This window comes from Urocitellus parryii, unplaced genomic scaffold (assembly GCF_045843805.1).
Source record: "Urocitellus parryii isolate mUroPar1 unplaced genomic scaffold, mUroPar1.hap1 Scaffold_83, whole genome shotgun sequence".
In the NCBI taxonomy this organism is placed as follows: Eukaryota; Metazoa; Chordata; class Mammalia; order Rodentia; family Sciuridae; genus Urocitellus; species Urocitellus parryii.
The window spans coordinates 1,057,874-1,129,962 of NW_027554189.1; the positions used below are offsets into that span (position 1 = coordinate 1,057,874).

General features: G+C 32.5%; 1 pseudogene; it reads right to left on the reverse strand.

Annotated features, from left to right (window-relative positions):
• Positions 1-29,245: 29,245 nt before the first annotated feature.
• Positions 29,246-31,467, reverse strand: LOC144253003 (WW domain-containing adapter protein with coiled-coil pseudogene; annotated as a pseudogene).
• Between the last annotated feature and the right edge of the window lie 40,622 nt (positions 31,468-72,089).

Below are 72,089 nucleotides of genomic sequence, written 5' to 3' on the forward strand. Positions count from 1 at the left end.
TTGCAAGTTCATTATTCAGTACTGATATTGGATAGTAATATCTGAACATTGCTAAAAAGATCTTTCAACAAATTACCCCTTATGTTAGCTTTCTATTGCTGTTGTAACAAATTATCACATACCTAACAGCTTCAAACAACACTTAAAATATTATTTTAAACTTCTGAGACTCAGAAGCTCAGTAAAGATCTTTTATGACAAAATTAAGCTGTCCTTTCTGGAGCCTCTAGTATAAACACTGCTTCTTAGCCCTTTGGTTGTTTGCAGAATTTTGTTCCTTGTTGTAACAGGACTTCCATGCCTGGTTCTGTTCTGTTTATAAATTGAGTGCCCTCTTCCTCTGTTTTCACTCAGCAATCACAAATCAAGTGTTCACATCAAGCCTCTCTGATAGTTCTTAATTTATGTCCTTTTTCTCTTAAGAACCCATGTGATTAGATTTCTAACCCTGCATATAATTGTAGAATAATAACTTATCTCTCAGTCCTCAATGTTTATTATACCTGCATAGTTTCTTTTTATTCAAGGTCCTTGGTTAGGACTTAGGGGAAGCTGTTATTCTGTGTACCACACCTCTGTTCTCTAATGTCAAGTAGTAGACTATATAGAAAATGCTTATTCACAAAGTTATAATGTGTCACCTAAAAATTTATAGAAACCATATTTTAAAAGGAAAAAAGAATAATTTTAGTCAACTTTATAGTTTGGAAAACACAATATTAAAGTAGAATTTATACATAAAACATAAAATTACCAAGAGATCATTTACATTTTCTCATTTGTTAATAGTATATCTTTTAAATTTAATATGTATTCCCACTTATTAGAATGTATAAGTTTGACTGGGTATATTACAAGTTGCCACCTCTCAGGTTTTTTTTCAAATTAAATAAACATAAGTTAGAAATATTTTAGTAAATGTGATCATTTAAATTTGTTCAATATTAACTTAATGCAATGGTCAGCAATTTTTACTGTTGTATCAACACATGCAAACATTTATTTTCTATAGAATGCCATTGCATATATAACATTGTTCTAGTTATATAACTATATGGATGCACATAAATATATGTGCAAAATATATGTGTGTATCTGTATATATTTAGAGAGAGAATAACAATGATATTTATGCATACACATACACACTTGTAAATACATATAACTAATTCCAATAATATTTAATTGATCTATGTCAGTAATAACTAATTTTACAAGTGAAAGAGAAGTAGTAGTTTATGTGAGGTATAGAGTGACTCGCAGGTATACAGAGCAGGTATACACACAAATTATTAACCAATTTTGGTATATTTTTGCCAATGAACAACAAAAATAATTAGTTTCAATTATATCATAAGAATTTCTGAGGTAAGAGGACTTTCAGACCATGTGTAAACTAGCAATCCCTTCAAGGGAGTCATTAAATCTAAGAGAATGATTGGTTTAAAATCCTGACTACTTAATTATTTAAAGTATGCTATCTTTCTCCTGATTAGTTTATATTGCCATTAAGATCATCAGAATTTCTTACTAGGCTTTTAAATGTTTGACTCCCATCACTTTATCATCCATAACTTTTCCTAAACAACTAACAGTCTGTAATTAAATTAATATCCAGAAAAAAATTGAATGGTGATACATGGAGCTTATTACTGTGGTTTTAGGAATATGATCTATTACATGGTTCATTAGTTAAGGTTAAGAGAGGAGAGTCATTATACATAAAGTTAAAATTCATTTCAAATGTCTTCACTTCTCAGATGAAATGCACACACACACACACACACACACACACACACACACACACATGTCCACTACATTAAAATCATATTTGCAAGCATTTTTGTAAATAATAAGTTAAAATGTTTATGTAAAATGCAACTATTATGTTCCCTGGGTGTCAATGAAATAAATCTATATTAGAACAGATTTATCCAATGAGTAGAATATCATTGTGTGTATCTTTTAATTTATTCTTTTACTCACAATATAAGACTATGTTTTTCCATGAAAAATACTAAAAACCATCTGAAACCAAATATTCTATTTGGATTCTATATCCTAGGGATTAAAATCACAGTCACTTATATCCCTAGCCATGCAGTTTGAACTCTTACCTGATCCGTATAATAGATACTCATCTGAGTAATTTTCTGCTCTGATAAAATACAGGGATATTATAATTTGTTATTCTTTTGCAGAGTGTATACTGTTTTTAATGAGTTTGGGAAATACCATATTTTTCTTTACTCTAGAAATGGACCAACCATATGATTCAGCTATATTTGTCCTTAGTTTTTATTCAAAAGAATTAAAATCAGTATATTATAGCAAGCAATGTATGCATGTCCAAATTTATAGCAGCACAATTCATGATAATCATTTTATGGAACTAGTCTAGGTGCTTGTCAGCAAGTAAATACATTTTTAAAATGTAGTGTATATACATAATGAAGTTTTATTCATCCACTAAGAAGAACAAAATTTTCTCATTTCCAAGAAAATGGATGAAACTGGATTGCATCATTCTCAAAAAGTTAAAGGTCATATATTTGCTTTCATATTTGAAAATTAAAGAGAAAAAAGAAAACTAGAGAGAAAAAAATTTAAAAATGACCCCAAGAAAATGAAAGGGTTTCCAGCAGACTAGAGGAAGGGGATCAGTAGGAGAGAAAGGGGATTAATTATATCAGTAGGGATACAATTAATCAAATTCTGATATAAGTATCTATGAATATATCAAAATGCATTCTACTATTATGTACAATTTTATGCACCAATAAAACTTAATTTTTACATTGGAATATTAACCATGAAATCATGTGGTTTCTGCTAATTAGTTTATATGTAAGTTTCTAAGGTCCAAGTTACATATCACTTTAATTTTCATTGTTACAAAGATGACATAGATATGGGCTATTTATTTTATATTTGGTATACATTAATGTTTCCACTTGATTATGAGTGCTTTTATAGTGCTCATTAATCTAACTACACATAAAATATATACACACATATATTTGTGTATATTATATATGCAAAACTAAAATTATATATAATTTTATACATATAATATCTAGCATTTGCAAACATTATTCTAAGAATAGTAAAATCTCATGAAATTTTTATTGAAATTAATTTATTATCAAACTGTACTTCTAGCTGGGTATGGTGGCACATGTCTATAATTCTAGAAATTCAGAAGGCTGAGGCAGGAGGATTCCAAGTATAAAGCAGCCTCAGTAACTTAGTGAGGCCCTCAGAACAGTGTGAGCCTGTTTAAAAAAATCATTGAGGGGCTGGAGTTGTGGCTCAATGATAGAAAGCTTGCCTAGCACATGCAAGGCAATGGGTTTCATCCTCAGCACCACATAAAAATAAATAAGATAAAGGTGTTGTCTCCATCTACAACTAAAAATAAAAATTAAAAAAAAACACTGGGGACATAACTCATTAGTAAAGTACCCCAGCCTAAATCCTCGGTACCCCTATGCCTCTAAAAACCATATTTCTATATCTTTCTAAAGTTTCATATCAAATAGTTTTTTCACTGATTGATATATTTTAAAGCACTATAATCTCCATGTAAGGGAAAACTCTTATTAAATTAGCAGGAAAAGTGTGTATGTGTGTATGTGTATGTGTGTGTGTGTGTGTGTGTGTGTGTGTGTGTGTGTGTGTTTACTTTACCTCACAAAAGGCAGTGAGAATATAGTTTAGTTATATAAAGTATTATATCATCAAAGGCCTTGTTTTATTTTATTTTGTCTAACATTTTCAGATCATTGGACTCATTTAAGTTACTTTATTTTCAAAAGAGAATTATAGGGACTTTTAAGTATGATGTATTATGTTTAAATTATTTCAGGATAGGTTTCTCCTTTTGATCAAGAATCAAGGGATTTAATTGTAGAAAAAAACTAAAATTTCATTATAGTGTACTGTCTCTTTTCAAGTCAAGGAAAGTCTTTCAGAGAAGACTAATTACCAACTACTTCTCATGTGTGCAACCAAGACATGTGCCATGTTTCCCTACTTGATAAAGTCACCAAGGTAAAGAACAAATAAGACTGGCATAGAGATGTAATTCAAGCCTGAGGCTGGGAACAAAGTCCAACACCTTTTTGTTGCAGTACAAGGAAGTTTGAACAGGGAACAAATAAGTAGTAATTCTATCTAGGCAACTGATAATTGATTTTTCCATCTTTAGAGAGATAAAACTATTAGCAAAATGAGTTAACTTTTTATCAATTATTATTTAAAGAAAATAAAGCTTGCAAAAGAAGACCTAGTCCACATTACTATATTTCTATGAGTTTTAGGAATGTAAAATAGAATTCTTCCTCTTGATCTGACTGAATAGTTCCTAAGTTTACCTGTGTATTAATGCCAATTCAATTTTCCTTTGTGCATTTGAAAATAACAGTGTTTATTTCATGGATAATCATAAAATGCAGTATTTTCATAATTTTAACCATAATTCTATTAAAATATAGTAATTTTTTGTTTCTGCTTGCTTTAAAGATCTAGTTTTTTATTCCTATTGATTTATTTTCTGTATCTAATTTCATAATGCCAGAAACATGATCTTGATAAGGTATTTCATGCATGTTCAAATTTCATATTCATTATACCTAACATTCACTCTGATACAATTTTATTTTCCAAAATACTTTTTATATTTTTCCCTCAGATATAAGATACCTTCTCCACTATACTGAAACTAAAAATTGATCTTATTCAAATAATTTTTTAATCAAAGTTTTGAAATTCTAGCCAGGGGTTAGTACTAGTACTAAAGGCAGATGTATTCAGTCAAGCATTTCAAAGTCTTTGTATGTTAACATTCCAAAACATTTACTTGCTTATCCCTATGTAGCTTCTCAGATATGTGAAACTAAAGGCTCAATAGGATAAAAATAATTCCCAAAGTATTATAATGTATAATTCAATAGGAATGAAACAGAAAACAAGTATCAATGATCAAAACAATAGTATATCATTTTTTCATAAATTTATACTAGCTATAATGTCAAAATGATATATTGTGAAATTTTTACATTATTTTGTTTGGAACCTTTGATTCTTTTTTCAAAAGAACAGCCACCTCTTAAAAAATGTATTCTCAGTTAATGATCATTGCATTATATTAATTTTTAAGACCCTGATATTTAGAGGTGATATTAGGTTTCTGAGGCAAAAAGAAAACTTTAAATAAATATGGTTGAAATATGTGTGTGGAAGAAAATAACTTTGGGCTGGGATTGTGACTCATTGGTAGAGTACTTGCTTCCCACATGTGAGGCACTGGGTTTGATCCTCAGCACCACATAAAAATAAATGAACAAACAAAACAAAAAAGGTATTGTTTCCACCTACAACTAAAAAATTTTTTTTAAAAAAGAAAACAACTTCAGACACATCTCACTACTGTTATAAAACTTGAATTTTTATAAAATTGGGTGTGGCATATAACTTCTTTAGATCACAGTTTTGTTTATGCAGTAGTATTAAATGCGAGACTGTACTATCCCTATCCCTTTACTAAGGCCAGTCCTCATAACTATCCCAACACCTGGTATCACTATTATCATCACCATCACCACCATCATCATCATCTCCATTGAAGGTAGAGAAACTGAGGACAGAGGGTTAAAAAATGGATGAGTTGGAACTCAAATCCTGAATGTCAAACTTTCACAAACCCCATACTCTAAATATAATTCTGTTACCTATGTACTTATAAACAAGAAATTTTAATGGCATGAGATTAGGTTTCCTTCCACCTTCAAGAGTCAACAAATGAGATACATTCAATCAATTGAAATAGAAGCCAGTTTAAAGATGGACATCAGAAAATATATCTCAGTGACCAACATCCTAATAAAACATGAAATATTCATTACAAATTTCAAGTTTTATGGATTCTTTATTTATAATTAAAATTTAAAATTTATATAAAATAACTCTTAAACCACAAGTTAATATTCAAGCAAACAAGAGTGAATTAGAATGGCACAATACAGGTAAAGGCTTTAAAAATAGACAAAGACGGAAACAAATTACTCTAAACTCCAAGTTTTAAAGCATTATACTATTTAATGCCTCAAAGTTTCATCAATCTCTGAAACATAGTAGTTTCACTTTTAGTTTCTAATGATTGAGAAAATACAATGTGTGGAAGGCTATTCCAACTTTAGCAATGCATTTTCATCAATCATAAAAAACATATGCATACATTTGAAAGTTCATATCTATACAATGAAATTGTTCATGTGGTCAATAGAATTTTTTTTCATATAGCTTTACAGATTCCACAGGGTATTGTGTTAATTATCTTTTAAAAATATTTATTTATTATTAGAATGGACATATACTATACATTGATTGCATAGAGGAAACGATTATCCATTCCCCAGAAGCAAACATTTCACTTTCTCTATGAAGTAATCCATCTTCTGAGTGAATTTCAGAAAAGAAAGTGATATCATATGAAGTCCTTTCACTTTTTCATTTTTAGATGACCCCTCTTATAAGAGTTATATTCTGTCCGTACTTTGGCATATGATGGGCTGAATCTTATAGTTGTCCATCAGTGCAAATAGAATTTATGGATACATTTCTTTACAGCACAAAGGGGCAGCTCACTTGGTTATTCTTGTAACCCTACATTCTTATAGTCAGGTTTATTTATGATGTAGTAGCAGCTGATCTCTACTTCTCTGACATTTTACTTCTTTCACACTAAATGCTAAATTTTGGAAGATAAGTAGTATGGTATGTATTAGCCCTCATAAAAAAAGTAATTCAATATTTTGGTACTGTTAAGATTCATCTTTCCAAATAACAAAAAATACATTAATACATTCATTAAATATTTTAAGGAATTATATGGACAAATGAATTAATGAGTGAATTAAATGAATGCATTAATATATATCTAAAACATATTAATAACATATAAAATATGAAACTGAAGCATAAGAATAATTGTTGATAAAGATTCATACAAATTTACTATTATAAACACAAAAGCTTTCAATATATATTTAAGGATAACATAAGTTTTAGGATTTATAATTTAGATATCATTGGAAATATTTTAGTATAATTGACCTGAACACCAGTCTACAATGTTTAATTAAATATCAATGTGTAATTATAGCCAAAATATTACATACCTGGAAACTTCTTTGCACATTTAATCAATTGATTTGAAAGATATAGCAAATAAACAAAGAATTTAGAGAAATGCTCTTCTAGTCCTTTTAAATTTGAATGCTCTATTTAAAAATTAAAGTTTAATTTTTTGTTATATGGGTTACCATATGAATACCATATGTGTTCATCATGCATTTGCAATGAAAAAGTGCACTCTATGTCAAATAGTTTTTCAGAAGTTCCATCAGACAAGTATGCCACATTTCTCCATAGTTACTTTTTATGAGTAACTAAATTTAGTGTAATTATAACAGACTTTTCATTAAGGTCCTTAATTTAACTTTTCAAGACTTAAGTTGTGAGAAGCATGATAGCAAATGAAAGAAGGCTATTATATATTAGGCTGTTTTCTGAACAAAATTGTTGTTGCTAAGTGAACATTTCTTTCCTCATAGAACACACTATCAGGGCTCTGTTTGTACTAAGAAATACCTAAGAATTTTTAGTTCTAATCCAAATTATTTAGAAATCAAAAGAATGTTCACATATAAATTACATACAATTAAAAATCAACATTATAATTTGGATAAGTTTCTAAATTCACAAATAAATAATAATTTTCATAAAACATTTGAATCTCATGGTTGGTTTTTCATTTTAACATAAAAAATCATAGTTATCACTTCATTCTTTCATTTTTATTTTCTTTACCTTTGTTTACTTTGTGAAACTTTAATATATTCTTTATGAACACTAATTTTATGATTTTTAAGCAATTTTAAAGTATAAATGGATGTTATATTTTAGGGCTTACTTTTTAAAATTAAGAAATAAAAATTTCTATTGTTTTACGTATTCAGTTTTAATTGCTGCAGGATACTTTTTATTAAAATAGATCTTCTTTGTTCCTAGTCATAGCCACAAAACTTAGAAAAGTGTATAATAAATATATAATGATGTAAATGAGGGAACTGGTCATCTGTTTTTTAGAATGTTTTATTTTTAAGAGCTATTTTTTTTGGTTAAACTTGTGATTGAGCAAATATTTAAAGAAAAAGACATTTCACCCCTTAGATATCAGCAAAATTTATGTAAAAACTTACAGAAATCTGAAAAACATTTTTTCCTTCTTAGAAGTTTTTCAAGAATACAAAACTCTTAAAATAATCCTATTGAGAAAAGTTATTTTCTGCATTATATTATATTTAAATATATAGGAAATGCCTATATACCTTCATAGCTACAAGATTTATTGTATTTTGTGTACAATCTAATTTATTTTTTCTTTATCATTTTGTGGTCATGTATGGAAATTAGTTTCTTCATTTTCAAATTATGTCCAAGTTTCATTGTTATTCAAAGATATTAATTTGATCATTTCAGGTATATTTTCTCCCAGTATTTTAAGTGAATTATCTTCTTACATGAAATCCAAAGAAATATTAGACTTTCTTAAAGTATAATTAACAACAAGTAGAAAGAGAACCTAAGCGTAGTGGCCCCATCTGGAGGAGTTTAATGCCTTCAGAGTGTGCTCAGTAGTATTTTCTTCATTTTAACTCACATAATAAAGAGTTATTGTGGGTCATGGTAATTTAGCTCATGTCTGTAATCCCAGCAACTTGGGAGGCTGGAGCAGGAGGATTACATATTTGAAGCCAGCCTCAGTGACTTCATGAGGCCCTAAGCAACTTATCAAGATTCTATCTCAAGATAAAAATACAAAAAAAAAAACTGGGAATGTGGCTCAGTGGTGCACTTGGATTCAATCCCCAGTAAATTAATAATAATAATGATAATAATAATAATAATTATTATAATTATAATTATAATAATAATAAACAAAATAAAGTGAACTGGGAATGTAGCTCAATGGTAGAGTGCCCCTTGGTTCAATCCCCATTACTACTAAAAACAAACAAATAAAAAGCATTCATACCTTGAAGGCAAAATCGCAAATGAACTAGTTTAAATTACTTATTTAGGAAGACTAAATAGCTTTGGATTTTGTTTTGGTTAACCAGATGAAAGTTTGTATCCTTAACGCATTTCATGCTCAGTGTGGGTTAACACTATATATAAGTACAATAATCTAAGACTGAAGAAAAAGCAGCTTGCTTAGTTTAGTTTTTTTTTTCTTTTAAATATTTCAGATTTTTTTCTTTTTTTTCCCTTTCTTTTTCTTTTTTGGTTCAGGTTTGAGAAATATTAGGTTATGGTTCCAAAGTTTCTAGCAGTTTGATGATGCTTTAATTCAAGTTGAAACAAAATTGCTTTCTCAAGTGTTAAATTATATTATGTATCTGTTGTCCTTACAAATTATTCAACAAATACATCAAAGACAAAAATAGAATGAAACCTTGTTGACCAGTTTGTGGTCTCTCATTTTCTGAAATCATACCTCATTTTCAGGGAGAATGGACAATTCCATAGATATATTGTACAGAAAAGTGACTCTTGTTAATAATAATATTTTAAGTACTTGAAAATATGAAAAGATTGAATTTTTAGGGATTTTTGCTGCACAAAAAAAAGAGTGATAAATCTGTGAAATGTTATTTCACGTAGTTTCACTTTTACACTGGTATATATGCATATAATATGTATAAGTTAAGTGGCTTGGTTTAGCCATTCTACAATGTACATATGTCCAAAAAGCTCTTTTTGGAAGGAAGAATGGACAATAGTGGTAGAGATCTGAAAAAAAACAATTCTTACTCTTCTATGGACTTGGCTGAAAGAGGACCAGTCCAGGACTGACAATATTGAAAAGTCCCCACATGTTTAGCCAAAGACTGATTGTTTTATAGCTGTCATTTTAAAATAATTTACAAAATAGATTTGTGATTCAATTTTTTATTCAATCTTTTTTGTTTATATAATTAGATTCATTGAAACATAAGAACTGGTTTAAGCATTCTCTAATTAATCAACAACTCAATTTATTAAGTGCAGCTCTAAGAATCACCAATTGGTGACAGAGTTACAGTTTGAAGGCCAGTCATTTAGCATTCCTTCAGGGAATACTGGTAAGGGTGACATCACATACTCTTAACACCTCCAAGCAACACACAGCAGCTTCAAAGGTAAAGAATAACCTACTACCACCTACCTCTGTGACAATACTGCTCACCTAAATTCTTTCCTCAAATCCAATATAAGAGAGATCCTTTGCTTTATCCAGTGAGGCTGTGACCTCCCATCACAGGGATCCTATTCCTGATGATTAAAGTCCAAATCACATTTCTGGTATACTAGCATCTATTAATAATAATTGATTTTCAAAACCTTGCAAAACCTTGAGTTTGCATTTCTGAATGAAAGAGTATTGATTTTTAATTTTAAAAGTTATTTTTTATTTAGAAGTTAAACCACTATTTGTTTCTGTAACAGGGTGTATCAAATAAAAAAAAGAGTATAATTAAGATAAAGGTCATGAAAAATGTAAATAATGAGTCATCATGTTGGTCTGAGCTATCACAAGGTTAATTTTTCTTTACGCCATCAAATTTTGTACTTTTTTTTAGACCAGTGACAGTATATTTTCTATTATGTAGAATATTTTATTTAAAAAGTTATTTATGGGCCTGGTGTGGTGGCGCATGCATGTAATCCTAGTGGCATGTAATCCTAGTGGCTTGGGAGGCTGAGGCACGAGGACGATAAATTCAAAGCCCGCCTCAGCAACTTAGGCCCTAAGCAACTTATCAAGCCCTTGTCTCTAAATTAAAAAAATAAGTAAATAAAAATGCATACATATACATAAAAGGGCTGGGGATGTGGCTCAGTGTTCTAGTACCCCTGGTTTCAATCCTCAGTACAAAAAAATTTTTGATGAAAAACCATAAAAATGAACTAACTGTATTAAACAAAATATTAGGCCAGTATCATCCAAAAGAATAGTAACAACATATTAAACAAAAACTATTTTAAAATTCTGAAATAAAAATACTCAAACATGGTACATCACTTGCTGTCAGAAAACAAGTATCTTATATTATTAACCAATGAGTCTCAAGGAATAAAGTGATACTCTCAGAGAATCAAAGTTATGTGATATGCTTTGTAAACTGATTCATTCAAAAATATTATTTCATGTTGTATTTACATGTAGAATTACTAGCATAGTGCCAGAGTCTCATTTCCAGAGCAGTGCAAGTGAGCTTTCTTGATATTTAAGTACGTGGCATATAAACATAGCCTAATGGTTTTATTTGATGAAATAACTATTTGTGAACTTAAAAGAACATAAATTGTTCGGTAAGAAATTACTCGGTTCCAGTGATAAAATAATAACTGATTTAAGCATTCTGAGGACAGCAATCAATGTGCTCTAAGTGTTTAGGAAGCAACATAAGTAAGTCATAACCTGAACTTGTTCTAGAAATTTGGTTGAATTTCAGAGAGGGAGACAGGTGAACATGCAGTTAGTAGTCCAGCCCTAAAAGAGTTGTCAGGACATTCTCTAAGTCGTCTTCAAAACTACAGGCAAGTGAGGTTCCAGTGTAGAAAAACAGCAAAGTTCAGAAGAGATTCTGCCTCTGTGGTGTTTCATGACTTATTTCCATATGAACAGGGTCATACTTTCTTTAAATGTAAACCCCTGTGTAGGTTATGCTTGGTTGCCAACCATTTTCAAAGTGCTTTAGTTCCTTGATAATGGTCACATTCTCCCACTCATCTTACAGAAATATGGGTTTCTAAAGAGCTCAAGAGGTGAGCAGCAAAACCACATGCCTACAGCTCTTCCTGTCCAGAAGCCTGAGGAGAGGCTTTGTCTTTTGTCACAGTGTTGTGGCATCACATTTTATCCCAGTTGTATTATTACTTTATATATCCTCTAACCAGGATTCCTTAAGAGCAGATTCAATGTCAGTTTTTTCTTTTCATTCTGGACATAATTTGGGTCTAAAACCAATCATGGACTATTTTCAAATCCTCTGATTTTCCCCACCCTAATTATATGAGAAAAAGTATTTCATGGCAAGAGTTCCTTTTCAAGGCTTCCTGGCATTCCTTCTTTTGTTTGCACTTGGTTGTACAATTTTCTATAATCATTTTGTACATTCTGTTGGATTTCAAACATATACTCTTTACAGAGTGGGAGATTGTCAAGAGGGAGATTGAATACAGAGCTGGTGTAACACCACATGGGAAGGATAGAACAATAAGTGTTTTTGCTGTTTGCAGGGTCAGTCAGCTCCCCCTCCATCACCACCAGAAGCTTTCAACAGGAATTATTTCCAGGACAATCTCTGGCTTTACTTCTAGAAACTGACCCATATTTATTATGAAATAGAGAATCAGGATTTTATACCTTATAATTTAAAATGAAACATAATAAATCATTCAACCATGCAATTTTTATGCTACTGAGTTTTCATAGAGTTAATTTGTGTATAGGCTTCTTGTAATTTAGGAAAAAAGATAAAACTCTATTGCAAAAGTTGCAGAGTGTAAATTATAACTTTGTAATAAAAGAGAGTATAATGTTTTTCCACATTGATTACTATGATGAATTTGAATTTCAATATTGCACATAAATAATACTGAGTTAATATCTCATGGATATCATTATTGGGTCTCTCATCAACCAGGTAAATCTTACAGCTATTTAGTGTTAATGTCCATAATTTTTCCATATTGGTTAAGTGATATTTCAAGTACATTTGTAATTTACAAATCCCTCTCCTATGTTTCTTATTTAACATGCAAAGCATCTCTTTTGTGCATTAATAATTTATTAAAAAAACAAAATCACATTCACTGAATTTTACTGATTCACCAGAAATAACACAGCTCATACATGTTAAAACTGAGAATAATCCAGAATCTCACATTCATCCCAATGTTAGGCCACATAGGTGTATTTTTTGGTTCTTTTTGATATATATAATATTAGGTTTCATTGTGACTTTATTATAAAAGCTAGAATATAGTTTGCTGTAATTCATTCCCTGGTAATTCTCTTTTCCCTCCTCACCTCTGTCTCCTAATTCCCTTCCCTCTACTCTGCTTATCTTTCTGCTAATTACTTATAGTTCACATAGATTTTTTTGAGAAAAATATTAAATAATGGGGGGAGCATTCTGGAAGATAGCCCTCAGAAATCAGAAATATTAAAGAATGAGTTCCCAGAAGGGAGGAAAGAAATGGAAAGAAGACAAATAGTTAAATAAATATTTTCACTAAATAATTTAAGATGGGGGTAAAACACCAATAAGAAATATTATAAAAAATTACAGAAAAAATCGGGAAACTATCTGGATACATAAATTAATAAAGTAGCTTTTATTATTCTCTCCAGTTACACACCATGAAATAAAACATCTATTTGTAATAATAATAAAACTGTGCACTACTTAGAAACCCATATACCAAAGAAGATATAATAACTTATGGTAACAAAATATTTGAGATATCAAGAAATCATAAAAAAGTCCTGAAAATTTGAAAAGTAAAAACGTTTTAAAAGCAAAGAATAAATATAACAATAAAAAGCAGAAACAACATGACAAATGTTTTAAATTATCTTAAAGGCTACAGGAAAGATTAAGACAATTATGGTAATATCAGTGCAGCATGCAGTGGTCATAAAATGAAAAAGGGTTGAATTCCTGAGTATTAAAAATGTGTGGGAATGTGTTCTCAGAAGTCTGAATTTTGGAGAAAATGGTTAATTTCTAGGTTCATAGAAATTCGATATTATATATTGCACTGAAGACAGTATTAGTATTTTTACAATTATTTTATTGTAAAGGGGAAAAATGAAGTTTTGTTCCTGATAAATTTCTATCCTAGATATTTTAGTACCCACAATTTCTACCAGTTTGCTGATATCTTAAAAGACACTTTAATTTAGACTGATTTCATATTACTGAATTTGTAAGCTTACAAATTTCCCCAAGATGGCAATTCTAGTGTTGATAATATTTATTAATAAAGATCAATGAATTCATACTGGCAACCCCCCCAAATGAAACATTAAATAACTGTACCTCTCTACCACAATTGAACTCCTGACATTATGTAAATCACAAATCCCCTTGACTTTCTCATAATATGGGGCAAATATAGATGACTCTGTATTTGCATTGTAATGTTATCTCATTATTGTGCAAAGATAAATTTATAAATATTATGGTTGGGGTTAAGCTTAGAGCTGACTCTGCTGCTTTGGAGCCAGCTTCTTCAGACTGTGAATTATCTTGCCTCAACATTGAATGCTATAATGCTGTATATTATTTTATTGAAGTAATGTCTTGTTCTGCTTTGCTATTTAAATTCAGTGCTACATAACCAGTAGCCTCTGAACAAGTGTATTCATGGGGTCTTGCTTAGTGTGATGCTAGTATGGCAACCCCCAATTATGCACAAGGAAAACATTCCAAGACCTTCAGGAGAAGCCTTAAACCATGCATAATGCCAACATATGTACTATTACTTTTTCCAATACATATATACCTACGATAAATTTTAACTTACAAATTAGACACAATAGGAGATAAACAACCTTAACTATTAAAACAATTGTAATAACATATTGTAATAAAAATTATGTGAATGCAGTCTCAAAATATCTTTTTTGGGCTGGGGTTGTGGCTCAGTGGCACAGCGCTTACCTAGCATGTGTGAGGCACTGGGTTAAATTCTCAGAACCACCTATCAATAAATAAAATAAAGGTCCATTGGCAACTAATATAGATACATATACATGTATATGTGTGTGTGTGTGTGTGTGTGTGTGTGTGTGTGTATTAAATATATCTTTTTGTACTTTGGTCTTTTCACTTAAAGGATGCATTTTATAACTTCATTGAGGTATAGCTGAATTTTCAGTTTCACACTACTTTTGTACCTTGGGGTTATTATTAACTTAAAATAATATTTAATTGAACACACTACAGCATAAAACCAAATTTCATCTGAAAATAAAGATAGCTTCTGAGCTGCAAATGGGTGGGTAGCATATACAGCATGGGTACACTGAACAAAGGGTTGGTTTACATCAAGGTTGGAACAGAGGACAGTGTGAGATTTTATCACAATACTCAAAACCACCTACAATTTTAAATGCATGAATTACAATTTTTGGCATTTTCCATTTAATGTTTTCTGAACACAGTTAAATGTGGGCAACTGAAACTACTGAACATGAACCTACAGTTAAGGGGATAGATACTGTTGTATTGTGCCACCAACTAGAGCTCAACTGAAGTTAAGAAAAGATCCATAGGAACTTTAATGTTGCTTCCTGGGAATGTTGTTATCTTATAGCCCTAAGAGAAGCTGTCAAAGGGAAACATTCTATCAAAAATTAACTTGGGGTGAGGGGGAGGTCTTTTATAGTAGGCATACTATCAACATTTACATCTTAAAGTCTCAGGTAATGACAACTTGTGTCATTGATACAGCAGGAGTGGGAGCCATTTATTGTAGGACAGGAGGGGTATTTATACATTCCACACAGCTTATCTAATTAACATAGACTATATACAGCAGTCAACCAATAAGGAATCTCCACACTTAATGGCTTGCTGGCATTACTCCACAAACCACTCCCTCTGGCAAAATGCCAGGCGCCATCCTGACTTGTTTACAGACTCTAACAATCTTTACCTTTGAATTTATAGTAACATTAATTTTGGCCTTTTTATCTATAAAATGAAAGTAATTACAAAAGAAAATACTTTTTAAATAAAAATACAGAAACATGAACTTCATATGAAAATTACTGGTTAATCTTGGTCTGAGTGCTTTTTGCCATATAACTAACTCAGTAACTTTTTGTTATGTCTATATTATAGTCATTTGGCTATTATACATTATATTGAAATGCAATTTACATAATATAAAATCAGCCATTTCCAACTCAACAATTTGGTTGCAATTAATACATTTACTATGTTATATAACCACCACCTTTATCTAATTTATCAGTATTTTTATAAGTGGAAAATAAAACCCTATACTCATTCATCAGTTCCATTCCTTCTCCATCCAGTGCTTGGCAAACACCTATTTTCTGTCTTTCTAGGTGTACCTATTCTGGCATATATGGCTAAGGAGTCTTGAAGAAAATTATTATTAATTATGCAAGGAATTGCAGCAGGAGTTAAAAGAAAAAAACAACAGTTTTGAGAAATGCATTCCAAAACACTGACACTCATATTAAAAGTACAGTAAACACATTCACATTTTATGATTAATTCAGTTTTCAAAATATTAAGTTTACCTGATAGACCATTTTAATCTGATAAATCAAATCAGTAATGCTTTCTTTAAAAATAGAAAACAGGCTGGGGCTGTAGCTCATTAGTAGAGCACCGCCTCACATGTGTGAGGCACTGGGTTTGATACTCAGCACCACATAAAACTAAATAAAGATATAAAAAAGGAAAACATATATTAATATAATATAATTGATTGGAAGACATTCGGTATTTTAAAATTCCCCCAAAATATACTTTCTTAAGGTGAGAACAATACAGGGGCTGGGGTTGTGGCTCAGTGGTAGAGTGCTTGTCTAGCATTTATGAGGCACTGGGTTCTAACCTCAGGACCATATAAAAATAAACAACTAAAATAAAGGCATTGTGTCCATCTACAACTCAATTTTTTTTTTTTTAAAATTAGAACAATAAAAAAAATTTAGATCTCTTTCTTCATGAATATCAATGAAAGTGCACAAAAATATGGGAAATTATGTATTAGTTTACAAGAGGTTCCTGTTTATTATCTTCTGGGAATACTTCTGAAATACAAGTGGAAATTCTGAAGTTACAGTAAATAAATCATTAATTGAGCATTAAATTTGCACTAAATATTCATGGTACACTGAAATTAAAGAAAGGATTCTCATATGTGTGTAAAGAAAAAAGACTGTGAATAGTTTCAGACTCAAGTATTTTTGAGAATACACAGAGAAACTAAATTGTGCATCAGCCTAAAATATACACAGTTGGCTACATCAGCAGATTACTGGCTACAACACTTGATTACTGTGTTCCTGAGACTTACCATTCCATCTGAATCACTTGATAAAGAGTCAAAAATATGTTTGGGGTACCAGTTAATGAGTGTAGGAAGATGGAGCTTAGTGGACTCTATATGTGGGGGGGTGGGGAAAGTTTAGTGAAACTGAACAATTTACATTAAGTGTGAGGTAGAACAAAAATGTCTTTGAAGGAGAAGGGATTCATTATGGTTGAAGGAGAGCTAATGCCAAGAAGATAACTATAAAACCTAGGGTTTCACCCAATAAATTATTCTATCACCATTCACTTCCAAGTAAAATATATTTGAAAATTATGGTTTACCTGATACTGTTTTTAACTATATTTCTAAGTTTCATGGAATTTCAAGAATGTTTCCTGTATCCATTCTGGATAAACGAGCTCTGTGCATGTATGTTTGACACAGAGCAAACACAGAGCTCTTATGGTTCAATTTTAAATACAGAGGGACAAGGCAAACACCTTCAGTGTACTTTTCCTTTGCTCACAGGCCTCATTTGTACACCATCTTCCAGTTTTATTGTGTCAGGTGTAGACTCCTGATAACTATGTTCCCTTTGTAGAAATTCACAGTGCTGACCTTGCAGTCTTTTGCTAGAGAAGGGCTGCCACTGTCGGCAGCAGATTAATACCAGCTCAAATCTCCTTGCTTTTGATTAAAGTCCTGAGGTTAGAAAATGTAATTTGTACCCTAAAAGGCAGTTTTGAGAGAATATGAGAGCAATTAATCCTTTTCTTGTGGATGACAATGATAAAATGCCCCTTATTGTCTTCAGTATCTTTGCTAATATTCTCAAAGGCAAATTTATTTTCCTTTGTGTTTACTTATAGATAAATATTTTCATAACTTCAAAAGGTTTAATTAAATTCTATTGAACATTTTTATAAAAATTAGGAATCATATCAAAATTTTTTTACAGGAGTAATTTGCAATAACTAAAGCAGGGTTTTAAAGAAAGAATTTGTGAAATATAATTCTATCTAGAAATGTAAAAGAATGGCAAGTTAACTTTTGCTGATCCAATATGCATTACAAATTTGGTAATTTCAAACATTTATAGTGAAGATCAAATAAATCTCATAAAGTGAAGCCAATACTATATTTAAATTAGATTTATTCATTTCACCTTAATTTTTAAATTTAGCATGTTTATACCATGTTGACTTCAGTTACCTACATTATGCTCAGGTCACCTTAATTTGATGTAAGTGTATGTTATCTAAACTTAATTTATTACTTTATTTATTATTGTATGGCCCCTGGTTTATGCCCAGAGAGGAACTCTGTGTATAAAATGAATAGCATATCACTATTTTCTATAATATAACTCTATTGTCAAACAAAAGTAAATACTCAAAAATATGTGTAGTTAGAAAATTTAATAAAAGTATTAGACAAAGAAGAAAGTAGCACTAATGGCAGCATCCCCAAATAATCCTGCACTGGGTAAGGAAGGTATGGATACTCATAGGACATAATGGGAGAATTCTCTTCAGATATATGTGACTTAAAATTTCTGTTATATATTTGCTGGTTATAAATTTCTTGTGATTGTTAACCATCAAATTTCTTGTACCAAAGAAGGTATAAGGAATTATATTAAATATCAAAATGTTTAAAACAAAGGATTTCATTTACCACAAAAACCTAAATACATGACAGGGCTCAATCTTCTTGTTACTTTTGAATTATATGATTTGGATTGTTCTATTTCTTACATTGTTATTGAATTATACATGAAGTATAAGTATTTGTGTATTTTAATGTCTATGACCTGCTTAGAAAAATTAAAAATCATTATTGTTTGAATATATTTAAATTGCTTTGTTGAAACCTCCATTAATGTAGGAGAACCATTTTACAAACCTGAAGATTATTACTTTAATCATCTACAATATGGACTAAGCTAAACTAATGAAAAGTTCATAATGATTGATTTCATCAAAATTAATACCAAATAAAACCCCTAATGTTATATATGTGACACAGAAAATAATTTATTGACACAGAATTAAGCAATGGTGATAAATTTGTAACTACATTTTTAGTTGATGATTTGAAGCACCATCTTTGCTCTTTCAGAAAATCTACCAATCATGTCACTGCTTCATCTTTAGATCATGCTTTTCTGAGAGTGCCCTTGATTTGATCGCTAATCAGAAACATTTTTTCTTAAATTATAAAATTTTTCACCGTTGAGAGTCTAGAATCTTCAAAAAAGCAAGTCATGTCATTTACTTTAACAATACAGTATGTTACATTATTTATATCTTGCCAAATTTTATTTCAGGCAGCATATAAAAAGGAAGGCAGTGTGTTAAATAAACAGATTGGACATCTCTTTTGGTAATTTACATAGTACAATAAGGCCATTTTCTACTTTACACATTATTTCAACCAACAGTATTGAAAAAATACAAGAAATAGATTTTTATATAATAGTGATAAACTTTAATGTATGCACACAGGGAAATATTAAGATTTAAGTGTGTCATGAGATTGCTCACAAACACATATATTAAATAAAACAGTGAAAAGAGCACATGGAGAAAACAGTATCATGTATTATGGTTAAATCAAAACTTTCTTAGATTGATTAAATAGTGCATATTAAATACCATCTTTTTAGAAGATATTCAGAAAATAGTTCACTGAGCTGAACAAAATACTTGTAACATATCTATTAAATTTTGCTACATCTCATACATGTTGCAACTCATTAATGAAACAAATATTAAATAAATAGGTAAAAGATTTAAATATTTCACAAAGAAACATGTATGGATGTTAAAAATTCAAACAAGGGGCTGGAGATGTGGCTTAGGCGGTAACATGCTCGCCTGGCATGCTTGAGGCACTGGGTTCGATCCTCAGCACCACATAAAAATAAAATAAAGATGTTGTGTCTGCCGAAAACTAAAAAAAATAAATATTAAAAAATTCTCTCTCTCTCTCTCTCTCTCTCTCTCTCTCTCTCTCTCTCTCTAAAAATTCAAACAAATAGTTCACCATCTTCAATCAACAAGTATGTGGGGTATAAAACCACAATGAAATACTAATACAGGGGCATTAGTTTTCATTCATCAATTTTTGGTAGCATCTTTCAAGAGCTGACCATTTCCATAATCCTAAAAATATTTTTTCATGCCGTCCTTTCCAATAGGTGTTTCTCTCTTTTCCTATTCCTATCTGATCTCTGTAGGGACAGACTAGTTTTGCCCATTTCAATATTGTTTTAATGGAATCAAGATGTATGGAAGGACATTTTTGTGTCTTACTTTTTTCAATTAACACAATATTTTTGAGAGTCATACATGTTGTTACACGCATCACTATTTTTTTTCAGTTTTAGTGTTGAATGGAATTTGATTATATGACATACATAGTTTATTGATTATTTCTATTGAGGGTCATTTGATTTCTCTCACTTTTGATATCTATGAAAAAAAAATAAAAAATATGTTTTGTAAAAATATATTTTAATTACTTAATTAAATATATAAGAAGTTGCTGAATGATTAGATTAATGTATGCTAAACTTCAAAAATAACAAATAAGTTGTCCAAATGGTTATATCATTTTACATTCCCATCAGCTATAGATAAGAGTACTATTTGCTCCTCTTGGTTGATAGTAAATTTATTAGCAATCTTTTAATTTTCTCCATTCCAATGCGTACATTAGTATTTTGTTTGGTTTGATTTGTCCATTTACATTATCATTAATAATGTTAAACACATTTTCATTGTGATTTTTCAACATCCATACCTATTACTTTTTGAAATCTTTAAGGCTTTTACCTATTTTTTGAATTAATGAGTTGCCACATTTATAAGATTGAGATAAAAGTTATTAGAAAAAATTTTAGAAGAAGTTTATTTAAACATACGAATCACTTATTTTCTGAATGATATTTCTAGAGAGAAAAATTTGAAGTGTTTTAACCAATCTAAAAAAAAATTAACCAATCTAAAAAAAATTTATATAGACTAAGATTATAAACATATTCTATATTTTCTTTTTTTTTATTTTTTAGTTTTCAGTGGACACAACGTTTTTATTTTATTTTTATGTGCTGCTGAGGATCGAACCCAGCGCCCCCGCATGCCAGGGGAGCACGCTACCGCTTGAGCCACATCCCAAGCCCCATATTCTATATTTTCTTCTAATAATATTTGTTTTATTTTATCTTTTATATTATTTCTGTGATTAGTCTCACTATATTTTTTATTGTATGAATATGCAGTTATTCAACATCATTTGTGAAAAAGTTAAATATTTTCTCATTGAATTATTTTATATACTCATCAAATATCATTATGTCATGTACATGTGGGTCTGTTGCTTATCTCTGTACTTATGGGGCTTTATTGTTGTTGTTGTTTTGTTTTGTTTTGTGGTTTTGGTAAGGCATTGAACCCAGGGGCGCTTAATCATTGAGCCACAATCCCAGCCCATTTTTGTATTCTATTTAGAGACCAGGTCTCCCTGAGTTGCTTAGGGCCTCCCTAAATTGCTGAGGCTGGTTTGAACTTGTGAGCTTCCTGCCTCAGACTTCCAAGCTGCTAGGATTATAGGTTTGTGCCACCACACTGGGATGTATTTTCTTTCTTTCTTTCTTTCTTTCTTTCTTTCTTTCTTTCTTTCTTTCTTTTCTTTTCTTTTCTATTTTCTTTCTTTTTCTTTTTTTATAGTGATCTACTGTAGATTTTGTAGCTTTAAATTGGAAAATCTGGTATATTAAGTGTGAAACTCTGTTCATTTTATTGAAGATTGCTTAGCTATTATTTGTTCCTTGCTTTCACAAATATTTAAATAATTTTGTGAATTTCAGCTGAGATTTTTATTAGGATTCCATTATACATATAAAACAATTGTGGGAAGACATAACATCTTAATAATAATGAGTGTGTTGCTTTACAAATTTCATGGTACAATTTTTTTTATATAAGAGAGAGTGAGAGAGGGGAGAGAGAGAGAGAGAGAGAGAATTTTTTTTTAATATTTATTTTTTAGTTCTCGGCGGACACAACATCTTTGTTGGTATGTGGTGCTGAGGATCGAACCCGGGCCGCACGCATGCCAGGCGAGCGCGCCACCGCTTGAGCCACATCCCCAGCCCTCATGGTACAAATTTTTTGAATATTTTGTTTTCAGAGAATTTTCCATATATGTTAAAATATTTTGTCCTAAGTGTTGGATTATCTTGATTCAATATAAATTGTATTTTTTAATTTTATAAATGATACTTCTCAAATTTTCTAGCTGTACTATTTATAATTACCACAAACAGTATACCAACAATTTCCTCTCAACAGCTGAATGATAAATAAATTTTAATATGTTCACTTTCAAGTATTATCTAGCTAAACTAAAATAAAAAATATGCTCTTGTAAATCAGAATATTGGCTAATGTGGATTGGATACAATATTGGAAAATAGAAAATCAAGGTGAGTTTTGGCATGCTTGCAGTGTTCTATTCATTGATTTGAAAGCTGTTTATATAGTTATGTTCAACTGATAAAAATCCATTGAATTCTTCATATGATCATAACATGTCCACATTTGTCTATCTGTATTTTACATATATTGCCCTTTTTGCTTACCCAATTCCTTCTCTTTATCTTTTCATATATATATGTAAAACATGTTCTTGTTTTTCCCATGTTAAAATGATCTCTGTTCTTCTCTAATTATTTTATTTTGTTTTATAATATACTTCTTTAAAAATATATTTTTAATATTTACTCTTTAGTTGTAACTGAACACAATATCTTTATTTTATTTATTTTTATGTGGTGCTGAGGATCGAACCCAGGGCCTCACATGTGCTACACAAGCGCTCTACCACTGAGCTACAACACAAAATATTTGTACATACTTATGGAGTACATTGTGATAATTTGGTACATGTATACAACATATAATGATCAAATCAGGGATCTCCTAAAACTATTATCATTTCTATGTTTTGGAAAACTTTCTCTTTTCTAGTTCTTTATAAAACATGTAATAAAATATTATAAACTATGGTATCCTTACTTTGCCTCTTTGATTGAAGAGTTGTCTTTGTTACCTTCATCCTAATTGAGGCTTTAACCTACAGAGGTCTGGCTTACATACATACCATTCCTTTCAGTGTATTTCTGAATTTACTGTTTGAAAATCCATTGTCACTTTTGTTTTTCTATCTGAATTCAATAAACATCAGAATAATTTTTTCCTTTAGGAAATGCTCCCCTATATTGGCTTCTCTGTCAACACTGGAGCGCATACTGTCTTTTTGATGAATTCTTGAGGCAAGTCAAATTTAAAATGCTTGGGTATTCTCAGGTCCTCTTCTTCCCTATACTTTGATCCTCTCTCTAGATAATCTCATGCAGCTTTAACTCATACTTTTATGCAAATGAATCTCTCCATGTGTATTTCCAGTTTAAGTTTTCTCCCTTGAATTTCAGGATTCTATTATCAATGTCTTACATAGTATTTCTAATATGTGCATACAGTGTCGTACATAGTATTTCTAATATGTGCACATCTGTGCATACACCCATGCACACACATTTCAACTTGATTCAACTGCCCACATCTAGTTTTTGTTCAGAGTTCCCACCGTCATCACAGAGCATTCATCATTAATTGACTAAGCCAAAAATCCTCTTTTGTCTTCATCCTTGAAGTCAACAGTGGCATAGGTAATAACACAAATGTAACCTTTAATAACTTCTCTGCACTTTGACCAATTAACACTGTCAGTGATAACATTTATTATGTTGATCCAATGTGACTTATTCCAAATTGATGCTAAGGTTGCTCATGAATATTAGCATATTTTTAGCCTTTACCTAGATGCTTCAATAAATGATGACTGACTGACAAATAATGGATCAGAAGGAAAGATAATTCATCTGTTATCTTTTTCTCTTCATGTGGAAAAAATAAATGAATTATATTACAGCGTATGCTTTACTTTGTTGTGCGTCACCTGGAATCCATAGTAGAGACTCAATTGTAAGCATACACATTACATGATCCTAAATGTGGTAATCAAATCTTGTATATGTGTGTGTAAATGTGTACATGTGCATGTATAACATACAGAGCATAGATCACACGTGTAAATGTCACAATTGGTTAGAATTATTTCTGATATGTAGTCAATTACTTTCGTGGTCAGTTACTTTTGGAAAGTGAAAATTTTCATCTGGAATTGTGCTGACATTCTATTGGGAGTTTTAGTGGGGTTTAGCTAATAAGGAAAATATATTTGGTAAATGTTAATGTACACAGTTTAACAATAAATTGAATATACGAGACAATAAAAGGTATATGTCTTTTTACTCCTCTGTACTTTCTCAAGAATGTCCTCTTTTAAGCCAAAGAATTTCCACTTAACCTGAAAGGAAAATCCACCATAAAATTTAAAACCTTGTGCCGTTTTTCTAAGTCAAGCCCTAAAATCTTATATCACAAAAATAAGATAACAAAGATCAATCAAAGAGCTAATGTACAAGAAAAATAAGAATAAATTTAACTGAAGTTTCCTAACAGTTGAGAATAATATAATTAAAAACAAAAGCTAATTGTGAACTGAAACTTAATAAAAATTGGTCAACATTTAATGGGTAATAACAAATAGCATATATATTTACATTTTAATTTTAAAACATGAAAAGACTTCTGAATATATATGAGACTTCCACACATAAATGCACATATATCACAAATTAAGATGAATTCCTCACCATTTTAAAGCTTATTTCTTGAAAATGGTATTATATTACAATGAAAACTTTAGTAATACAAAGATCTGTCTTGTTTTTAATAATACAAGTACATATTATTTTTGAAATTCAGTGGCAGACGTATTTTGTAAAAACAGTAAATTACTGGAATTACTCAGAAATGCTGTTAATTTGTATTAGCTGTGATTAAATTGGCAGCAAGATGGAAGCATGGAAAGATGATAAAGACCACACTAGCAAATAAATAATCTGGTTCACTAGGGGAGAAAATTAAATTAATCACTGGGAAGATAAAGAAATTTCTTCTTCATAGCTTTAAGCCTTATTGGAAAATCAATGAAAGCCCTGTCTTGAACCCGGTGATTATATCCCAGTCCAATATGCATCAGTTGTTGTCTATCAAGGGCTGGGAAAGATGTGTACTTAGACTCCTTTGTGCTCTCCTGACTGCTTAAAAACATATCAGACTTTGAGAATGGGAAAGAATGCTTAAACAAGAGATAGGAAGAAGATTGGTTGGCTTAGTTGCCTAAAAAAAACTTCTCTTCACCAATAATTTTAATTAAGTAAACCTGTAAAACAAGTTATAAATATAGACCAACATTTGTGGACAACCATGAAAGACAAAATTAATTATTCAAAAATATAAAAATGTCACTTTTATTTCTTTCTCCTATTTTTTTTTTTTTGGCTAGAATTTCAAGGATGATGTTGAATAAAAGTGGTGAAAAAGTGCATCCTTGTCTTGTTCCAGTTCTTAGAGGAAATGCTTTCATTTTTTCTTCATTTAGAATGATGACAATGTTGAGGTATATTCCTACTATCCCCAGTTTTCCTAGTGTTTTCAACATGAAGTAGTGCTATATTTTGTCACATATATTTTGAATTTTGAATAACTGGAGACTGTTCTTTGAATCTGTTGAGATAGTCATATGATTCTTGTCTTTTAAGTCTAGTGATGTGATGAACAACTTTTGTTAATTTCCATATGTTAAACCAACCTTACATCCCTGGGATGAACCCATTTGATTGTGATAAACTATATTTTAATATGGTTTTATATATGAAATGTCAGAATTTTAATGAGAATTTTTGCATCTATGCTTATCAGCGATATTTGTCTGAAACTTTCTTTCTTTTGTGTGTCTTTGTTTGGTTTTGGTACCAGAGTGCTATGAGCTTCATAGAATGAGTTTGGAAGGGTTTCCTTCTTTTATATGACAGGGTTCAATTTGAGAAGTATTGGTGTTAATTCTTTTTGAGGTCTTGTAGAAGTTGGCTGAGAATTTGTCTGGTTCTGAGATCTTCTTAGTTAGTAGGTGTTTGATGGCATCTTCTATTTCATTGCTTGAGATTAACCTGTGTATGTCCTCCTGGTTCAGTTTGGGTAAGTCATATGTCTTTAGAAATTTGTTGAAGTACTCAAGATTTTCTATTTTTTTTGGAGTATGAACTTTCAAAATAGTTTTTAATACATATAATTAAAAAATGGAAAAGAAGAGTGGCACAGAATATAAAAAGAAAAATTATAAACTGAAATAAAAATGATCCTTAAATACAAATATTTAAGAACAGTCTCCAGTTATTCAAAATTCAAATTAAAAAAATTAATGAGAAGATGGATACAACACTGACATTATCTTCTATTGGTAAGACTGTCAAATAAAAAGCCCTACATGTTTATGATAGATGCTAAATTAGTGCAACCATATTGCAAGCAAGAAATTTGAAAATATACCTTGTTTTTTTAACACATGAAAGCAAAATGCATTTCAATTCATAGTATACATATAGTGTATACACAATATTTTGTGTCTCTGGCTGCACACAAAGTAGAGTCACACAATTTGTGTCTTCATACATATATATACTTAGGATAATGATATCCATCTCATTCCACCAACCTTCCTACCCCCATACCCCCTCCCTTCCTCTCTCTATCTAAAGTTCATCCATTCTCCTATGCCTCCCACCCCCATAATGGGTCAGCATCCTCATATCAGAGAAAACATTCAGAGTTTGGTTTTGGGGGATTGGCTTTCTTCACTTATCATGATATTCTCCAACTCCATTCATTTACCTGAAAATGCCATGATTTTATTCTCTTTTAAAGCTGAGTAATATTTCACTGTGTATGTATACCACACTTTTTTAAATCTATTCATCTATTAAAGAGGTTAGTTTCACAATTTAGCTATTGTGAATTGTACTGCTATAAACCTTAATGTGTCTGTTAAACTGTGGTATGCTGTTTTTAAGTCTTTTGCATATAAACCAAGGAATGGGATAGGTGGGTCAAATGATTGTTCCATTCCAAGTTTTCCAAGGAATCTCAATACTGCTTTCCATATTGGTTGAATCTATTTGCAGTCTCATCAGCCATGTATAAGTGTGCTTCCCCCCCCCCACATCCTTGCCAAAACTTATTGTTTTTGTGTTCTTTTTGTTGTTGTTTAATAACTTTAATAACTATATAATTTTCATGTAATAGGGCAAAGGAGAGGGAGGGGAAGGGAGTGGGCATAGGGTATGAAAGAAAGTGGAATGAGATGGACATCACTACCATACATACATGTATGAAGAAATGAATGGTGTGACTCTATTTTGTGAACAACCAGAGATATGAAAATTGTGCCCTATATGTGCAATATGAATTATAATGCATTCTGTTGTCATATATAACAAATTAAAATTTCTAAAAAATGCCTTTTTTGAGATTGCATTCAATCTAAACATTACTTCTAGTACTATGGCCATTTTAACAATATTAATTTTTCAAAACCATAAATATTGGAGGGTTTTCCTTTTGCTAGTGTTGTCTTTTTCTTTTATCAGTGTTCTGTAATTTTACTTGTATGGGTCTTGTAAATGGAATTGTTTTCTTGGTTTCTTTCTCGGAGGTTCATGATTTTTTCAGAGATTCATGATTTTGTATGCTTATATTATATCCTGTTAAGTTGCTGATTTTTTTTTTATCAACTCTGCAAGTCTTCTAGTGGAGACTTTAGTGTCTTCTAAATTTAGCATCATATCATCTGCAAATAGAGATAATTTGACTTTTTCCATTCCTACAGGTACCTATTGTCTTGCCTAATTGCTTTGGATATTGCTGAGTATTATAATGAACAGAAGTGATATAAGTGAACATTTTTGCCTTATCACTGATTTTAGAGGAATTTCAGTTTTTCCCTTATTTAGTATGATGTTGACTTTTTTTTAGTCATACAGAGTCCTTACTTTGTTGAGGAAGATTCAGAAGCAAATTTAACTGAGTTTATAGCTGTGAGTACCTACATAAATAAAGCAGAAAATTCTCAAAAAAAATAATAATGGTTTTGAAGGTCTTAGAATAACATGAAAAAAAAAATTCTCAAAACCAATAGGAGAATATAGATAATAAAATTCAGAGCTGAAATTTATAAAATAGCAAATAAAAGAATAAAAAGAAACTAAAATTAGTTGGAAAGATAAACAACATTAGAAAGCCCCATAGTTAAGCTAACTAAAAGGGGAAAGAGAAAAGCCCAAATTAATACAATCACAAATGAACATGGGGCTATTATAACAGACATGACTGAGGATTATTAGTGACTTTCTTTTTTTTTGTTTCAACATGTTTATTACAACAGTTACAATTCACATCTGACTAGCTTTGTTTCCTCTTTCCCCTCCCACAACCATGTTCATTGGGCCATTTCCTTATATTTGAGCAATCAATGTACTTTCAGCACACATGCCCAGCAGTACTTTTAAGTGCATTCTTACAGGGTGCAAAATGGATTTCAATAATTTATACAAACAAGTGGGTTATGCTCAATCACTGCAATTTTAAGCTACTGTACACAGGAATGAAAAGGTTATAGAAAAGTGCCATAGCAACAGTGCCTTAAGAAAGGAGAAAAAGAGGAGCCTTAAAAAATGGATAAAATCAGATCAAGGATTTCAGAGGGAAATGGAACACATGGGAAATGAAAAACATTTCTCTGCAAAACAAATGGAGAAGCACTGCTCTTGATCAGGTGCAAGTGTGGAAACAGTTGTTTCATGATATTTTGTACACTGCCCATATGGTTCAAAATCGTATCCTTAGACACAGATCGCCTGGCGCTTGCACTGAATTTTTGAAAATGCAAGATTTCTGAATGATAAATTAACCCCCCCCAATTTTTCTTTTTTAAAAAAGCTAATTTTGCAGACAGGTTTACATGTAAAAGGCTAGGTATTTAGCCACCTTAGCATTGATTAGTTTTGGATGTCTAAGCTCTGTTACACATGGCTTCCCATGGCTTCACTCTACAAAACATATTTACAAAGTGAAGAATACATCTACAAGAAATCTACATTTCAAGGGTTTTACAAATCAATCTTGTATCTTTCCCCTGAATTGACTCTCACAGACCCCGTCCCCTTGTCATTTCCTTTGCCCAGCTTAACGGTCCAAAGTCTACTTAAATGCAGCTCAAAAATGTTAAGATTGGGCAACAGATTTACAGTTCCTGTACTCAAAACCATGTGCAATTATTCACATCTTCACACCATGAAGGAATTCTGATTTTTAAGCTTTTTGAGTTCCTTAATTTGTTGTCTCAAAAATAGTATCCTTTGCTCGCGCAAAGTTGCTTGAATTTCACATACTCGGACTAAAGATCTTAAATTTTTTAATTCAGTACAAATTTCTGACATGTGAATGCTCCCCATGTTATGAGCTTCTTCACGCAATCTTGATGCCTGCTTCTCTGCATGATCTGCAGGCCATCCTTGAACATGTTTTATGAGATTTTCATTGAAGTGTGCTGCTAGTGTAGGTGTTAATGAACACGCAGGTCGGGCAGATGAATTCTGTGGTACAACTGCTGTATTTGATACATTACTACTAGAAGTATGATTTGGACCAGGTGATGGACTTCTCTGGCTACTTGAGCGCTGAAGACTTCGAGGAGAAACAGGTTCATTTGTCAGCAGTTACAGGCTGCTGTGTGGCTGATTGTGACACTGGTCCTTGCTTTACTACTGGAGTACTAACCTTTGGCTGTGATGAAACTGGAGGAGTACTAATCAAAGGTTTGATAGGGACTGTGTTAGTTTGAGGTGTGCTTATTCTTGGAGACACATAGGATCTTGGGGATGAAGCATCAGACATTAAAGACATTGGAGACTGATTAGATGGCTGGGCTTGAGTAGAGAGCTGAGCAGCTTGAGAAATCAGAGATGTTATGTTGAAAGCAGATGGTCCAGCAGTAAGAAACTTATGAATTATAGACTGCAGTGAAGCTTGTGTCACAGCTGCTGTAAGAACTTCATTGATTTTGGATATGTCCACATTAGAATTATTGAGCTGCAGCGTGGCTTGCAAAGCAGGAAGCAACTGTCTAAGTAGATTTGGGTCCTGAAGTAATGGAGGTATTGGTGACTGTGGAACAGGAGAAACAGGGACTGCCGATGCAGATGTTGGAGGTGCTGATGTGGGATTCAGTCCAGAGGCAGAAGAAGTGGAAGGAGTTGTGCAAGAATGTGATACCAATTTATCTCCTGATGTAGACTCTTTTCTTTCTGTTTTCTGTGCAGGGACAGAAGATGTGGGTGTAGGCAGTTTTGATAAAGTAGATGCTCCATTAGCATCAAATGATTTCTTTGGCTGGTGGTCAGACTGTAGCGAAAATGGACTAGAAGGAACAGTGCTTGGGGTAGCAGTTGGATGAACCACTGGTTTGATGGGGTGCTGTACTGGAGTAGAACTACTGTGAGTCTCTGCTCTTGGCAGTCTGTAGTCTCTGTCATTGTGTCTGCTTGTTTGAGACAAAATATTCTGTGGGAGCAAACTACTGGCATCACTGGAATGCTTGTCTTCCATTCCACTGGCAAACCCACTAGTAGCTGTTGCTTGCATCACCTCTCTTCTGTAATCCCTATCTTTTGGGAAGCTATTAACTGCCACCTTATTTGCTTCTTTTTGTCTCTGCTCTCTTTCAAGCCATTCTTTTGGTTTTTCCCATTGTGAAACTTCTGCTCGACAATTGTAGTAATATTTTTTCCCAGACGAGCTAATGTGCTCAGACCAGTCATCTGCAGAATCATAAGGTGCATCTGAAGTTTTGCTTGGATTATTGCTTGGATTAGAAGAATGTGAATTTGAACTATGAAGAGCACTGTGGTTGTGTGAATTTTCTTGTGGAGAGTAACTGGTCCCACCTTCCCTCTCTCTAACTCTGTGAGTATGCACATTTTTGGCCTTATTGTGACCTGTGCTGTCACTATATTTGTTTTCAGGACTATCAGATCTCTGCAACATTTTATTTGGTGGTGAAGGATCTGCGGCATCTTGCATCTTTCCATGTCGGTGATCACCACTACTGGGGTGACTCTTCGATGAATACTTAAGTGCCTGGTAAGGCTGCGAGTCCCCCCTCCAGTCGTGACAGCCATCACTGAGTCTCTGCTGTTTCCTCGCATACATTACCATCAATGCCCGGCCTGTGAGTGTGTGTCGGGGAGGGGGGAGAGCGGCCGCGAAAGGCGGGCGGGCGGGCGCGCAGGCGGCGGCGGGCGGGCGGCAGCCCCGGCACTAGGGCCAGGCGCGCCCTGGGCGACTCTCAGCACCTCCTCGTTACTGGCGCCGGCGCTCCCGGGCCATCTCCCTCGGTGGACACCACGCTCACTCTCAGCCCGGGCAGCGGCGCCAACTACACGGCGGCAGCGCGAACCGGGGGGAGGGGGGTAAGAAGACGCGTCCGGCTCAGCCCTGCGGAGAGCGACTGCTACCTCCGCCTTCCTCTCCTTCTGCTCCGCCGCTTCCTCCCCTCCTCCCCCCGCCACCGCCGCCGCCGCTGCTGCCTGGTCCTTCTCCTCCTGCTCCTCCTCCCGCTGCCGCCGCCGGTGCCGCCGCTCTTAGTGACTTTCTTGAAAACTTAAATTCCTATATCTTAGAAAATCTAGAAGTGGATAAATTTATAGAAAAGTGTGACCAACCAACTTTGAGCCAAGAGGATATAGAAAATCTAAACAGACTAATAATGAGTAATGAGATTAGAACAATAATAAAAATACTTCAACCAAATAACAGCCTAGGAGCAGATGGATTCACAGCTAAGTTTTTAAAGACTAAAAAAAATGGTTTGTTGTACACAGATGAGAATGTTGGCATTCTGTCTTTCAACAGTCTGACGACAGCTGTAGTGTTTCAGAGATCATTATTTATCTATGTAGAAAAATTCTTCCCATTCCTATTAAATTCTGCTTTTATTGCAAAAGTATTTTAAAGTTTGTCCTTGCTTCATATGAAATTACTAAGATAATCATGTAAAATGTATATACTTTTTAGCTAAAACCAGATTTTAGACTTTTTCTTGAGTCGGTTTTAGTATTCGGTGTCTTTCTCAGATTTTTGGCTGCTTTCTCTAATTTGCAGACATTGAATTTTTCATAGTACTTACTTATAATCATTTACTTTGTATAGATTAATATCAATTTCCCTGATTTCATTCTCAATATTTGGAATTTGAGGGTTTTTGTGTTTTGGCTTATTTTTTTTATTTTTTGCCTTTTGCTTAAATTACTATAAGTAAATGTTTGTCACTTTATCTTTGAAAGGCCTAAATTTTGGTCTTATTGTTTGTATTGTTTTATATACTTTTTTATTTATTTCCATTTAGTTGTTATTTATTTTTATTATTAAAAAAGATTTTATTTTATTTGTTATCTCAGTTTCCCAAGGTAGAAACTTGGCTATTTTTTTTCCTATCATTTCTAATTAAAATTGGAAAAGATTATTAATATCTATTTGAGGCATAAACAGCAATGTTAATTATATACTTCATGTATAATGCATTTTTTCCTTAGTGATAATTTTTCAATTATCTTAATTAATTTTAAAAAGTTGTTTGTTTCTGAAGCTGGGCATAGTTATTAGAAGATAATCTACACTAAGGGTGCAAAATCTTTGGTTCAGGGTCCATAAAGAAGAAACAATCTTATAATTCCCTATTCACAGATTTATGACCCAAATAATGGAAGACAAGTATAAATAAATCAGTGAGGATACAGTAGAATGGGCACAGAAATCTGTTTTAACATGGTCTCTAGTGGAATAGGAAAAAAAAGGTATAAAATGAGAGGTTTGGATAATCCAAACCATGCTATTGTAAAATAAATGCCAGTATGATCCCGAGAAGCAGGAAACTATAACATAATTCTACTTAGTAAATTTTGAATAAAAAATTTGAGGAAGAAGAGAGAGCATCACAGAACAGATTCCCTATAGGTTCCTATACACTTTTCTATGACAAAGAGTATCTCATAACTGAGTCTCTTATCTCTTCCTGTCACCTGGCTTGTGAGTTCTCCATCCCAGTACACTCACATTGTCATTTTACTCAGCTTCTCTTTTATTTTTCTCCTTTGGTAACCCTCTGTCTCCAACTTTGAACTTCCATACATCTATGTAAAATGTCTCTCCACCTCTCCTTTTTTTAAAAAAAGATAGAGAGAGAAAGAGAGAATTTTTTAATATTTATTTTTTAGTTTTTGGTGGACACAACATCTTTGTTTGTATGTGGTGCTGAGGATCGAACCCGGGCCGCACGCATGCCAGGAGAGCACGCTACTGCTTGAGCAACATCCCCAGCCCCTCTCCTCTTCTCTTATACTGTATCTCACATGTTACTAAACTACATAGAAAAAAAGAATGTTTATAAATAAAGGAAGTTTAATGTATTTATCATATTTCTATACAATAACAATTTCTGAATGTTTACCTATAGTTGACACTATTATCCCAGCTGTGTGTTTTTCTTAGTTAATAAGAATGATGTTAAATGATGATGTAATCAAGATCACAAGAAATTACATACTTAGATCCTCTAGGTTTTTCCAATACCAAGGGCCACATCTAAACCATTATTGATACATTGCACTCAGTGCTCAAAATGTATCTGTGCATATTAGAGCATATTGGTTCTTAGACAAAATTGTAAAATCTTCAAAATGAAGATGTAAGCATTTCTTTATTCTGTCTCAGGTGATCTGGAATGGTTGTGCACCTATAAGCCCAGATATTGCAGAGGCTAAGGCAGAAGCATCACAAATTCAAGGCCAGTTTAGGCAACTTATCTAGACCTTCTCTCAAAATAAAATTAAAAGGGCTATGGATGTACCTCAGGGATAGAACACTCACCTAAGCCCTAAACCCTGGATTTAATCCCCAGCATCACACACAAGAAAATTAACCTCAAGCATATCTTACTCACTTATTTTGAATTTATTATAATTTTCAACTAACATTGTGTATTTTATTTTCAATACATTATTTTGCATACATTTCACATTAAACCACATGTGGAAAATAATAAAATGTTTCAAATAGGATTTATTTAAAGAGAAGCAAAAGTGAGATTTGCTTGACAATATGAATATTAACAGAAATGAAGCATAATTCTTTTCAAAGACTACTGACAATATGTACCAAACAGAGTGGGAAAATGAAAGGAAAGTATTCATAGGAATGTGCCTGATAGCATTAGATATGGAAATGAAAAAGGTCAACAACAATGCCATAAAGACATGTGGAATGTGCATCTGGAAATATACTGGGAGATTTTTTTTAATAGTTTAACATCTATTCTAAAAATCAATTAGATTGTGCTACACAGTCATATTATATATATATATATATGTATATATATATATATATATATATATATATATATATATATATATATATTCAAAGAGTACAATTGTCCAGATAGTTTTGTTATTTTAGTGGACTTTTTCTCCTTGTACACTGTTAAACTTTTATAAAACTCTCAATTCCTTATTCCCAAGGAAGGAATTAGATGGTGGCTATATGTAGAAATTTTCCAGAGAGTGGAAATTATATATCTTCAGTTGTAATATTACATTTTAATTCAAGAAACTCATTTCACAAAGAGATATAAATGATTATTCACCTTAGAAAACAAACATTAGAAGAAATTATTTATTAAATCTATCCATTAACTATGAGAGAGATGCACAAAATATTAAATTTTGTGAAATACAATTAAAAGTTAAAGTGTTCTTTTTAATGTAAATACCCAGCTATCTAACCATTTGATAAAATGACAACGTTTTCTCACTGAAATTCCCTGGAAACTTTGTAGACAATTAATTGGTAATATATGTGTGAACACATTTCTGTACACTATTATGTTCTATTGGATTATGTATCTTCTCTTTTACCATGTCATACTGTTGTTTAGATAGCTTAATGGTAAGTCATGGACTCTTGTTCTTTCAACCATATCTTTTTCAAGATTGCTTTAGTTATTTTAGGTCCTGCCTGTCAATGGAAATTTTAAAATCAGTTTGTCAATTTAAAGTAAAGTAAATATTAACCAGAAATTTAATATAGATTGTATTAAAATATAAATTAATTCTGACAGATTGACATCTGTCAATCAATATTAACTTTTAAATTCATAAATTTAATACATCTCTCTAAAGTCATTACTTTATATTTGCAATGCTTTATAATTTTTCAGATATGTATACCTTCACATTTATTCCTGTATATTTACTTTCCTGCATGCTATTTTAAAGTGGAGTTATTATATTTTTAAATATACATTTCTAGTATTAAGTACTTTGAATTTTTATTTATACCTTGACATTTTTGCTCAATTCGCTTTATTAGAACTCATATGCTCTTTTAAAGATTCCTTAAGATTTTCAATGAAAATAATGATATTATTTACAAACAAATAGAACATAACTTTCTCCTGCTCCAACAACAACAACAAAAAATGGTTTTGACCTTTGTTTGATTACCTTATTTTAACTGAAGAGACTCATCACTGTAATGCTGCATAAATATGGGAAGAGGAGAGTTTTTTCCTGTCACTATTCTTAAAATAGAAAGTGTTGAGTCTTTTACCCCTCAGAATGACATAAGCTTAGGTTTTATATAGACAGCATTTATTAACTGAGAAAGTTGCCCTTATGAATAGTTAATTGAAGATTTTTATCATTAACTGGTGTTGAAATTTTTTGACTATTCTTTCCACAACTACCTGGAAATGCTTTTGCTTTCTTTTTCCATTTATTACTGATATGTATAGCATTTTCATTAATTATTAGGTTACCTTACATTCCTCAAAAAACTTTTATTTTTTGAAGATGTACTTTCATTTTTTAATATAATTTCATTCCCTCAGTCCAAATTTTATAATTTAGAATGAGGAATAGCAGACTATTTTTCTCCATCTCTCTCTCTTTCTCACTTTGTCTCCCTTTCTTATTTCTCTCTATATTTTTTAATTCTTTTAAATATCTTTGGTAATACTGACCTCCCAAAATCATGTGGAAGAACTCTGCTACTTTCTTTCTTGAAAGAGTATTTTTAGGATGAAATATTCTATAAATGTACACTAAGTTCATTAAATCTATTGTGAAACTTAACTCTGATGTTTCCTTACTGATTTTATTTTGTCAATAATCTATCTACTGGTTAATGAGGTATTGAGATTCCCTAATATTGTTGTATTGAGGCTGATCTCTTACTTTGTATCTAAATGTGCTTGTTTTATAAAGCTGGATGTTTTAAAAAACCAATGCATATAAATTCACAATCATATCTTCTTGATGAATTGTGCCTTTCATTAAAGTCTGGTGACCTTCTTTCTCTTCTCTTAGTATTTTAGTGCTAAAGCATACTTTGTCAGATATAACTTATTTTCTTTCAGACTGCAGTTGATTGGAATATTACTTTCCATCTAATCACTAAAGAATACCCAATATTTTCATCAACACATCAAAATTTTCTAAAACAGACCATTATATGAGACCACAAAAGAAGTTTTAACAATTCAAAAAATGAAAATGTTTCCTACATCTTTTCTAATCTCAATGGAAATTATACAAACACAAGGAGATAGAAAAAAAAACACTTTGTTCCACAGAAAATCATTGAAGAGGTCAGAAAGGAAATTTTAACATGTTTTAAATCTTACAAAAATGAAAAAATGATTTTTTTAAAGGCACAAGTCCCAAGAGAATATAAACACACAGTTAAATGAAGTTAGGAAAATAAGGAGGATATAAATAAAAAATTCAGAAAAAAATTGGAAAAGAACCATTCAAAAATCATAGAGGAAAAAGAGGCCAAGAAATTAAGTAAAAAAAAAATCAGTTGAAAACCTTACTCATAGATTAAGTAGAAGAAATAATGTCGAAGATTTAAGAATGGCTTTTCAAAATATCACATTGAGATAAAAATAAAAAAAAGAAATTATGTATCTCCTATTTCTTATTCCAAGTTCCTCTATTGTGTTATTGTTATTATATACTATATGAAATTTTTATATTTACAATTTAATATCCTATCACATATTCATTTTAGTGGTTACTTTTGGCATTACAGCAATATATTACAGTCATGATTCATATTGTTTCAGTTCAGATAAAAATAAGCACTGTGATCTCTGGGTTCCTTAGCCACATTTTGTGTTAGTTATATATTAAGTAACTGTGCAGCTATGCATTACATCTACAAACATAAAATCCCCACAAGTTGAATGTTGCAATTTTTACTTATACCATTATAGGACTTATAAAGAAATTATAGGGAAAGAATGCAGAGCATAAAATATTCCTTCGCATTTATTGTTATATTTACCATTACTGAAGTTTTTTTTTAATCTTCTGAATGACAGTGTTTTCAGGAGGCATTGCTTCCTATCTTCCAGAAGAAAGTTCCAAAGAAATTTGAGTAGGTCTATATGACATATTCTCTTTACAAATGTCTTCATTTTGCCTCCATTTGTGTAGAATATATTTGTCAAACATAGAATATGGATTGATAGTTCTACTTGCTTTCTTTGTGTTTGTGTATTTTCAGCTCATGATTTCTAATGAGATTTAAGACCTTAATTGGATCACATTTCTGTGTGTAGTGTAGTTTTTGTCCCACTGCTTCCAAGATTAGATTTTTATTTTCTGTTTTCAGAAGTTTGTTTGTGACATGCCTCAGTGCGAACTACTTTTCTTGTGTACGGCCTGGTGTGTTTTAGTATCTTCAACCTGTACATGTCTCTCTTTTCTCATATTCAGGACATTAATGACTATTATTTCTCCAAAGATTCCCCCCTCCTTCTAGAGTTATAACCACAGTATTTATCATTGTTCTAATTTTCATTTGGCTCTTCTTAATTATTTGTATGTGTCAATTGAGGTTTCTTATTAACAAGTCAATTAAGAGTGTTATTAATTCAATTTTAAGAATCTTACTTGTTCTCTGTAAATGTATTCACTTTATTTCATTGCAGGCTGTTAGAATACTTGCTTTTAAAATCCTTGCACTCTTACTACAATAAAAGAATCATCTTGGGGATTAGTTCAGTTGATTTTCTTTTCTCCAGAATATTTCCTATTTTCTTTGTTCTTCATGTCTCTTAATCTTTAATTGTGTTCTGTCCATTCTGAATGTAAATTTTGATTCCATAATCTTTATCTGACAATGGTTCTCTTTGTTTTAGCAGACATGGACTTCACTTTTAACATAAATTCCTTGGCTAGAGTTTTTTTTTTTTTTTAATTCTGCTTCTTGGGCAGCAGCTCCATTTCAGCTTTAGATTGTTGAACTTCTTTATGTCTTTTCCCCTACATTTGCTTGTTTGAGACTTCAATCAGAGATTTGAGTAAATAGTTGAGAAATCTGATTTTTTCCCTTTCAAGATTCTTACGTTCTGTGGTCACAGTCCTGGCTTAAAATCTGGCTCTCCTGGCTAGAGAGACTCACATATTTTTTCAGTAATTTTTCCTATTGTCACATTTTTCCCTTCTTTAGCCCAAGCTTAACATCATGAATAAGAGATGTTTTATAATACTTTCCTCTTTCTCTCCTCTGAGTTTATTTGATCTATCTGCTTCAGTTTACTTTCCAGAGCATTCAGGTAGGTTTTTGCATTTTTCCCTAGTCATGGTTTCTGCATGAAGATGATAAAATAGGTCTTAACATAGTTACCACTGCAGCCATACCTCCATTTCTTCACCATAACACATAGTTGCAAACATCTAGAGCCTGCAATGTTGAACTTTGATTTTCAAGTTCATATTTATTATTTTAATACTTAATTTATTATTTCCCCAAAATATTATCACCAGAAAATGTAGAAAAACATAAAATAATATATGCCTACACTGGCATTTCATTCTCTACTTTCTCATTTTTGACAGGCAACATTTACACTGAGAATTTTATGGTAAATTGTCCCTTCATGTTAGTACATTTTTGTATGACACATGCTTGAATTTAATCCAGGTTTTGTTTTAAATTTATATTTTACAATATAATTGCTTTTATGCAAAGCAATATATTTTCTCCTACCTCAAAATTTTTTCTAATAATATTTTCAGCTGACAGAAATAAATGATGGTGATGATGATCACTACCTGGTATGAGTTCATGGGACTCTGTACTGATGAATTTCTAGTAATGTAATTTGGTATGACAAATAAATGAGGAAACTGAGGCATGGGAAGGTTCTCTTACTTGTCCAAGGTCTCATTGTTGTTAAACATCATTATGACTACTGAAGACAGGAAATCTTTCTCTGGAATTGTATTCTGTTTTTACAATTACAATGCTTCTGAAAATATTAAGGACCATCTTAATTCAAATTTTTGGGTGTGTCTTCTTTTACTTTCAGGTTATATTTTTATTTTATAGCTATAGCAGCATTTTTAAAAAAAATCACACATTTGCTTCATTCATCAGATTAGTAAAAACAACTCATTCCTTTATACCTGAGTTATGACACCTTAATTTCACTCCCAAAATTAAAGTAAAATTGTTAATTTATAATTTTAGAGTAGGATACAGAATTTGATAACTTCATCAGATTCAATTGCTATCTTGAAGGTGCATAATATAGATTCATTGACCAGTGAAATATTAATACATTCTCTTGTTTTGTGTTTCCTTTTAATTTTTTGTAAACTGCAGGAGAGAAAATGAAAAGAAATAGACATTAAGAGCCTACCAGATAACATGTCTGTTTTGAAGTACCATTGGTACTGCAGCAAAATGATTTTTTTAAAAAAAATTATATCACTGCCTTTCTTCATCTATTTAACTTGAAGGTGCTGTGTGGCCTGTGGCTACATGGTTAGTGTCCAGATGTTCAGCACCCCTCACTGTGATAAAGAGGGGAGAAAATGAAAGTATTCATACATCTTAACTTTACATGATTAGAAAGAGAACCTTCAAAGATTTGGACAATGAATAACTTGCTTCCAGCAATCATCAAGCAATGGCAAGAATGAAGACATTAATTTGTACTAGAAATGGAGGCTAGAATTAACAGTTTCCTCATGGGTATTGGTACAATATGTACATGCAGAACTTTAAAAGAACTGCCCTTTTTAACAAAGTGTTCCTAGCAATACTTACTTAGAAGATGATGTTGATGTTAATTTCTCTTTCCAGTAAGTGAGGTCTCTAGGATCATATACCATTGGGAAAATCTATGAACACATCATGGGAAATGGGTGTCAGCCTTTTCTTTCTAATTTCTGCTTTAAGGCCAGCCTCCCTGGGTAAGGTGCTCAATTAGAGAACCCAGAGATCCTATTCATGCACTTACTTAGGAAACAGGCAGGCACTCAAAGTTACCTTCCCACCCTCATACACCTTACCCTCTCAACTCCAACGTGCATACCTACAGATCCTCTGCTTTTTTGTTTGACCAAAGTGGTCATACAACATGATTTAACATCCAAACATGATTTAACAAACTTTATTCCATTCTTAGAAGAAGGTTTTTTTCATTTTATTTTGTTTGTTTTGGTAACTGTCCTCCCATTAAACGTGCAGAAATAAATGACTCTCTGGATTAAAAGTTTTGCTTTCCACTGAAAGGAGATATGTTCTTACTATCTGCACCAAAGGAAGTCTTGAAAAGAATTTTGTTATGGTTATTTATGAAGGATTACAACTTGACAGCAAATTCAGTATTCAGGAATACAAATCTTGCTAATAAAGGTGAAAATACTCATGTAAGTATAATCTCTTGCTAAAATTACATGTATATTACAAGGAACAGAAACTATTGTGATACATGTTTCAGACCTAGTTTTTCATATACCATATATATATATATATATATATATATATATATATATATATTAATTTTATCTTTTTTCCCCAGTTGAGCTTCTTTACACTAAATTTCTGGGATATTTGTGTTTAATAATGTACTAATGGAAACAAGGGACTTAAAATGAGTAAATAAATATAGCATGATCAGCATTTTAATTCTTTATCATTTAAGACATTCAATACATTTTAAAATCCAATTTGTCCTTTCATATAAAGAACAAGATACATGAAAGATGGCTACAGAGGCAAGATAAATTCGAGATTTCACAGATTAAGATAATTCTAATATCATGTAGAAAATTTAACTCCTATTAAATTAATAATAATCCTATTCTCCATTTTTGTTTTAAATTGAAATGAAGCTCAAAAGGATACAGATTTTCAAAAAACACTTTTGTACAGTCACATCAAACCTATGTTGTATACTTCACAAGTGATTCACAGATCTGCATCTACATCATCCTGAACCTGAGAAAAGTTCCACATCAAACATGACCTGACCTCACAGCTCTCTCACTGTGAGAGCTATACGAACATTCCTCATCTTGGACTCATGCCTAATATACAATGCTTCATTTTCTGAACATATTAAAGTTTTTAATTTTCTTTTTTCATTTGGAATTTTATTCACATAAATTCTCCCAAATTACTCTGTTCTTTTGGTCTAATGATCCACTCATGAAAAATTTGTTACATTGACAAGAATAATTGATTCTTCTTGCCACTCTTTGCTTTGATTGTCACACAATAAAATTATTTTATGGAACAAGGAAGAGTCATTAAATTTTATGCAAAATCTGTGGTATATCTTGTATCTTGCAAAGTTCCTAGCATGAGCACTCAAAACTCAGAAAAAGTTAGTTTGAATGAATGGATGATTTTTGCTTTTTACAGTTCAGTGAATCATTATCCATTTTGGAATTTCTTATTTTATTCTATTAAGAAGAAAAAAAGTCAGAGGAGCAAATTTGAAATATCAGAAAACTGAGAATTCATTTCAGGGCATATTAAGTGACACTGATTAGAAACCAAAAATGTGGGTTGGAATACTATCTATTTTGTTTTAGATAAGGTAAAAATCTATTTCTTACAAATTTCTGTAGAGATTTATACCAGTCAGCATGAAAACAAAAAGAAGTCTAATATTTCAGGTGATTGATTAGTGTATAGATCCCTAATTATGCTACATTTGAAAGGACTAAAAATTAATTAATTACTTGCATAGAATTCTAGGCCCTATTAGGTAATCACAGGAGTCTGGGTGCTCTCTCTGTTTAATAAATTGACATAGTAGAACTCATCAGAAGTAAAAAAAAAAAAGCCTTCAAAAGAACTTTCTAGGAGGTAAATACAAAAGTACTTTTGCTTAGTTACTAAATATGTACATTTACTGCTTGCGGCCTATCTGCAATTAGTAAATCTACTTCATGTAATTTGTACATACATGTGTGCTCCTTCTCACTGTACTCAGTGCAGAGTGAACCTGCTACTCAAATACGTGATTTGTGATATTTTTCAAAAAATAGTAATCTCAAGGGCTGGGGATGTGGCTCAAGCGGTAGTGTGCTTGCCTGGCATGCACCGGGTGCTGGGTTCCATCCTCAGCACCACATACAAATAAAATAAAGATGTTGTGTCCACCAAAAACTAAAAAAATAAATATTAAAAAATCCTCTCTCTCTTAAAAAAAAACACAGTAATCTCAAACACTTTTTGCCTTTTCTTCTCTGCTATTAATAATTTTATGTAAAAAATTAATCTCTAAAACTTCATGTAAAAATACAAATCAAATCAGCTACTAAGGTCAAACATTTTAATAATACTGGAAAACAAAGGTAAATCAAGGGTAAAATTATCTATGAGGCAAAAAATACACTAAAACCCCAAATTATTACCTTTAAAAGTTTCTCAAAATCACTATTATTTAATTTAATTATTTCTGGCTTGGCCTTTATATGTTATCTTTAGGTATGTTTTTACGAGAGTTGCTTTTAAAATATTTGGATTATTTCTATTTCTACTTAACAAAATAAAGGGAGCCAAAGACCATACCACAAGTTTAATATCACTTATCTCCAACTTTTTGTTATTTCATCTTTCTCTCAGATTGTGTACATATTACATATACACACATGTACATACATAAATACATATACACATATGTATGTACCAGAGGGGAAAAATAGCTCTGCTCCTTGCTAGGTTGCTGACTAGGCTACTTTCTGCTGCTGGTGAAAGGCCTATAACCCTACCATTATAATGAGAAGTACCAGGTAATCCATGCAGTAAGAACCATTTACAACCTCATCTGAGAGCTGAGGACAAATCTGAAGGATGGAATCTATTGAGTTGAGTAGACCTGGTGCACTTTTGTTTTTGGAGACAGAGGTGGACACAGAAGAAAAGTTTCTATAGGAGGAAATAGAGAGAAACTGAGGAAGGAGACTTTCTAGGGGCAGGGAAAACTTGGTTTATTTCAGGAGTAGTATCCAATGAGGCCTTCTTTCTCTTTAAAGATATTTTTAATGTACTTTCCTTTTTCTAATTTCCTTTCTTTCTTTATGCATTCCACAATTCTTATCATCTTTACCATAGTATTTAATGTGGTCATTCATACTTTCAAGTTGTTAGTCTTTCCAAATATAATGTTATTTCTAGGAGAAAAAGATTGTATTTATGATTTATTGAGAGCCATTTTTCCAATGCCTAGAACACTGTCTGCCACGTTGTCATATTTACTTGTTAATATTTACTGCATGGTTAAATGATTAAACAATGCAGATTTTGCTAAATAAATGTTACAAACTTACACAGGGTTACACAATAAAATACAGGACAGCCAAGTACTTTTTAATTTTAAAGAAAACAGAAAATATATTTTGAGCCTTAAATATGTTCAAATTTACATAGGAAATACGAATATTAAAACATTACCTCTGAAAATAAAATTTAACTGAAAATCTTATATTTTTGTTCAGTTTATGTTACAACCTTACATTATTATCAGTGGCAAAATAAATACTTTGCTATTTAGCATCATGAATTTTTAAAAGTGAAATTGATGCTATTCAATATATATGAATTTCCTAAAACAAAATATCCTTTATTTAGTGAGCCAAATAACATGATTTTTCAATAGGTACATTGTGAATTTTTTCCCCTGACATACGTAATTCCAACAGTTCGGCAAATCATGCAAATTTTAATCAGCATACAGAAACAGACAGCTGAGATTTCTTAAAGTTCTACCAAACAGGTGGCATTGACTATTTTTGTAGTTTGTACCTGCCCACACAAAACAAGTTCACATAGTATGTGTTGCAATATTATCCAGAGAATTGCACTGTGAATAATCAGAGGGATGACTATGGAAATGTAATAATCCTAACATCCATCAAACAACTTTTATCAGTACTACCAACTAAAACATATATTGGTTATGTCTGACCTAAATAACTATGGGTCATGACATAAAAATAATACTAAATCACTCTCAGGATGATAGTGTAAATAACATTAAGTTATACTAAATAATACATAAAATATACTAAAATAAGGTTCAGGATTTCTTTTACCAATTTTAGAAGAGATGTTACATTGGTCATAGATGAGGTGAATAAAGTATTTGCATATGCATGTTTCTCTTATTGCAAGAAATATGCATGTCTTTCTGTCAAATTAGTGATCAAATTTTCCATTTCACAATGTGTAGCAAAAGCCAAATAGTAATTTCTATATAATGACACAAACTCATACAGACTTTATAAATGGAGAGTGGAACCAAGATGGAATATGCTTCTGGGTACTATTTTAATTTAATTTTTAAAGTGTACTTCTGCTTGTAGTCAGAAGGAAAAATGCATTAAAATGCCTTTTCATCTATCTAGAATTTTTTTTCACTCTTGAATAGAAGCCCCAAAGCGAAAATGTTTGTAATACACAGAAGTTAAGTAGCTATATACTTTCAACCTCATCAACTGTTTGGCTCTAGGTATAAGGAGAAGAGTTTCATTCTTTTAAACTAAATCACGATGTTTGAATATTCAAGATTATCCTAAGGCCAAATTTGGAATTTGGAATATAGTTTGTAGTCCATTTTTCACACTAGGAGAATCCTATATTTGGCCCATGTCTAGACTCTACTTTTTAAATGCCTAAAGCACCAAAATTTTATACTTCACTTGTCAATCATGTTCTATTATTAACTTGACTCCCAATAAAATTGTCACATAGACTAGCATTTTCCAACATATGATCCCACACCTGTATTTGTTTAAAAACTTTTTTTGGTAGTATATGAATGGAAACACATATGTTAATATTTATGTACATAGTTAATGTAAGTATGGAAATACATCTAGACTATGAATGTAGTAATTTAAGGATAATATTAGCATGGTATTAAATTAAAAACGGAGATTGATTCAACGTGTATTGATGTGTCTTATGCTTAGGAGGACAGATAATGCATAGAAAGAAAATAATTGCTCAAGTGGTATTTCAAAGTTCAGTGAATTCTCACCTAGTATTTCTTGAATGGACACATATTTTGAGGAAAGAAAAGATACTTTCACCCTTTATGCAACTTTACTAAGCAGTTTCATGTAAATAATACTAGAGAGTGCTATAGTTTTATACTGCCATTGCTAAAAAAAGTTGATGGATAAATAGTGAAGAAAGGTGTGAATTTGATAGAGAATTAACATGTCCAAAGATATTCAGTAAATTATATTAGGGATAATGAAGGATTATATTCTCTCTGAAGTCTAAATTTATTCAGCTGATTGAAAATAAGAAGCAAAAGAAATAACTGCTAATGATACAAGAATAGATTCTATGTCCCAAATTTTAACACCAAATACAAAATATTTTTAACATAATATGTAAGTTATAATTTGTTAATAAATCTACTCATATGAAAAATATGGTAAACAGATAATCATGATTATCATATACATTGAAAATTTCTAGTTATATAAAATTAACAACTTGAGACTTTTAATAAATTATTGATAGTAAACCTTATTCTTAATATTCTTGTCCTTTAAATTAGAACTATCCAGGCCATAACATTTATTATTATTAAATAATCTTTAAATAATATACAGTACTTGATAACTTATCAATCATTTAAAAATTAAATTATTAAAATCATATGATATTCCATCAACTTTAATCTAATTTTGAATAAGGAGCCAATAAAATTAAAGGATATCAAAATGAATAGGTTAGATCAAATTAACAATGTAGCAAAATGTCTTGTACTTCATTAGGGCTAAAGGGTATGCTAATAAATGCAATTATAGTCAAATTCCAATATTAGCTGTAAAATAATGTATCACAAACAGAAATACCATAATGGGAAAAGCACAACACTAAATGTGTCCTTAGGAAATGCTCATATTTAAAAAGAATATACTGCTGTAGTGTGGTCTTTTGTTTATTCTAATGCTGCAATTTTATTCTGTAACTCCTATAGAGGTAATTACAGAACAGTTTACTATTATTAGATATTTATAATCCCTCAGTAATGTTTCCTAATCTCTTGCCTTTTCTATACCCAGATAACTGCATCACAGCTCAGCAGAATTTTTAATCACTTCCCCATAATAAGGAAACAATTCAAACAAGCCAATATTTCCTGCAGAGAAAAACCTGGAGTCACAAATCATAAAAACAATACCAAATCCATTAAATGACTGAGCTTCAGTCATTCTTCTGAGTGCAGTTTAGTGTGGCTTAGATATATTCTGTTTTCTTTCTTTTTTTGAGAGAGAGAGAGAGAGAGAAAGAGAGAGAGAGAGAGAGAGAGAGAGAGAGAGAGAGAGAGAGAGAGAGAGAGAAAGAAAGAGAGAGAATTAGTTTTCAGTGGACACAACATCTTTATTTTTTTTTTATGTGGTGCTGAGGATCGAACCCAGTGCCCCATGCATGCCAGGCCAGCACGCTACCTCCTGAGCCACATCCCAGCCCATTAGCTTTCATTTTTAAAGGGAGACTCAAACTTAAAAATGATTCCATATTCCATCATTTATTTTCTTTGACATTCAAAAGGATATATTCAATGTGTGCTTAGTACTACATATATTAGAAAGTGAGATAGAATATAAAAAGAAAGGAAGATATAGTTATAAACACTAATACATTTATGTTATGAGTACTGCACATCTTATATTCAAATAAATAACTTAAGGGACTCTAAATTATGAATAAACAAATATTTCTGCCAAAATATGTTTTAATATAAGTATAAAATGATAATAAATCTGAAAATATGTCATAAGGCTTAAACAATTTTACATTGTTGGACCAGTAAGTTTTCCTATGAAATTATTAAACTAATTCTTTGTATAATTAAGAAAAGAGAAGAGAATTAACCTATCAAAAATAGACAAAATATGATAAATTTAATGACTTTTAAAAGGAAAAGAAATAATAAGTACCAAGGAACTTATGTGTGATTTCATTTATAGGAAAACCATCAACAGGCAAAACTCATCTCTGGCAACAGAAGTGAGAATAGTGGTTACTAGTTGTAGAAGAAAATTGAGAAGAGGCAAAACATGCTTTTAGATGCTAAAACTTTTCTCCACCTTGATCTGTAAAGTGATTATCTGAATGTTTTCTTTTGTTGTTATTCTTTATAGTTATAAATGACACTAGAGTATATTTTGACATAGATATGGAGTACATCTTATTCTAATTAGGATAACAGTCTTGTACATAATGTGGAGATTCACCATGATGCATTCATATATATACACAGGAAAGTTTTGTCAGATTCATTCCACTGTCTTTCCTATTCCCATTCCCCCTCACTTCTCTTCATTCACCTTTGTTAAATCCACTGAACTCTTATTCTTCCCCTCATCCTACCCTTTTTGTGTGTTAGCACTCACATACTAGAGATATCATTTGCCCTTTGGCTTTTGGGGATTGGTTTATTTCACTTAGCATAATAATCTCCAGATCAATCCATTTACTGGAAAAAGTCATAAAGTCACTTTTATGGTTAATATTGCACTGTGAATTTATACCACATTTTCTTTATACATTTTTCTGTTGAAGCACACCTGTGTTGGTTCCATACCTATTGTGAATTGAGCTGCCATAAATAAAGAGGGGGCTGCATCACTGTAGTATCTATCCAACTGATGATATTTATTCATTTTAGCACTGTTAACCTAGAATAAGTGGAAATACATGAGTGTTCATTGGCAGGTAAATTAATTTAAAAATGGTTTTATATTGCATTAATATTCATCCTCTAAAAAGAAGGAAAAGAAAGAAGTTCTACGATGTGAAACTATATGGATCAACTCTGAGGACACTACGCTAAATGATATTAACCAGTCACAGATTGAAAAGCTCTGCATGAGTTTACTAATGTGGGGAATTGTTAATCAGCAGGTCTAAAATTTCAGTTATATGGAATCAGCCCTAGTTGTCTATCAATACATGAATGAATGAAAAAAAAATGTAGTATGTATAAAATGGAGTTCTAATCAGTCATGAAGAAAGATGAAATTATGTCATTTCTGGTAAGTGAATAGAACTGAAGAATGTATTTTAAATAACATTTGAAGGAATTGAGATATACAGTATGTGTAATAAAAAGCATGTCAAAGAGGAAGCAATATATGCAAATATGGTACAAATATAATATAGAAAGACTTTAACATAGATGTTTGAAGGAATTTGTTTCATTTGCAACTTTTAAAAGACATTAAATAATGAAAGAATATTATTGAATTTTATGATTAATAACATGTTTATGTCATCCTTGAGCATATAAAATGACTACTCATTAACTATTGGCATTAACATATGACTTTATAATTTTTTTCCTTTTAAAAATAACTACAAAGAGTATTACCTGATTTGACATTTCCAGGTGACAAAAATCTCTTAAGAAAAGTATTCTTTGAATAGTATTATTTTATGAAATATTTTACTTTAATTAAATATCTAAATAGTAAAATCTATTCTATTTACCCTTCAACTGATTGGATGAGACTCATCCACATTGTGGAGACCAATCTGATTTCTCCACCAAATAAAGGAGTAGCAACATTCAAAACGCCCTTATAATATTTGACAAAATAAATATCTGGGCAAATTGTGGCCCAGTAAAGCTGACACACAAAATAAACCTCCACATTCATCAGATAGGAAATACATAAGAGAAATTTGTTCATCTTGCTTTGATATGCTGTGGAAATTGAAGAAAGAAGGTAGTGTAAAGCACAGGTTTCAGAGGCCATGGTCCCTATTTCTACATCTTGGGAATATAAACTTTAGAAATAGCTAGTTTCTATCAAACCTGAGGACACTAAGAACAACACATTTTAAAGCACATGGCCATCCCAACATAGCAGTGAAAAACATATAGTGGAACCCAATATGCTTTTATATTAAAAACAGTCAACAGACTAGGAATATAAAGGTGTCACCAGGTAAAGAATATCTATGAAATGGTCACACTAACATTATATTTAACTCTGAAAAATAGATATCGTTCTTCCTAAGATCAGTTTTAAAAGAGAACATGTGCTCTTGCAACCTCTAGTGTACATCATACTATAGGTTATAGCTCAGGCAATTAGATTAGAAATAAATCTTGATACTATTGGTAAACTCATTTTTGATAAGGATGCCAAGGCATTTCAGTGGGAAATAATAGCTTTTCAAAAGTCAGTCCTGAGCCAAATGAATATCATTATATAAAAGAATGGACTCTGAATCCTACCTCACACAAAATACACTAATTGTCTCAAAATAGATTATAGTCCTAAATATAATAGCTAAAATTATAAACCACATTAATAAACTTAGGAACAGATTTTTGTAACTGTGTATTAGGCAATGGTTTCTTAATTATGACATCAAAAGCCACAGAAATAACAAAACATTAGATAAACTGGACTTCAAATTTAAAAGTGTTTGTGCTTCAAAGAATTAAAAGACAACACAGAGAATAGAAGAAAATATTTGCAAATCTGATAAAGAACTTGTACCCAAAATATTCCTTTTGAAAAAAGAAAAAAAAAGTTAAGTATAATTCTTTCAAGACTGCAAAGTAAACAGGTGATAGAGGCATTTCTTTTAATAGTAATTTTATTTAAATTAAATAAACATAAATATTACATATATTGATGAAGTACCATGTGATGTTTCAATACATGTATACATAGTTTAATGCTTAAATCAGGTTAAAGTTTCCTCTATTCTCAAACATTTATAATTTTCTCGTGGTAAAAGCATTCAAAATTCTTTCTTGTAGCTTCTTGAAATGTACAATACATTGTCATCATTTTTAACCATCCTCCTGTGCAATAACACACCAAAACTTCTAACTGTAATATGGTACCCATTGATCAATCCTCCCCACCCCTGCCTCTCACCCTCCTCAGCCTCTGGTTTCCCACAATTCTACTCTTCACTTCTATGAGATCAACTTTTTAATTTTTACCTTTGAGATCCTGTGGTACTCGTCCTTCTGTCCCTTGCTCACCTTGCTTAAAAATGATCACCAGTTCCATCCATGTTGTTATCAATGACAGGATTCCATTCCTTTTATGGCTGAATAGTATGCCATTGTGTGTATTTTCAACTTCTTTATTCATTCATCTGTTGAAGGATGTTTCCATTCTAAATCTATGTTGTTTCCATGTGTTGGCTGTTATGAATAGTGCTGTAATAAATGCAGGAGTGCAGATGACTTACCAACAAAATGGCTACATTTCCTGTAAGTATATACCAAGGAGTAGGATTGTTGGATCATACAGTTACTAAATTTTAGCATTTTTATGGAACCTTCGCATTGTTTTTCATAAAAGCCCTAATAATTTACATTCCCATCAACAATGTATAAGGCTTTCCTTTCCTTCACATCCTCACCAGCACTATTCTCTTTTCTCTTTGTGATAATAGTCATTCTTACCTAGATGCTATTTTCATTTCTCTGAAGTTTAGAAATTATAAACATTTTTCATATTCCTGTTGTCCATTTGTATGTCTTGAGAAAGACCTATTTACATCTATTGCCCACGTTTTATTTAGTTTTCTTTCTTCTATTGAGTTTTTGGACTTACCTATGTATACTGGATATCAATTCCTTGTCAGATTTATAGTTCATAAATATATTTTCCCATCATATAGATTGTCTCTTCACTCTGTTGATTCTTCTCTTTGCTATGCAGAAGCTTTTTAGTTTAATGTGAACTCATTTGATAATTTTTGCTTTTATTTTCTGTGGTGTGGGGGATGTTGTCCAAAACATCATTGTCCACAGAGTCATTTCCCATATATTTTCTTTTAATAGTTCCATGGTTTCAGGCCTATAATCCATTCAGAGATGATTTGGTAAGAGATATGGAGTCTAGTTTCATCCTTCTTGTGTATATCCAAATTTCACAGCACCATTTATAAAAGGGACTGTCCATTCTCCAATATGTGATCTGATCATCTTCAATGAAAATCAGTTGGATGCAGGTGGATGGTGTTACTTTTAGGCTATCTATTCTATTTCATTGGCCCATGTCTATTTTTAAGCTAATACTGTATTGTTTATATTACTAGTTTTGCAATAATTTGATCAAGATAGCTTTGGCTGCCTGAGATTATTTTGTGATTCCACACAAATTTTAGGACAGCTTTTTTCCTAATTGTATAAAAAATATCATTGGTATTTTGATAGGGATTGCATTAAATCTATAGATTGCTTTGAGTAATGTAGACATTTTAACAATATTGATACTTCAAATCCAAGAACAAGGGATGTTTTTAAGTTTCTTGTGTTCTCTTCAATTTCATTCATCAAAATTTATATTTTCCATTGTAGAGAATTTTAACCACTTTGGTTAAATTTATTTTTATTTGTATTTTAAGTGAAATTGCTTTCTTGATTTCAGTTTACAATACTCAGCTATTGGCCTTAAGCAATTCAACTGATTTTTATATTTTGATTTTTTTTATCCCATGTATGCTGAAATATTGAGGGAAAATGGGCACCCTTGTCTTGTTCCAGGTCTTAGAAATTTTTCAGCTTTTCCCTATTCTGTATATCATCTGTTGACTTAGTGTGTGCTGTTGGATTTTTTTGCTAGTGTTTTCTTGAGAAATTTTTGCATTTATGTTCACCAAGGATATTGGCCTGTAGTTTTCTTTCTTTTTGTTGTGTCTTAGTCTTTTTTTTTTTTTTGGTGTGAAAATGATGATGGTCTCTAAGAATGTATTTGGAGAATTCCCCCACTTTATTCATTAAGATTCATTTAAGAAGAAATGTGTTATTTGCACCTTTTCTCTTGCTGCCTTAAGGAACTTGCTTTTATCTTTTGACACTGAGAATTTGATTATAAGGTATATTGAGTAGGTTAGATTAAATGGAATCTAACTTATGATCTTTACCCTTCCTGTATATGAATATTTATATCTTTATCTAGGTTTGGGAAGTTATATATTATTACCCCTTTGAACAAGCGTTCTACTCCTTTGTATTCTTAAGTTACTCTTGAACCCAAATAACCCAAATATTGTCCACTTAATGTCATTCAAAAGTTTCTGTAAATGTTCTTCATTCCTCTTGATATTTTTCTCTCTTTTTTTTCTGCCTGTATGTTTTCAAACAGCCTGTCTTTAAGCTCACTAATTCTTTCTTCTCTGATCTACTCTACTAGCGATGTCTTCTACTCTGGTTTTAATTTTCTTTAGCGCATTTTCTAGTTCAAGGATTTCTATTCATTTGATTTGTTGTTATTTTTTTCCATCCCTCTGGTGTTTCTCTACTTGAGTACCAAATCATTTATATATACTCTTGAAGCTTTTTAAATTTTCTTAAAACAGCTATTTCAAATTCTTCATGAATTCACCCAACTGGTCAGTTTGTGGCACCTCCTTTTGACCATTAGGTGAGGTTAAGGTTTCCTGAAAGTTATTAATGTTTACTGGCATGTGAGAGCATATGAACATTGAGAGATTAGGTATTTATTCCATTCTTCATAATCTTTTTTTTTTACTCCTGTCTTCCCAGAAATCTTAAGCAAGCTATTCACTTTTTCTGACCCTGTAGTTACTTCTTCTAATTTAGTTACATGGCACCATAAATACAGATTTGCTACAAATCTATTGTTCATGTGTTATTGTTTCAGCCCTAGATGAATTTAACCCAAGTTTATAACAAATATACTTTTAATATATTGTTCATCATGAACTGGGGAAGTATATATAAAGGCCAACTGATGCCTGTGAGATACTTCCTAGGGCCAGGCTAGACAGATGCTTAATCCATAGTCAGTGAGCTATCCACAGATCCTAGAGGATTGTTGAGGGCCACAGCCTAGTCGGGATGACGCATGGCATTTTTGCCTGAAGAGTGGTTGAGAGGTGATGCCAGTGAGCCATTAAGATGATGACTTTTGAGTTCTCTCGGAGTTCCCATTGAGTTCCGGTTGAGCTCTTGTGGGGATTCCTGAAGAGTTCTCATTGGTTGGGGAAGTGCCGGAGGAGGGATTTTCAGGTTGGTGGTTCCTGGAGGAGCCGCGTGTTCAGTAGAGTTCCCAGGGAGCGTGTGTGGAGTGTGCTGGTGGAGTTCAGAAATGTTTGTTCCTGCTTCAGTGGCTCGTGATTTGTGCCCAGCCAGACTGTGGCAGAGGATTCTGTCTGGCTTTAGGCAAAATCACAGTGAAAGGACAATATCTAGGCTACTGTTCTATGCCAACCTGTATCACACTCTTGATCCCATACCCAGTGAGTCCTGTGAATCACTGGACAGTGTCAAGGACCACACTGCTTTGGGCTGCCTACTGCTGAGCTGCTGAGGAAACTCATGGCTCAAGACCACAGCAACCAGTGACAGATGATGTTGACTGAAATGGAAGAGAGATGGGCTGTAGGTACATATTTCTGACTGACACTGGAGCAGTTCCAGAGTCTTCACTTGAAGGCAGACCTCTAGTAGGAGACCATTAGGATATGCCTAGGGTCAGGTTTCATCAGTCTGGCATTGACTACAAATGTGAAGTCCTGTGCACTACGCTGGCCTACCCCTAGTTAATGAAGTCTTAGTATATACTATGATACTCAAAGTAGGGTAGTGTTAGAGAAAACAGTTTCTTGGCCACCAAAACTAACCCTAAACTAGATTAGACCAGTCTCACAACCACAGGACATGCACAGTCTCAGGGTGTTACAAGTCCCATGTTGCATCTGGTAGTGATGCCAACAGAAACACAAGTCTGTCCCACCAGAGTGTGTGTCACTGCCTCATTCATGCCATGCAGGTCTAGAACACTGGACTGGGAGTAGGGGCATTTGTTTTCTTCCTGATGCTGGGTCCCACTTTAGCAGGCCTGGTACTGAGCTCCAAGGCAAAATTCTGATGCTAGTTTTCATGTCCTGCTCCCTAAAGGGTGGAGTCTTGCTCCTCTCTCTGTTGCCTGAGGTGAGGGGAGGGGTAGCAGAAGCTGTTCCACTGTTGCTTGAGTAAGGGCAGTTCCGGCTGCTCAGGTGATAGGTTCTCTTCTAGGACAGAGATTGTGGGCTCTGACTAGCACTAAGTTTTATACTGGTGGGGATGATAGTGGGTTCCCAGTCTAAAGCCTGAACTTAATTCCCTTTTTCTTTCCTCAAAGTAAAAGTCATCTCTCTTCACACCATTTGGATTTCCAGCAAGACTCGTATGGAAAAAATCTCCTTCCTGCTTCTTTAAAAACATCTTTTTTATTATTATTATACAAAAGCAAGCAGTGCACCTCTCACCTGGCTTCCTTAGCTTTTATGAAGGTAGTTTGCAGGTTAATAGCTATTCAAATGTGTGTCTGTGGTGACAGAGTCACCAGAGGATCTTACTCAGCTGCCCTTTAGCTCCATCTCCATGGAGCCAACGTTTGAAAGAACACTGTAATTAGCTTACTGCCTGAGACACACTAGATAGAATATAACATAATCGTACTTGACAGGAAGTGAAAGAAGAAGGGAGAAAGGAAGAAGAAGACGTGGAAAATAAAAGATTAATGATCAGTTGCTATTTTCCAGGTAAAAAGAGGCAAAATGCTATCAATTAAATTATAATTCAACACTTCAGAAATGACCCAAAATATATGCACATAAACAATGACTCATTTTCCTTTATTGCCACTTTTGTTTACTTGTTTTTATAGTTCTTTAAAATTTATGATCTATCAGCTGCTGTGGGTGTTAATGCTTTTGTTGTTCATATTTATTCAAATTGAAGAATATGCCATTTGAAACTAAATATTGTAGTGTAGAACGTTCATCATTCAGATGCCTCCTGTTGCTTTCAATTTTATGTCTCTGTTGCTTTCATGTCCTTGCCTCATTTCACTGAACATAGAACATTTTTATTTTATGGGTAAAGATTTGGCCTTGTGTAATAGTCTCCAGGATTTGCTTCATTTGAAGTGCTTTCCTTTCAAACATACACTACCCACCCCCACCCCCCGCCCCACCACCAAAAATAAAAGAGCAGCGAGAAAGATTTATTGAATTCTAATGACAATTATAGGGAGCGCTATTGTACTGTAGTATTTTTCAAAATCATATGTATGTTAAGAGTGTATTTTTTTTTGTTTCTGGTAATTGTCAAAACCATAAGATTTTAGAATTAAGTGTTTTGCAGATGGGAAATTGTGTAAAGGTTTTTGTGTAAATTTTGACAAAATTTCAACAAGTTTGTTGAGTGATCTAACTTGCTTTTTTGTGATTTATGAATCAGGAAGCATTTTGTCTAAAAAAGAGAGGTGCTACTTTGGGCATAGTAAAATAGTTTGTATGAGATAACTTGATCAGGAACAAGGAATTCACAAGAAGCAGATTCATTATTATTAAGTTATTTCAGATTCCTTTCCTTTTAAAAGTTAGAAAGGAGACTTCCTTAACATGCCAACCAAAGCATCTCTCCTGTTGACTATCATCTCTCCTGATTTCTTAGAGGATCAGAAAACGAACTTAGTTTTGGTTTGGCGGTATGAAACTCTGGCCTAAGTGACTCCACTGTGGTTTGATCTGTTGGGGCCTAATGCAGGAGCTCAGTCTAAAATAAGGGGCTCCCATAACTTTCATTTAACATTGATTTTTGCTCCATTATGTATATAGTTTAAAATTCAATACAATTCTAACATCTTAACAAAAAACAACAGGATAAAGTTCTGCCCAACATCCAACATCTTTTACAAAGAAACAGTGAATTTATCACCTGATTAATAGATGTTGCAAAGATGCTAAATGAAATTTCCAGGAATTTCCTTGTGAATTCATTGATGAAGTACAATTTGGGGGACAAAATTTAAACCTGATATTTATTTTTCTCCTTAAAAATTAGAGTCCAAAAAAACCCCCCATACTTGTAATTTAGTACACTTTCTTACCAAATCACATATAGTCAATCCCAGACTAATCAGGATTAGAATACTGGTCCTTGTTTATACTATCTGAAACCCTGAGCATTTTCATAATTATTAATTCATTTTGTAATTCAACACATGAAAAATGTAATTGATAAATAATTTTCATATAAATAATATCTGGGAAATATATTTTTCAAGTATTGCATTACCTCATATTATACACATTAGATAATATATATAATACTGACAAATGCATGTAGAGAGAAATTGTCAAGAAAATAATTCCTTTTTTACCCAAATAGAAAAAAAAATGTTAGATGATTAAGGAAAATTTAGAGGAATTCTCTATAAACTTTTGCAATGGTGTACTGAACTGTCAAACAAAAGCAAACTGTCTTTCAAAATTGTTTAAAATATTCAGAACAACAACTTATTTTAGGTTCTTTGTATATTTACCTGCTGTAAAACAAAAATTCATAATAATATATATTCCCTAAGCACAATTCAGGAAAACCTGAATCATTTTAATACATACCAGAAAGAATAAGATAATCTTAAAGCATACTCATTAATATTACAATCTACTATGATATCTATAATTATGTCTCTGCCACATGGCATGTGCTAAGTGAACATTTGCAGGTTCACTGAATGATATAGAATACTTTACAAATAATTGGTATCATATTTGTACTTTTAACACTGGAATTCAGTATGATCTATAATATTTTGGTATCATTTTCCTCTGGACAAGATATCTATGATATTAAACATTTCCTCCAATATGTACTGGCACTTTCTGCTGTAAAATAACACTTTGCCCTCAAACAAGGAATTCCTTATTTAGAACTGAGATCCAATAGCTAAACTGTGGAACCAACCTAGATGTCCTTCAATAGATGAATGGATAAAAATAAATGTGGCATATATACACAATGGAATATTACTCGGCAATACAAGAGAATAAAATCATGGCATTTGCAGGTAAATGAATGGAGTTAGAGAAGATAATCCTAAGTGAAGTTAGCCAATCCCAAAAAAACAAATGCCAAGTGTTTTCTTTGATGTAAAGAGGCTGATTCATCGGGGATAGGGAGTGGGAGCATGGGAGGAATAGACAGACTCTAGATAGGGCAGAGGGTTGAAGGGGAAGAGACGAGACATGGGGTAATTAATGATGGTGGAATATGATGATCATTATTATCCAAAGTACATATATGAAGACATGAATTGGTATAAATATACTATGTATACAACCAGAGATATGAAAAAATGTGTAATAAGAATTGTAATGCATTCTGCTGTCATATACAAATAAAATAAATAAAACTGAGATCCATTAATATTTTTGTCTCATGAATATATGATAGTTTTATTTTCCATCTTAACTTCCAGAGTCTCTTTGATTTGTTAATTCAAATGCTTTCTTTAATTTTTTTTTCCAGCAAAACACAAAACATTGTGTTTTGTATGTTTTCAAGACATACAACATGTTGAAAAGACATTTCCCAGGTTTATAAATTATTAAAATGAACTTCTCCTTTATTTTCATAATTGTACAATACAAAATACATATTCCTGAATCTATTGATTTTTAATTAATTTAAATTGGGACAATAAATATCCAGTAGCTCTGACCTTAAAATAAAATGTACCTCCACCTCAGCATCATAGACAAAATTGTCTTCCTTATTTTTGCAAACTGTCAACTTCAAAGACCATTTGTTGGAATAGAGGAAGTATTCCAGATGAAGTATATCACTTGTCTGGGTTATTAGACAAAAACTGAAATCCTACTAAGTCTAAGAAATAAAAAACACAAACTCATTACAGTGACTCATCTTTTATCAACTTATCAATGTAGGAGTTAAGAGTCAAGGAATGCTTCATAATAAAAATCTGGCTTCATACACTGCTCTTCCTAAAATTTGACAAGTTCCCTTTTCTCTGTTTGCTCCATTTTCCTTTTTCATGAAATAATGAAGATAATAGTTATTAGATATGAGTATCTACTTATGATGTTCTAAGCACCAACAATTGTGATATAGCAATCAATGAGCAAGAGATGGTAAGTTGTATTCTGTTTACTGCAATATATTCTTCCAGCACTGTTGAAGTCAGGCATGGCCAATTGACATTCATTGTTCAATGAAATGTGAGTGGAAGTGACATGTGTCACTTCTCCATAGAAGGCTTAAGTTCAAGAGAGCAATTCATCACATTTGCCTCCTTCAAGCATCTGTGACCATGGAGGCCTGTCTTGAGATGAAATCTCTAATCCTGGAATCCTGTGTGATATAGAAATGCCACAAGATTCGTGATGTACATATTATACTACAAAAAAAATAAACTTTATTGTTTCAAGCCTTTGAGAGTTGAAGTTGTTTGTTACTGTAGCAAAATGTAGTCTGTTTTATTAAAACAAAGATACATGTCCTTGAGAAGTACATATTCTGGTAGAAAAGGCAGAAAACCAGAAAATAAAACATAATACCTAAAGAGAATATCTGGTATGATACCCGATAATGAACACTGTGGAAAAAGAACAAGTACTAAAAGATGAAAAGAAGCAGGAAGGAAGCAGCTTGCAGAACTGAATAGAGAAACCAAGTAGTTAATAAACTTTGAACACTAGAAAAGGGTCAAGTACATGTTAATCACTCAATAAGTCATAGATTTTTATTTTATGTTATCTGAATTCAATCTGATGCGTCTGTTGACTACATAGTTCTGATGTTTACCTTTCTTTCTTCCCATTGCTTCTTCTAAAACTAAGGCAAAACCTCCCATGCTATTTGAGAAGTTAGAATTAAAAAGAAAATCACTTTGGTTTATAAAGCTAAGATCCAAAGAGCCCTATCAGATATAGGGCACTAATTGCCTAGATTAGAGAATCAGGGAAGAATTGACATCATTTTGCAAAAGTAGATTTATGTAGTAGATCAGCATGGTATATAAATGCCTGGAGACCCTCATAGAAGATCTGAGAAGTCAAAATGATATTTTCTAAAAAGATGTGCTTTTTGTCTTTTCCTGTGTTAACACTTTTTGGGTTTTTTCATTTATTTTTTTATTGGTACACAAAAACCAGATATTGATTGAGGTTAAAATGCTAACTTGAACTGTAAATGTCTTAAAAAGAGAGGAGAAAAGTCAATGGGATAAAATGTAACAGAATGAGTTCTGAAATTTCAATTTAAACAAATTCCATAAGTATATGTCAGAGGCTGGCAACAGTACTTTGCTGTCAAATTTAGTTGACCCCTGGTCAGTGAGAGATTGTAGTGGGGTGTGGCTTCATAAAAGCTATCAAAAGCTTATCCTACATTCAATAGTAGTAGTAATAATTTAAAGCATGTTTTGGTTAAAGAATGCATTCTGATCAGAAAAATGACTTACTCAAGCCTAAATGTCATAGAGCAAGATGCATGGAAGTAGCTGCCTGTGGCTGAGAGTTTTGCTTCAGTGGTTTGCTACTATCTCTGGTAATTCTCTTAGCCTTTCCCTCATGGTGACCATCTCTCAATCACCGATGGCTGATGCAACTTAGGCTAATGTTCAAATTGAAGGCAGGAAGAAGGCAAAAGAATGGCCAAAACCATGTTTGTCCTTTTCCAAGCAACCCCGAAGATTTCTCATTGTCTAGAACTAAAAACATGTGCTTTTTTTGCCTTTCTCTGTGTTAACAGTTTTGGTTTTTTTTCATTTATTTATTTTTTATTGGTGCACAAAGCTAGATATTGATTGAAGTTAAAATGCTAACTTGAACTGTAAATGCCTTTAAAAGAGAGGAGAAAAGTTAATGGGATAATGGCCATTCTAAGTTTCATGGCTGGCCAGAGAGTCAGTATTTGGGCTTCCCAATACCTGCATTAGACATGGGCAGGAAAGGAATTCAATTTGGGAAACCAATAGTGTCAGGCACTTTACTTGTATTATCTCTAATACCCATAACAATTCTGAAGGGTAGGTAAATATTTATTATCCTTATATAACTATCAAACTAAATAACAAAGAAAGATTCTCCAAAAATTAAGTTTACTGGAGAATAGCATTGCAATGGGAGCATATCACCAGAGTGAACTATGTGTGTATTCACAGAGGCTGAGGCAAGAGGGAGTTTTTAAATGCAAAATGAGGGTTATTACATAAGTTGTTTTGAACTAGTTATCCTCAGATACATAGATCAATAACAAGGGGTGTGTCAGTTCAAGGTTGAACAGGCAGTAGTTGGACAGACACCCTTGTGGAGGTATTTTCTGCATAAGGTTTCACTGGCCATTGTGCCAGGTTGTAGATCTGTCGAGTTTTTTGTGATAGCTCTTGTTATCAGGCATATGTGCATAGATCCCTTTCTTCATGACTTCCTTCCTTCCTTTATTTATTTTTAAAATTTTTTTAGTTGTTGATAGGCATTTATTTTATTTATTAATTTTTATGTGGTGCTGAGGATCAAAACCAGTGCCTGATACATGCTAGGCAAGTGCTCTACCACTGAGCCACAACCCCAGCCCTACGTTTATTTTTTGGTTAGGGCATGACACTCCTTTTTTATTCATTTTTTAAAAACTTTTAGTTGTAAATGGACACATTTTAGTGGTGCTGAGGATCCAACCCAGTGCCTCACACATGCTAGGCAAGTGTACCACTACTAAGCCACAACTCTATTTTTTTATTCTTGCAATTTTCACATTGGTTTAGGAAGCCAATAATCCTAGACAATTTATTTTTATGATCTTTAATTCCTACAACAACCCTGGATGGTAGGTATTTATTTTCCTTATTTAGCAAATGAAGTAAATTAGAATCAGCAACATAAAGAAAACCTGAGGAAAGCCTGCAGTTAGTAAATAATAAAGCCAGGGTTCCAATTCAAATCAGGTTGAACCCCAAACCTTTGTTCCCTCCCATGATATCATATCGTAGTGTTCTGGTCATGGTGACCCAGAAAGGAAGTATTATGTCCAACACATGAGTCACCATAAATGTTCACCACATTTCTTTTACCAATTAAAGCAGAACATGCATAGAGGAAAGTGTGTATGTCTTTGTGTATAGCTTGCTAAATTTTCCCGTGCAGATTATGTAGCATCCCAGAAGAACCCTTTCTCACTCACACTCCACAAATTCTAAGAGCATAGTTAAGTTTTACCTGTTTTTATAAAACTTCATATTAATGGAATTATGTATAATTCATAATATATTATCATACCATATATATTACATTGGCTCCAACTTTCCTGAGATCCAGATGGGAAGCCTGATTCTAGAACAGTGCAAAAGTTCAGTTATAAGAACTGAGTTAAAGTTCAAAGGCAGATTAGAGTAGGATCAAGGGTGAATATCTGTTAAGACTTGAAATATTAGTTTAAGACTTGAATATTAACCTTCTTGCTGGCTAAGATCATTTTGGACCTTGAACAATGATATGGATCTTCTTTCTAGAAAAAGCGAATAGGCACAAGATAATAAAATCTTGTCTGCAATGTCATGGAGCTCACAAACTCTTTAAAGTTCATCTATGAATTCCTTGGAGATTTGTATCCACCTAGATAAGAACCTTTGTCCTACAGGAGCAGGGCTGACCATGTATGTGGAGGTCACATGATTCCAACCATGGATAGAGAGGTGTAAAACCTAGGAAATGCCCCTGACATGAAAACTCTGCCAATAGTTTCTTTTTCTTCTTCAAATTCATTTGAAAAAAAAGCCACTCAAGCAAGAAAAAGATAACTAATAAATTGAATTTTATTTCCTTGTTAGTCCCTGTATTCTCAACGATACAACCAGATCCATAGTCTCTCACTCCATAGACCACCAGTTACTATTTTCTTATGTATCCTCCCAGAAATGTTCTGACCTATAATCTGACCTAGTTATTCTTTTCAAAATTTCTATCTCTAACAATTCATGATGCAAGTATTGCCAGACTTGTTTTCCTAAAACATCAGATTATGTTATTTTCTTGCTCAGAAGCATTTTACAGCTCCTTGATACCAACATAATGAAATTCAAACTCCCTAACTTGACATCAATGCTCTCCTTACCAAAACTCTGAAATCCCTCTCTAGTGACTAAAACAAAACAAAAGAACGTGAAACCTCTTCTGTACCCAGGGAAGACTTCCGCCAGACCCCAAGATCCCAAAATACCCAGCTGCCATTTTCTGTTAATTCTTCCATTGAGATATTCTTTATATCTTTTCCTTTCTTTCTTTGACATCATGTTTACCCAGCCTCTGAGCCAGGCCTGCTCACTTCAGCCTAGTGCAGGGCACCACCTGGCCAGTGTCACCTTCTGGAAGCTGCTCCTAGAGCATTTCATTTTCCTTGCAAACACCTTCAGTGTGTCCAATCCAAACTCCTTTCTCTAAATAGCTGCGGCAGCAAATCAAGTGATTGAAATAGAAACCAAATGGCTGTGAACAAGTCATCTATTAAGGCCAGATCCAGATTTTTGTGAGGATGAAGTTTATAATCAAGGGGACTTTCTCTAAGAAGCAGAACATAAAATATAAATAAAAATCAGGTAAAAAAGCAATAATTTATTTAAAAACTGATTAAATGCTGACTGATATCACAAACATAATCCAGAAAAAGCAACATAATATTTTTAAATGAACTACCATCTATAGCTTAATAATATTATTTTGCCTCTTCACCCAACAATGATTTTGTAGTGTCATTTTAAGTGAGACTAAAGAAAGGTGACTTAATCTTTCTTCTAGCATGATTGATTAGAATTTGTTCTTTATTATTGACATCAAATGTTATTGATGCATTTTAGGAGTTTGTGAAATTCAAGAAAACTTCTATTAAGTTCCCATAAGATTTCAGGGTCCTTTAAGTTTGCTTTTGTAGTGGTTAATCTTAAATACTCTGAGCTGATTTCACTCATGAACCAGTTTGTTATCAATGTCTTCATTGGAGATATTAGTTTTCTGTTACACTTGTTGAAATCAGTGTCTTATGACAAATCATTAAGAACCTGAAATCTTTTCCTAATATCTTCATAGGAGTCTCCTCTTCGTTGGCTAGGTCATCAAATAATCCAAAGACTTATTCATTATTTCTATTCCAAATGTATCTTTTTCTCCTTAATGAACTTCTGGTTTCTGTATGATTTGAAAATCCTTTGATAATCATTTCTTGTAATATACATTCACTCTGCAATATCTACCACCACTTCTTAATTACTTATGGAAATAGATGAAAATATTTGTATTTTATATGGAAATAGATGAAAATATTTGTATTTTATATGGAAATAGATTAAAATATTTGTATTTTATAATTTATTTTATGATTATTTATAATTGCAAATGGTGCATGATTAAATATATTCTGGTAGAAGAGAATTCCGTTTTGGCTAGGCATTATCTTCTGCTCACAAGTTTAAAAACTGTCATTTTTAAATTCTTTCAAACATATAGAAAAATTTCAAGAATGTCAAAACACACTCCCATGTGCCTTTGCCCAAATGGACAATTATTCAAATTTTATTACATTTGTTTTGTCATGATATTTGTGTGTGGTGTACATGTTTCTTTTCCTGTATCATTCAAAAACATTGCATATAGTATGCCACTTTACCCATTAATATGTATTTTCTAAAAAGTTATATGTTCATATACATGTCCATATACATTATATATGTATAAAATATATATATATATATATGTGTGTGTGTGTGTGTGTATATATATATATATATATATATATATATATATATATATAGAGAGAGAGAGAGAGAGAGAGAATGTGTCTATGACATCCACAGCATAGTCATCAAATCCAGGAAATTCATATTTATTCAATATTGTTATCTAACCTAGAGTCTATATACCAATTTAACCAATTGTGCAATTATGTCTTTTGTAGAATTTTTTCCATCCAGTGTCTAATTGGAAGTTCTTCAGGTTTTTATTTCCTGCTGCAGCTATTTTTGTAGAGCACAGGCCAGTTGTTTTACAGGATGTTCCTCAGTATAGGTTTATCTGACATTTCCTCATGACTAATCAGGTCATGAATTTGGGTCATGGATGCTATATAAGCAATGCTGTGTTCTTGAGCTTGGAACAATGATTCCAGGCTGTTTGGGAGTCCTTACCTATTTGAGAATGTGTTGGAATCTATATGGATACTCTTTTTATAAAAAACACTTAGGCACAAAGTAACAAAATCTTGCTTGCAATGTTAGGAAACTCACGAACTCTTTAAATTTGTTTATGCATTCCCTGGGGATTTGGGGACACTCAAAGTAAGAACTTTTGTCTTATGAAAGCTCTTTTTCTAAAGAGCTTTCACCATTTTACATTTTTACCATCAGTGTCAGAAGCTCCAATTTCTCCACAATGTTGGCTTGTGACACTATTTGTGTTAATGTCTCCTGGAGAAAGTGACATTGTAGTTTCTCTATGTAAAGGTACTGTGTTTTTTTTTAAATAAATAATTTGTGGAGAGATGCTTTGTGACTTTGTAAATATCCTGTTCTTCATCTTCATCAAGCTCTCATTCTTGAGGTTTAGCATCCATTTATGGTTGTTGCCTGAATCAATTATTGCTGTGATCTTGTAAAGTGAAGATATTTTAACTATCATTGTTTCTACATTTTAGTTACATTCTAATAGGAGATAGAACCCTTCCTTCCTTCCTTTCTTCCTCCTTCCTTCCTTCCTTCCTTCCTTCTCCATTTCTTTGATATGTATATCTGCATGCTTCTGTGACTGTGTATTTTCATATGAAAACCTAGGTTTCTATCCCTTGGGTTACAATCTATTACTGTCACTATGGTTCAGTTGTCTCAGAGTTCATTGGTGGAAGCCCATTTAAAGCTGGTACCTCTGACCTTTTGACATGCCTCTGTCATTTCTTTTTTCTTTTGAGCTTTCATTACTTTCTGGCTCGATGAGATGAACAAGATGTTCAGGGATCTTCTTGTACTTTCCCTGCTCCTGTCTTAGAATCCGCCTTATCTCCAAGATGCCCTGGTTCTTAAAATCTAAGTGTTAGGTGTGTTCCTTGCTACTGGAGTAGCAGAGCTGGATTATCTGAGTTTATTCTGATAACTCAATACCCACCTAACCTCATGGGTTCCTACTTAGCTTCTCACATTCCAGATTTGTACCTCCCTCTTCCACAGGGAGCATACGGACTCGCAATATCATTATATTTACTCATTTGCTCAGCCCCAAAATATACATAATATAGTTTCAGAACTTTTATACCTATATAACCCTGGAAAGCACACCTGTTAGAGTTACAGGTTTATTGCAGTGCCTTTTTCTTCTTTGCACTAGGAATTTATAGTCAAAAAACTTTTTTAAAAAAATTAGAGATAAAATTGTACCCCATCATTTTAAATAGAGTTGGGGTTATTCTGTTTCTATCTATAATAAATTTTAGGGGTTTTCTTTTCTTTTTTTTTTGAGCAGACTTATTGAGATACAATTCATATATCTAGAATTCACCCATTTAAAATATATAATTCAATAATTATTAGTATATTCACAGAATTTGCATCCATCACCACAATCAATTTTCAAACATTTCAATTACTCTAAAAACAAACCCCATACTCCTTAGCATCACTCTTCAATTCTCCTATCCTCCTAATTCTAGACAACCTTAATCTACTTTCTATTTCTATGGATTTGCTTCTTCCAGCATTTCATACAAATGTAATCATACCATATTCTCCTTTCTTTACTTAGTGTAACATTTTTAAGGTTTATTCACACTGTAGTATGAATCAGTACATTATTATTTTTATTCCTGAATAATATTCCATTGGTTGTACACATAAGCCACATTTTACTTATCCATTCACATGTCAATGGACATTTGGGTTGTTTCTACATTTTGGCTACAATGGATATGCTGCTGTGAACAGGTGTGAATTGCTGGACTGTATGGCACTTAGAGATGTTTAACCATTTGAAAGAACAGTTACCCTTTTCTAAAAATCTTTCACCATTTTACATTTTTACCAGCAGTGTCTGGAAGCTCCAATTTCTCCACATTCTCACAGACTCTATTATTATTTGTTCTTTTAATATATAGCTAGTAATATCTCATTGTGACTTTGATTTACATTTCCCTCGTGGCTAATGGTTAGAGCACCTTTTTGTGTGCTAGTTGGCCATTTATACATCTTCTTTGAAGAATTATCTATTCAGATCCTTTGTCCATTTTTATTGTGGGGTTGTAACAATTCCTTATTTATTCTAGATACAAATCCCTTATCAGATATATGCTTTACAAAAATGTTTTACTGTTTCATTTGTTGTCTTGATTTTCTTAAAGGTGCTCTTTGAAGCAGAAAAAAATTAACTGTGGTCATGTCCAATTTATCTATTTTTCCATTTGTCGCTGTGCCTTTCGTGTCCCATCTAAGAAACCAAGGTCGTGATTATTCAAACCCATCTTTTCTTCTAAGAGTTTTATATATTTAGCTCTTACGTAAGTCTTTAGTTCATTTTTAGTTAATTTTTGAATAAAGAGTGAAGTAGGGGTCAAAATTAATTTCTACATACAGATATTCAGCTGTTACAGCACCATTCCTTTACCTACTGAATGGTTTGGGTATTCTTGTAAAAATAAAATTTACTGTTTATGTGAGTGTTTATTTCTAGATTTTTGATTCTCTTCCATTGATCTTTTGGCTATCTTTAGACCACATTGTCTTGACATCTGTAACTACATACTTAGATTTTGAATCTAGGAAATGGGAGTACCACAACTTTTTTCTGCTTTATCGAGATAATTTTGGTCATCTTAGGTTCCTTGAATTTCCATATAAATTTTAGGATCAGGCGTTAATCTTAGCTGGGATTTTTACAAAATTGAGCTGACTCTGTAGAATCATCTGGGGAAATATTGACATTTTAACAGCATTAATTTTCTCCAATCCATGAACTTAAGATACCTTTCTATTTATTTGGTTCTTTTATTTCTTTCAACAATGTTTTTAGGGTATAAATTTTGCACTTCTTTTAAATTTATTTATAAGTATTTTACTTGTTTGCTATAAGTGAAAAAAAATTTAATTTCATTTTTGGTTTAATCATTACTACATGAAATTGATTTTTTTGTATATTGGTCTTATATTCTACAATTTTGCTGAACCTCATTCATTTTAAGTTTGTTCTTTGAATATGTGAAACATTAAAAAAACTTTTAAAACCAAAATTATGCAAAATAGTATCATTCTTATAATTTTACATGTCTACTGATTGAAAGAATTCTTCATAAACTAATTTCTGACTATGTACATTTTAAACCTTATTTTTCCTTCAGTATTCATATATCTTCATTCTAGTTCTGTATACTATAGGACACAGAGTATAACAGTATGACTCCAGATCCTCAACTTTAGTAACATAATGCCAATGAGTCAGCCCATAAGCATAGGTGTATTCCTGGAAATTATTACTGGAATCCCCAATAATCACTGCATGTTGAAGTTACTGAAAAATCACATCAGTTTTTTTCCATACCACCAAAACTAAGTGTATCCATAACTTAATTTTTCCTTAACTGGATCTCCAAAATGACCATAACAACTCCTATGACATCTGATAAAAGATAAATGCAATAGAAGGGAGGGTGAAGTAAAAAGATACCAATTATAGTTAATGTATCTTACCTATGAAAATTTACAAAACATGTGACTATGACCACAACTCTAAATTCCTTCTAGTGTCCTGGAATAAGGTATCAGTGCTATTGAGAGACTCTGAAACTAAAGGTTTATTAAATTCATTGCAAATCCATTCTTCTTCATGCCTCTTGAGTTTGGTTTCCTTATTTTCAAAATCAAGTTATTTGTTTTGTCAATTTTAAAGGTGTTGTGCTATATCATGACATCCTGCATATTTTCAATGTATTTTTTTTTAGTTGTTGATAGACTTTTATTTTATTTATTTATTTTTATGTGATGCTGAGAATCGAACCTAGTGCCTCACACATGCTAGGCAAGTGCTCTACCACTGGGCCACAATCCCAGCCCCATCCTGCATATTTTAAAAAAAACATTTAATATTATTATTTATTGCATTTCACAAGTATTTCTGTCATTACAATTATACAATTGTATACAATATACAATTATAATTATTATTTTGACATGCTTAACATAGTGTTTCTGCTCCCTCTTATTTAAATTTCGGTAGGTTTGTGACCAGAGCAAAAGTGATATAACTTCCAAAGCTAGGTTATAAATAGCAAAAAGTCTTTTACCTGGCTCTATTGGGACACTTTATCTTGAAACCCACTGCTGTGAGAAAGTCTGAGCTATAAAGAAGCTCACATAAGGAAGAACAAAGAACCACCTCCAACTTCCAGCCACATGAGGAAGCCATCTTGAATGTGGTTCTCTAGTCCCATTTAAGCTGGTATTTAAGCTGGTACAGAAGGCAACAATGACAAGCTGTAGATTCATAAGCAAAATAAATGATTGTTGTTCTAAGCTTTAGAATTTGGAGTAGTTTGTTACACAGCAATGGCTAACTGATACACCATCCATCATTCCATTAAACCTCTCTCTTCTCACTCCAAACTGATCTTCTCCCCATTCTGTCATTGCATGGACACTTTGCAATTGTCCATCCTTATGCCTTTTCTCAAGCCATTTCTTCCACCAAAATGCCTTCTTCCCCTTGAAATCTTAAGGACTTCCTCAAATGCCGCTTCCTCTATGAAGTTCCCTTACTTGCTCCAACTGGTTTTGATGTCTTTCTCCTCTGAAATCTTGGAGAGCTTTGTTTCTATCACTTATGGTGCTTATTATCAGGATTGATACACAATGTATTTATCTGGGAACACCAAGTACTGACCCTTCAGAAAGGAAGTCTCCCGAATGATCCATTCTGTGAGTTCCCTCTGCTTTTCAGCAAAGTTTGTTCCACACATTCCCAACTCCCCTACTGGCCCAGAAGTCCCTTCAGAGCAGCGCACCTCTTATGTTTTCCTAAGTGACCTCTCCTCCCATGCAAAACATAGAACCTTGCAAGAAATAAGCTCCATACATTGTTTTACAAATAATTTGTTGAGGCTTAAAAACTAGTAGTCTGACTAATAAAAGACAAGGTCCGCAGAGAACACTCAGGGATAAAAAGGGAGCTTAAATCTTTAAAACTATAAATAACAGAAGTAAGATAGGTTTTCTTAAACTGGGATCTTGAAGTCACAGGACCTTCTAACCAGAGAGGTTAGGAATCATCTGATTGGTTCTCACATTTTTATGTACAAAAGAATCACCCGAAGGGGCTGGGGATGTAGGTCACTAGTAGAGCACTTGCCTAGCATGTGTGAGGCACTAGGTTTGATTTTTAGCACCACATAAAAATAAATGAAGGTATTATGTCCATCTATAACTACAAAAAATTTTAAGAAAACGATTCACTGGAAGGAAAATTGGACAGGAGTGACCACTGATTTCTGGATTCCACCCTGGGTGTTTTGTATAAGCAGGTCTGAGTGGGGCTGATGAAGTCTTCTTTTTAAAAATATATAAAAGATTTTTAAATTAACTTATGTATTTATAGGGTACCATGTGATGTTTCAATACATGGAGACATTGTACATTATTCAAATCAGGATAACCACATCTACCCCTAAACATTAATGGTTTCTTTGTGGTGAAAACATTAAAAGTCCTTTTTTCTAGCTATTTTTCAATATAAAATATGTTGTTATTTGTAGTCACCCTACTGTGCTTCTGTGCAATAATGCACAAGAAGACACCTCCTCAGTTTTTTTGTTTTGGTGGGGATAATGCTGGGGATCATGCCCAGGCTTTGAGCATGGCAGGCAAGCACTCTACCACTGAGCTAAATACATCCCCAGCCCAAGATGTGTCCTTCTTAATGAGCTCTTGAAGCGACTCTAATGCAGTACTCTGTGGACCACACTTTCAGGAGCCCTGGAGAGGCCAGACCCCTCTGTCGCTGTTCATTTTTTTTCCTTGTGCTGTTGTCACGTGCCCTTTGAAGTGCCCATGGTTGCTGCACTACCATCAAGTTGACAAGTGGCATAGCCAGAAGGAAAGAAAAGCCATGGGAGCCACAACTCTGGGGCTATTTGAAGGAGAAATCCCTGCCTCTTTACATCCTTGGGTGGTGGCGAAAACCAATGAAACACTTCACCAGGATCAGCAGGGAGGCCAGTAGCCTGGTTGGACAGTCTGCTGTCTGGAGGTGTCTTCAGATGGGGTGATGTGTTTCCTCACAGTCGAGTAGATTATTACCATTGTGAATCACTTGTGTCTATGCAGCCTCCACCCTTGGCTACCCGGTTCCTATCGGTCCAACATCTAATTTGTAATTACTCAAGGCTGTGCTGAGATTCTAACTCAAGATAATCTGCTTAATATATCTTTTTTTTCTTTTTCAGCATAGAATCAACCCAGTTCTGAATTTTTCAAGATTAAACCCATGGCATCTTTCCAATTTTGCTCCCTACATCTTCTGGAATCCTTCACAAGATGAATGAATCTGCCCTGAGAGCTACCTCTGGATGAGGTCTCAAGGCACTGCTGATGCCTGAGACCTCACCCCATACCCCCTAAAGAGGCTGTTCCGCGGCCTTGCACATCTCCATACTTACCTAGAATTAAGTCAGAGAAATGTTCTTGAACTAAAATAACATCAGTGTCTTCCTCATCTTAGAAGCAAAAAAGCAAAGGAGCAGGGGCAAGTGGAGACAGCCCCTTCGCTGACTTACCACACATGGCCACCACCTGTGTAGTATTAATGATCTGCAGTGGCTATTCTGAAACACTCTTTCTCTGATCCTTATGCATTTTTAATTTTTATAAATATCTGCTCAGACCACTGATATCCTAAATGTCTGAGACCCTTTAAAACTAGAATAGCCTGCAGGATAATACAAACATATAACCACAAGATGGATAAATCTCTATCATTGCTACAGACCCTCTTTACAGCAAAAAAAAAGAAAAAAAAGAAAAACAAACCAGAATTCCTGTAATTCATCTTTAATAATTAATTGTGCTTTGTTGAGTTTGTTACATGAGCACTTCTGTTAACGTTGTATAACACACTCTATCACAAAATTTCATTTCATTCTACACAACACTATAAGATAGATACTACTTTAGGACCAAGAAAGCAAGGATCTGAGCTGGACACAGTGGCATATGCCTGTAATCCCATAGACTCATGAGGCAGGAGGATAGAGAGTTGTAGGCCAGCCTCAGCAACACAGCAAGATCCTGTCTCAAAATAATAAAAACAAAAAGGTCTAGGTATGTAGCTCAATGGTAAGGCAACCCTGGTTCAATCCCCTGTATCAAAAAAGGAAGAAAAAAGAAAGCAAGTTTCTGAGAGTTTTCATGCTTTGGTTTAATGTCCCCACCAAAACTCATGTTAAAATTTAATCCCCACTGTGAAGTAGTTAGAGCTGGATCCAGATAGGACCTTTAAGAGGTAATTATGTCATTGATAAAACCAGGATAAAGAATAATTTGGCAATTTCTAACAAGGTTGAAAAAGTGAATATTCCAATTTCTAGAAGTCTGTCTTATAGTCACAAAGCCAGGAGAAACTCCCACATGTATGAAGGAAACAGAAATAGAGATGTTTAATAAAGTGTTGCTTGTACTAGCAAAATAAATTAAATGTTCATCAAGAGAATGGATAAGAAAGTTG